We start from the raw sequence: 72089 nt of genomic DNA on the forward strand, positions 1-72089 counted from the left end.
AAATACAAGGTTCAAAATGATGACAACCCTTACGAAAAATATAAATTATATAAATTTCTTTTTATAATTTTTTTTAACTTTTTGAATAAATACATAGTCCAAAGGTTAATTTTTAAAAATAAAGTGTCGAAATGGGTAATCGGTCAATATATAGTGTTCAAATAATCGATATTTCTATTTCTATTTTTAACATTTTGACTAAATACGAGGTCTAAAAGTAAATTTTTAAAAATAAATGATTCAAATGGGTAATCGGCCAAAATGACCCTTATTATTCAAAAAAATTCGAAAACCTATAGGAGATTTGCTATACAATGAACAATATCATTAAAAAACTATAGTCAAGACATCCTCATGTGTCCATGAAAGAACCATGTTATATGAGTAGGATAAAAATGAATCTCTACTATACAATCTCAAAATAACAAATTAATTATTACAAAAAATTGTTCGAAGTGCGGTTATGTTTTCTAATTAGGGATAAAAGAGTAATTTTGCACAATTTTAAAAGAGGAAAAAAGCACTTTACAAACAAAAGTCTGAGAGGACAAATTTGTAAGAATGTATAATGGGATGCAGTTTAGATAGTAAGATGTGAAAGTGTTTAGACAGTAAATGTTGATAGTAATTGTAGAAAGTATAAGCATAGGGTGAAATGTCTAAGTAATATGTGGTTCCATCTCAAAATCAATTGGTAATGAGTGGAGTAGCTCATACTCTTATATATTGTTGAATGTGCTCACACACTTCCCATGTGGGACACACTAACATCTCCCCTCAAGATAGTGGCTATTTATGCCCACCAATCTTGAACTGCTGCTGAAACATTAGTGGCTCTTTTGGCTCACTATTTATTTTGGACTGTATTTGGCCGGTTGTGGCACTTTTATTTTTTTATGCAGTTTAGATAGTAAGATGTGAAAGTGTTTAGACAGCAAATGTGGATAGTAATTGTAGAAAGTATAAGCATAGAGTGAAATGTCTAAGTAACATGGGGTTGCATCTCAAAATCAATTGGTGATAAGTGTAGTAACTCATACTATTATATATTGTTGAATATGCTCACACACTTACCGGGTGGGACACTAACAAAATTCCCTAATTATTCTAATATTTATTCTCACATCGAACCCTGAGTGTCGGTTCATATTCATATGAAATTTGACACACTTTAAATGAGAAATGGTAGGTAGAAGAACATACTTTAACAACAAGAACTAGGACACAGTTCAATTAAATAACTTTACAGTACATTATTCTCCATGGTGGTGGGGTAGTGGAATAGTTCATGCTGAAAAAGCATTCATAATATTTTGTTCTCGTTGGCTCTTTGCTTTTTTCTAATTTTTTTTATATATATAAGTGCTGAAATGGTCAAAAACTCATCATCATTCCCACCCTCTGCTCTGCCGTGTGAGAAATATGCCATAAATGGCCAATGTTGTTTCATCAACTAGTAATAGTTCAGCCATGGCTACTAAACTCAATGTGGATGTAGTGAGTATAATCTGTTAGAAAAATCAGTAGGAAATAGTAATTTTTCTTTGTCCCACAATGTTTATGAATAAAAAATCTCATTAGATAGATACTATAAATAAATCTTAGTGGTCTTAGTTTCTTTTATACCAAGAACATATACATATATATATATATATTTGTCTTCCTTTGAAGATTAAGATATATATATTTTCAATATTGTTTTTCCCTTTTTACTCTTTAGAGTTCTTAGATTTGTTGCATATTTGGTTCAGCGAAGTAATTGAGTTACTTGTCGTTTACCGTTGTATCTTGGGAGATAGACGTCGAAACTTCGTAGAGGCGGCGAATCTATTTTAAGAAAACTGTACACAAGCCTCGACTTTTATTTTTGTTCTTTATAATTATTGTCTAAATTAATTATAATCACTATCTATATTATAATAATTTATATTGTGTTATTTATAATTATAATATTGTCATTTATATTATAGTTATTTATAATTATAATATTGTCATTTATATTGTAGTTATTTATATTGTGTTATTTATAATTATAATATTGTTATTTATATTATAGTTATTTATATTGTGTTATTTATAATTATAATATTTATGTATCTTTAATTTAGTAGATATAAATATTGTATTTATCATATTGCGTTTATTAAAGTATTATGTACGTTATGGTTTTTCCTACAATCTTAAAACATATTATTGTTTAAATATAATATTTGAATGTTAGATATATTTTATATTATTATAATGCTTAATATATCTATTAGTGATATTTCTATATCTATATATTGAAAGATATTGTTATTGCGAAAAATTCGTTTGAACTTAAATCTCACTAGAGAAGTTCTGGGAACTGAATATTTTCAAAGAAACTAGACTGCTGAGGCAGGGGCTAGACCCTTCTAGTGTTCTTTGGAAATTATCTAGTAGAGATATTTGAGGCTGGATAAATACTTAATAGAAATATTCTACGAGAGACTAGATCACGAATGGTTGGGTTTTTTACCCTTCCAAGCTAACCTAAGAATTTTCTTTAAGTTTGATATAATAAATCTATCAGTCATGGTGGCTGAAATAAACCTAGTCAATTCCAACCCAATGGAGTGGTGGATTGATACTGGTGCCACTCAGCATATATGCTCAGACAAGAGTCTGTTCAAAACAGGTAGATAATGGCGAGAAGATTTTGATGGGAAATTCTGCCACATCTAAAATTGCGGGTCAAGGAAGTGTGATCCTAAAAATGACTTCTGGAAAGGAGCTGGCTCTGAACAACGTACTGTACGTACTAGAGATCCGGAAAAACCTAGTGTCTGGTTCACTGTTGAATAAACACGGATTCCGAATTGTATTTGAGTCAGACAAAGTTGTTCTGTCCAAAAGTGGAATGTACGTGGGAAGGGGTTATGTAACTGATGGGTTGTTTAAACTCATTGTAATGGTTGTTAAACCAATTATCAATAAAGTTAATAACTCTTCTACTTACTTGCTTGAGTCTTCCAATGTTTGGCATGGTAGACTAGGACATGTTAATTATGATACTCTACGGAGATTAATTAACTTGAATCACATACCAAAATTCCACATTGATTCAAATCATAAGTGTGAAACCTGTGTTGAGGCAAAACTAACAAGGTCTTCCTTCAAAATGATTGAAAGGAATAATGGACCCCTAAATTTAATCCATAGCGATGTATGTGATTTAAAATTTGTTCAAACAAGGGGAGGCAATAAGTATTTTATTACTTTTGTCGATGATAACATGAAATATTGCTATGTGTATTTGCTAAAAAGCAAAGACGAGGCTATAGAGAAATTTTTTCTCTATAAGACCAAAGTTGAGAATCAACTTAACAAAAAGATTAAGGTGTTGAGAAGTGATCGAGGTGGTGAGTATGAATCACCATTTCATGAATTCTGTGCAAAAAATGGAATCATTCATGAAATCACTGCACCTTATTCACCTCAGCAAAATGGTGTTGCTGAATGGAAAAATTGTACATTGAAAGAGATGATGAATGCGATGTTGATTAGTTCTGGATTGCCTCTGAACATGTGGGGAGAAGCTATCTTATCAGCTAATTATCTTTTAAATAAGATACCCAAAAAGAAAGAAGATAAGACCTCTTACGAGTTATGGAAAGGAACGAAACCTTCCTTCAAATACTTAAGAGTGTGGGGGTGTCTTGCCAAAGTGGCTGTACCTTTACCAAAAATGGTAAAAATAGGTCCAAAAACTATTGATTGCATTTTCATTGGTTATGCACATAATAGTAGTGCGTATCGGTTTTTGGTGTATGAGTCTAAAATATCTGACATACACAAAAACACGATAATGGAATCTAGAAATGCGTCGTTCTTTGAACACGTATTTCCTTTTAGATCAAAAGAGGATTCAAGTTCGTTGAAACGAACACATGAGACTATTGCTGAAAATAGTCAGGATCAAAGTCAAGAATGTGAGGATGAACCTAGACGTAGCAAAAGAATTAGAACAGAAAAATCTTTTGCTCCAGATTTTCTGACCTATTTGCTAGAAGGTGAACCTCAAAACTTTGATAAAGCTGTGAACTCCACTGAAGGCTCTTTATGGAAAGATGCTATTAATAGTGAGATTGAATCCATACTTCAAAATCACACATGAGAGTTAGTAGATCTTCCTCCAGGATGTAAGCCTTTAGGGGCCAAATGGATTTTCAAAAGGAAAATGAAATTTGATGGCTCAATTGATAAGTATAAGGCACGGCTTGTAATTAAAGTTTATAAGCAGCGTGAAGGCCTTGATTACTTTGACACTTATTCTCTTGTGACGAGAATAAATTCCATTAGGATGATACTTGCTATTGCTGCATTACACAATCTTGAAGTACATCAAATGGATGTGAAAACTGCTTTTCTAAATGGGGATTTAAATGAAGAAATTTATATGAAACAACCCAAGGGTTTTTCCTCCCCAGGAAAAGAAAGAAAAGTATGTAAATTGGTGAAATCTTTATATGGTTTAAAGCAAGCACCAAAACAATGGCATGAGAAATTTGACCAAACTATGTTGGAAAATGGCTTCAAAATCAATGAATGCGATAAATGTATTTATGTTAAAGAAACAGATAATGACTATGTCATTTTGTGTCTTTACGTAGATGACATGCTCATTGTTGGAAGCAGTGATAAGATGATCAAATCTATCAAGAGTATGTTGAACTCGAAATTTGACATGAAAGATATGGGTCTAGCAGATGTCATTTTGGGGATTCAAATCTCAAGGACATCTGATAAGATCATTCTAAGTCAGTCACATTATGTGGACAAAATTCTTGAGAAATTCAACAAAGAAGATTCTAGTGTATCTAGAACCCCTATAGATTCGAGTCTACATTTGTTCAAGAACAAAGGGGAGAGTGTCTCTCAGGTAGAGTACTCTAGAATTATTGGAAGTCTAATGTACTTAATGAGTTGTACAAGACCTAATATAGCCTACGTAGTTAGTAAACCAAGTAGATACACGAGTAATCTAGGATCTGACCACTGGAAAGGAATAACAAGAGTACTTAGGTACTTGTGATTTACTCATAGCTATGGGCTGCATTATACTAAATATCTAGCAGTACTTGAAGGGTATTGTGATTCTAAATGGATATCTGATATGAAAGATTCAAAATCTACGAGTGGATATGTGTTCACACTCAGTGGTGCAGCTGTATCATGGAAATCTTCTAAACAAACGGTAATAGCTAGATCCACGATGGAATCTGAGTTTATTTCCTTAGACAAGTGTGGCGAAGAAGCTGAATGGCTTCGTCAATTTTTAGAAGATATTCCAAAATGGCCTAAACCAGTGCCAGCCATTGGCATACATTGCGATAGTCAATCTGCAGTTGGTAAGGCACATAATAATATGTATAATGGTAAGTCTAGGCATATACGTCGTAGACATAATACCATTAGACAACTACTCTCAACTGGAGTTATCTCTATTGACTATGTGAAGTCAAAGGATAATATTGTGGATCCGCTAACCAAAGGGTTAAATAGAGAGTTGGTTGAAAAATCATCGAGAGGAATGGGTCTAAAGCCCATGAATGAATAAAGTCAATACAGTAGACACCCCACCTAGTTGACTGGAGATCCCAAGATCTAGGTTCAAAGGGACAACTAAAACTGTAAAGATTATGTTGGATCACTGTGGGGATTATCCTCATTTTCCATTCCTATGATGAAACAGTGATAACCGTAAGGAAAATGTTAAGCTATGCTTTTAATGATTTCTTATGCGTCGAAATGTCGAGCAGAGTAATACGGGTTACTCTTAATTAAGAAAATCACCTATGTGAGAGAGAAGATGGGCCGCTTCTATTGGGATTGAATAAGGGCTCAATTCCTAGAATATCTTTTGCAGAACCAGGGAAATGTTCAGGGCCAAAACGAACATAATCTTGAAAAACCAATATATGTCAGGAAAGATTCATGTGTGTGGTATATCATCATTTACACGAACGACAAAACAGTTCAAAGACATCGCGTCTACTGATCAGCCAGTAAAGTAAATATACTTACACAAGGGAAGGTTCAAAGGGTAACACCTACCTATCCTATGCGGGAATCTAACGTTGAACTCTATCACCTAGGTCTAAATCATCTGTTGGTTATTCTTGTGTCATTTTTCATTCATGTGGGGGATTGTTAGAAAAATCAGTAGTGAATAGTAATTTTTCTTTGTCCCACAATGTTTATGAATAAAAAACCTCATTAGATAGATACTATAAATAAACCTTAGTGGTCTTAGTTTCTTTTACACCAAAAACATATACATATATATATTTGTCTTCCTTTGAAGATTAAGATATATATATTTTCAATATTGTTTTCCCCTTTTTACTCTTTAGAGTTCTTAGATCTATTGTAGTGTGATAGAGTTCGGGCATATTTGGTTCAGCGAAGTAATTGAGTTACTTGTCGTTCACCGTTGTATCCTGGGAGATAGACGTCGAAACCTCGTAGAGGTGGCGAATCTGTTTTAAGGAAACTGTGTGTTACACAGGCCTCGACTTTTATTTTTGTTCTTTATAATTATTGTCTAAACTAATTATAATTACTATCCATATTATAATTATTTATATTGTGTTATTTATAATTATAATATTGTTGTTTATATTATAGTTATTTATATTGTGTTATTTATAATTATAATATTGTCATTTATATTATAGTTATTTATATTGTGTTATTTATAATTATAATATTGTTATTTATATTATAGTTATTTATATTGTGTTATTTATAATTATAATGTTTATGTATCTTTAATTTAGTAGATATAAATATTGTATTTATCATATTGCGTTTATTCAAGTATTATGTACGTTATGGTTTTTCCTACATAATCTTATTGGCCATAAAGCTTCTTCGTTTACTCAGTTTCAGCAAAGTCTCAAGCCTATATTGTGCACATGGACCGATCAGCTATGCCCAAAGCCTTCTCAACTCACCAAAGCTGGTATATGTCTACTCTTTCTACCATATCAGAGAATTCACATCTCCCTATCAGCTCAAAACTCATTCATGCTTACACAAACTCTATCCATGGATTTAGTCTCACTCCTTATGAGCTTGAAGCCCTCAAAAACACTCCTCGTTACATTCATTCCACCCATGATCGTCTCCTTAAACCTCAAGCCACTCATACTCCTAAATTCCTTGGCTTGAACCCTACTTCTAGTTTATGGCCAGCTTCGTCTTACGGGGAAGGCATCATAATCTGAAATTCCATTTTTAGTAATTACCAAATTAATTAAACCATGTGAGTTAATTAAGCTGCGGAATGGTAATTAAATGTTGAAATAGATTTCAGCTCTGTTGAGACAGAATCTGAACTTGTCACGACAGAAAATAAACACAATAAAAAGACAGTGCAAAAACAATAAAGAGCACAACCGATTTTTACAAGGTTCAGAAACCCTTTCGGATAGCCTACTCCTTGAGGCCACGCCTAGAGAATAAAACCAATTAATAATGAATCATAAGTACAAAATATTAACTTAAACAAAACAAGTCTCCTTTTTGAGATTTGCCGCAACTTTGTTGTACTTCTCTTCACTAATATGATTCTGATTGAAACGCTCAACCACTTGAACTCCCTTCAATGGCCAGCGAGTGCTTGCATTCTCCTGATACAAGGCTTGTAAAAATTCTCTCCCGAAGACTATAAAAATTGTGTTCAAATTACAACACGTATTCACTCATGAAAGTGGTATAAACTTACCACAAAAACTAAACACTCATTTTACTACAAGATCACGTGAATACTATGATCTTGAATACAACTAAGGAAGTCTCACAAATATTACAATTCACTCACAAACTATGCACTAAAGAGTTAACTTTTTCTCAATGCCTTAGAAGTCTATTTATAGAGTCCAATTCGTGTTCTTAAGCAAGAATATTTGAAGATATTCTTGATTGATGAAGAATTTCCATTTTTAGAAGATTCAAATCCGACATATACGAATTTGGTGGGGACATGTAATACCTGGGTCAGATCAAATATCTCAAGATAGAAATAACAATTAATTACTTCAAGATTTAGTTTCCTGAAGTTTATTACCTTGAGCAGTATGAATAATAAAAGACAAATATTCCAGAAATGATTTTGAGTAAGTACAGAATATTTTCTTTATATAACGAAGATACAACTTCCCTTTATAATCATATTGTGATAAAATCAAGCTAAATAAGGAATAATGTGAAAACCTTCCAGCCAATAATATTCTGAAAATCACAATAATGGAAAAGTAATATTCCGAAAATAACAATAATGGGAAAGTAAAATTATCTTTTAAATAAAAAGATATTTCTATTAAATTTACCAATTTTAGGATTTACAATCTCACCCTTTGGAAATTTTATAGACAAGTCATATCTATTTTTTTTAAAAGATCCTGCATAAAACAAGTGAGTGCTTAAATTCACAAGAGTCTCGAAATGACTCCCCCTGCCAAAAATAACCAAAGCACATGACTAAAACAATTAACAGAAACAATGAACAACTGTAGGTCAAAAAACATAATCAAAGCACCAAATATAAAGTTACTCTCTCTCCCCCTCATTGTCTAAGAAAATGCCAAAGAACAAAGGAAACAGAACCAAAGACAAAGACACATTTAGTGTTCTTTTACATTTATGGACAGTAAATAAAAATAGATGGAAAAGAACGGTAACCGTCATGGAGCTGGAGTGGTAGATGCATTGATGATGGCCAAAGAAGCCATGATTTGGTGCTGAGTATCCTCCATGGCAGTGAACCGCTCGGAGAGACTTGCAATTCATGTGTGGACAAAAGTGAGAGCAGTCGAGACAGTAGGGGTGTTAGGCTCGACATCTCCAGACCCAGAACCAGCCAAATTAATGCCTTTGACCTTTTGAGGTAGAAGCATTGTCATCTTTGATCTCTTTGATAATGTAGGTCCAACCAAAGGAGAAATCAAGGTCTCGTGTGACTTCTTCAAAGGACGTTGGGAGTCCAACAGTTTGTAAATGACTTGCGGAAACATCAAGTGTTGACCCTTGTGTTTGGCACCACTCAAGGACATGATCTGATAAAAAATAGCAGCAACAAGATCGACAATGACACCATTCCCAAGTTTAAACAAAAGAAAGACCATATCTTGAGTGATGGTCGAGGAGTGAGTGGTCGGAATCCAATTGAACATTGCAAATTTAAAAAGTGCACCATAGTAGTGAGTAAGGTCCAAAACACGGACAGATGCACTTGGTTCCCACACCATAGCTTGGCCAACTAATTCAGACAAAACTTGATCCTTTGCAAATACAATAGAATCATCAATCTCAACAGGAACTAGATTGAGAACCTTAGCAATTTCGGTAGGACTAAACCTATACCAATGACCCCTAACATAAACCTTATGAAACATAAAAGAAGTCTGATCTAACAACTCATCATTCAAATTTGCATAAAATTCCTTAACTACCCAAGGCACAAACCCATCAAAGACAGAAAAAGAACGTAACCAACCCCTTTCTTCTAAAGTAAGCAAAACCCCAAAAACACAATGAGGAGAAAAACGGAAATTCACTCACTAATAAAGTGACGATGCTCATAAAATTGCATATTTTTCTCATTACCATTAAAATAGAAAGTAAGAGAATGAGCTTTGAAAGAGGAACCTGAAGTACAGATAGGGGCACATTTTTGCTTAGTGCTTTAGGTAGTCAATTTAGGAAATGCCAATGGTGTTGTGCCCTTTGGGTCAGATGCAACAGGAGTGGTTTATAATGGATTTGCTTCAGATTCAGTCTCCTCCTCAGAATCTTCATGAGGTTCTTTAGGAATTGACTCGATCAAGGAGGGGTCCAACTCATGCAATGTGTCTTTCATTTAAGGAGAGACATCATCTGAGGAGGTGGGTTAATTTTTGCCTTCAATTTGAATTTGATAAAGGAGTGGAATTAGAGATGGAGCTAGTACCTTTTGTTGGAGCCACTTTGGTCTTCTTGGTTTTCTTTAATCCAGCAGCTTTGGATTTGCGTTTACCCTTTGCCTTGGGTGTCATCACATCAGGGGATAGTGACGACTCAGAGTCATGTTCAGACGGATCGGACACGACTTCGGTGGAGACAGATTGTGTAGGGATGGAAGTCAAGGCGGGTTTGGTTTTTACTTGACCTTCACGTGAGGTAAGTGGAACTGCTGAGGGTTGGTTTTGCTGTGCTTTAAGGTTGGGAAAGGTTACTCCTTTACTAGTAGCCCCAATCAAAGTAGACCCCTCAGGATTTGGAAGAGCAAGGACCTTTTTCCTTGCTGTGGTTTTGGGTCGACGACCTGTAGGAGTTGAGGCAGCTGGGATTGACGTTTGAACATAAAGAGTGGCAGAGGGAACTGTCTCAGGATCTGTCTCCTTATTAGACTTCAAAGGTTTAGAGGTAGATCCACGACCTCGAGTCTTCATGACTGCTAGGAGAGAAACAAACAGAGACACACAAAGAGAAAAACCCTAAACAATTTGGTTACAAGTGATCGAGAGAGAAAAACAAGAAAACACTTAGAATTAAACAACCAAGTGAATCCAAATATATAGAGAATTCAGTGCACAAATGAGGCAAGTTCGAAAATGGGTAACCGAATTTAATGTGATAAATGCCAAAATATCTCATTTTAAAAAAAATTCTTTCACACCTCAAAATTGGAAACTTTTGCATGATTTTGAATATAATGAGATAAAACAAATAAATTGCATCAATTATTTTTCAAACTTGATTTTTTCTTTAGTACTCGGTCAAAAAAATATAATTTTTATTATTTTAAAAAAAATTGCCGAAAATAAAAAGATAAATTGTCATACCATATGTGTCCATGTAAATGCCAAGTCCTGTTCAAGAGAAACAAGATAACCATTTTTTTTTTTACAAATTAGAATAATGAATTATAATTAAAATACTAAGTGACAATGATAACCATAATTCGAAAAAGAATATACCAATCACAAAAAATATTTTAATCAATTCATTATGTTTATGAGTCTTACAACATTCTTACACAGTCTAGTCAACATGCATATGTGTGTGCATGTGTAATCAATTTGGCGTTTCTTTCTGGCCTTTTAAAGCTAGGGTCATTACCCATGTTTGACAATTGTAGTCTTTTTCAAATTGTAACCATAATGTAGGCTATAACTCTTATACTTATGGTAGCCCTTTACACTGGTAGAGTATCCTCCAATATAATTGCTAATTACCTGGTAGCAACTTACTCAGTGTCGGCTTTCACACATCAGGATAGGTAGCTCTTTTCCAGAATGGAGCCTGAAAAAGAAACTGGATTAAGGAATGCTCATACTAAAACAGACATAATGATTTCATCAAATATATATTTGATGGTCTAAAAAAATTTCAAATATGGTTTTTATTCCTCACAAAGTATTAGAATTATAACGTTCATTTTCTAAAAATTTATAAAAATATGGTCATCAAATTTCTTCCAAATAGGACAAGAGATTTACACAATGACATATGCAAGGTAGGACAATCAATTATTGGCAATTTCAAATAAAACAAACCCCCAAGGATTTCCTGAGGGAATCAAATCTAACTATGTCTAAAGCTTTAGTAAAAATATCTGCAATTTGTTTGTTAGTCTCAACATATTCTAAAATCAGAGTTTTGTTTTCAACATGTTCCCTAATAAAATGATGACGAATGCCAATATGTTTGATGCGAGAGTGCTGAACAAGATTTTTGGAGATATTAATAGCACTTGTATCATCACAAAAAATGGTTAAAGTTTTAATATCAAACCCATAGTCAGCCAACATTTGTTTCATCCACAAAAGTTGAGTACAACAGCTTCCAGCAGCTATGTACTCAACTTCGGCTGTTGACAAGGAGATGAAGTTTTGATTTTTACTATGACAAGGAGATGAAATTTTGATTTTTACTATGCCAGGAGACCAAATTGTTTCCTAAGTAAAAACAATCACCAGTTGTACTTTTGCGGTCATCAGTGTTCCCTACCCAATCTGCATCGCTATAACGCACAAGGTTAAAGTTTTTTTCTTTGGAGTACCAAATGCCTAAATCAAGTGTATTATTGATATAACGAATAATTATTTTTACAACAGTCACATGAGACTCCATGGGGTTCCCTTGGAAGCGAGCACACACTCCAACATTGTAACTGATGTCTGAGCAACTAGCAGTTAAGTATAGGAGACTCCCAATCATACTCTTGTAAAGAGTTGGATCAACTTTCTTCCCATTCTCATCTTTAGATAGTTTGATAGTGGTTCCCATGGGAGTTTTAGCAGGTTTAGATGCATGGAGCCAAAATCTCTTCACCAAATTTCTAACATACTTGCTTTGTGAAATGAAAATTCCCTTGTCTGACTGCTTAACTTTGAGTCCTAAGAAAAAATTGAGCTCTCCCACCATGCTCATCTCAAACTCTTCTTGCATTTGTTTCACAAATTCCTGTGCTAGAGAGTCATTAGTAGAATCAAACACTATATCATCAACATATATTTGAGCTATCATAGTATTAGTATCAACATTTTTGATAAAAAAGTGTTTTGTCTACTCCCCTCTCTTGTACCCCTTTGAGACCAAAAATGAGTTAATCTCTCATACCAAGCCCGTGGGGCTTGTTTTAATCCATACAAAACTTTTTGTAGTTTAAAACACATGATTAGGACAGTGAGGGTCCTCAAACCCTTTGGGTTGCTCCACATAAGCTTCCTTATTCAAGAATCCATTTAAAAATGTGGATTTGACATCCATTTAGAATAATTTAAGACTAAGAACACATGAAATAGCTAGCAATAATCCTATGGATTTAAGTCTTGCAACAGGGGAAAATGTCTCATCAAAATCAATTCCTTCAACTTGAGTGTACCCCTGTGCAACTAGCCTAGCTTTATTTCTTATTATGGTGCCGAATTCATTAGTTTTGTTTTTAAATATCCACTTTGTACCTATAACATTAGTATAGTTCGGTCTAGGGACAAGGATTCATACCTCATTCCTTGTGAATTGATCTAGCTCTTCTTGCATTGCATTTATCCATGATTCATCATTTAAGGCTTCCTTCACATTTTTTGGTTCCAATGTAGAAGTAAAACAAACAAATTGAACCAAGTTTACATACCTCTTTCGAGCGACCATACTCTTTTCAAGATTTCCCAAAATGAGATCAGAAGGGTGATTCATTTTTACTCTGGTTGATGGTTCTTTTTGAACGGAGTCAAAATAAATAACTGGATTTTCCTTCTCTGTTCGTTCATTTGTTGCTGCGATAGAATCAATGTTTGATACATCATCAGTAGCTGTTGTCGCCTCTGAAGATTTTTCTGTTAGATCTGATATCCCTTTATGTTGCTGAACATCAATGAACCTTTCAATTTCCTCCTCATGGGAGTACTCATGTTATAAACACGATGCCCTACTATTGGTGGAATAACCAAGAAAAACTCCCAAATCGCTTTTGGCATCAAATTTGCCCAGATTCTCACGATCTCTAAGAATATAACAAAGACACCCAAATACATGAAAATAATTGACATTGGGTTTTCTACCTTTCCAGATCTCATACAGAGTTTTATTTGTACTTGGACGTTGAAAAACATGATTAATTTTGTAGCAAGTAGTGTTAATTGCTTCAGCCTATAATTTCTTTGTGAGTTTTTTGTTATTCAGCATAACTCTAGTCATTTCCTGCAAGGTACGATTTTTCTGTTCCACTACCCCATTTTGTTATGGAGTTTTGGGTGCAGAAAATTCATGCAAAATTCCAAAAGATTTACAATATTCATCATAAACAGAATTTTCAAACTTCTTACTATGATCACATCGTATTCTTACAATTTTTCCAATGTTACAATTTTTTTCAACTCTTAGTCTTGTATAGAGAGTTTGAAAAGCTTCAAATGTATCTGATTTTTCTCTTAAGAAATCTACCCAAGTAAATCTAGAAAAATCATCCACACATACAAAAATGTATCTCTTACCATTAATACTCTCAACCTGTATAGGACCCATGAGATCCATATGCAATAATTCCAACACATTTGAAGTATTAATATTAGATAGTGCTTTATGGGAAACTTTCAACTGTTTTTCCAATTAACATGATTCATGTTGACGCCGTTTTTCGTCAACAGTGAAACGAGAGCACGAAAACAATAAATAGTTATGGCCAGTAAAACACAATAAAACAAGTAGAGTTTTTTACGTGGTTCAGCAGTTAACTCTGCCTAGTCCACGAGTCTTTGTTATTAAAACTTAGGAAATTTCTAGAAATCCCTCAGGGATGAATTCTCCAGAGTTTCTCTCAAGATCACAAAATTTCGGTCCTTTACAATGGTGCATGACTTCTCTATTTATAGTGAAGATAATTGAATACTATCCCACACGTTTTGGGAAGTTATTCTGTATATGTAAATAAATTTAATGGCATTAAAAACCTGTAATCCTATATACAAGGAAACGTCTCCTGAAGATCAGGGAGCGTATAACTGAATAATAAATATCCCTTGATTATAGGGGATTTACAGCAATGAATGCAGACTGCGTCTCTCTTAGGTGATTCACTAAGATATTCAAAGTATCAACTTATATTGTCAATGCCACGTTCACCCAGGTCTCTTAATGACTTTCGCGTTATAGCATTTTCCCGAGATCATGTGGCTTCGAGCTCATACTTTTATCAGGCTCGGAACCCCTGATCCGAGGTCATCCGAGAATAGACGTACTTCGATGTCTGTCTTTCGAGCTTGTAAAGGTTTCGAGGCTACCATCTTCGAAGTTGCCCCTGCTGCGCAGGATCGGTGCCTAGGTTGCGAACACGTTCCAGACATTATGAGTCCATTCCTTACGAATCCAGCTTTCAAGATCATGATTCTTAAAGCTCGAAATCTGGGTGTAACAATTCACACTTACCAAGTGATTCTTTACCCAGCTTGGGTATACCATGAATGAGACCTACAATAACAATCTTTTTCAGGTTTTTGAAATTTACATGTCCAAGTTTTTCATGCCACAAATTAGTATTATTAAAACTTGATGATGATGCATGACATGTGAATTTTTGTGTGAGTGTGTAACAATTATCCAAAGAACGAGAACCTTTAAGAACAATGTCACCACTTTGATTTACAACATTACACTCATTATGCGAAAAATTAACAAGAAAGCCATGGTCACAGATTTGGCTTATGCTAATTAAGTTAGCTTTTAGCCCATCAAGAAGAAGAACATTTTTTAGTTTTGGTAACCCTTCAATGTTTAGAGTACCTTTACCTAAAATATTTCCTACCACTCCATCCTCGAATGTTACTACTCCACACTTCAAAGTTTTGAAGTTGGTGAGTATGCTGGCATTATCAGTCATATATCTTGAACACCTACTATCAAAGTACCATGAACTAGATGCATGTATTTTATGACATGTAAAGGTAGCCAAGCAAACAGAGTTATTTTTCTTGACCCATATTGTGTTTTTATTTGGAATTTATTTTGGTCAAGAATTGATTCATGCTACCAAAGTGTTTATCATAATTCTTTTTAAACAAATTCAACAAAGAAAAACACTTAAGTCTTATGTGTCCTTTCATACCACAAAAATGATAAAACGGTACAAATTGTCCAATGTTTCTCTTCGAAGAAATTTTCTTTTGTTGTAGATCTGTGGGAACAGATGACAACTGTGTGGTCTCCGAAGAGTCACTTGTTCCTGCAAAACGGTTAGTTGTCACAACAGAAGGATAATTCACAGATTTTACAAAAACCATGTTCTTATAAGATTCAGATCCATTAGATCCTAATCCACTGTAATCACCAGCCTTTTTTCCTGCAGAGAGAATTTCATCCAAAATTCCAGATCTTGGATTAAGCATTTTGACACATATTTGCATAAGATCAATTTCTTTACCCAAAGAATTGATTTCATCATTTTTGGAAGCAATAATCATCTCAAGTTCTTTAATTTTTTCAACTGATTTTTTATTATTGCTAACTATTAATCGATTCTCAGAGCAAACTTTCAGCCATTGATCATACATTATTTTATAAGAATCTTTCAATGACTCCTCATCTAAGTGAGAATCGTCAGAGTCAGTATTAGGTTTTTCATTATTCTGAACAAAATTTTTAAGGCATACCAAATCCTTGGAATCAACTGAAGAAAAAACCATACCTTTGTGAACAGAGGTTAAGGCAACACTATTGTCTTCCTCATCACTCTCTTCAAAGTCTTGATCACTCCAAGTGTCTGCCATGACTTTCTTTTTCTTTAAGGTATTTGCACACTCGGATTGAATGTGTCCAAATCCTTCACATTCCCTGCACTGAATACCATTTTTATTAGTTTCAAGGGGTTTAGTAAAATTACCTTTTGGGTTCTTGGATATGGACTTTTTGTTTCCCAATTTCTTTATGTACTTTTGAAATTTTTTTGTTAACAAAGCCATCTTATCATCCTCTCCATCTGAACTTTCCTTATTTTCTCTGGAAGATTTCAAGGCAATAGATTTCTCCTTGATTTCTTCTACTTGACCTTTTTGTATTATTTGTTGGTTTAGTTCAAAAGTTCGAAGTGAACCCATCAATTCTTCTACTTTTATTTTGTCCAGATCTTTTGCTTCTTCAATTGCAGTGAGCTTAGTTTGAAACCTGTCAAGGAGAACTTTAACAAATTTTCGTACCAAAACATTATCTTCAAGTTTCTTACCAAGAGAAAAATATTCGTTAGCAATATCTGAAAATTTCTCATAAAATTCAGTGAGGGTTTCATTTTCATTCACTTTCAAATTTTCAAATTTTGTGTGAGCATAACAAGCCTAGAATGCTTGACATCAGCAATACCTTCTGTATGCTCTGAATATCCGCACACACTTTGGCGAGCTAGAAAGGGGCCTAAATCGATCTGCCACGTGTCAACCGTCCACCCAGAGCTGTTTTGTTACGGACCCCTAGAACAACCAGCCCGAACTGATGGATCATTTAGCTGCTCCTTGAGTAGAGCCATTGTGTCGACATAACAGAAGCCACGAGCTAGCGCCGCATTTAGCTCGTGGTGCATCAGAGGTCTGACATCCCCGAATCCTTATAAAGTCAACCACGCAATATAAACGTGCATATACCAGACATCACGTGTCTGTTCCTTTCCTGAATTCTCGGATACGCTGTATAAACGTGTGTGTTCAGACATCCCACGCCTGATTTGGGCTATGCGGCCCATTACCCATCTTTACCTATTGATTAGACCACACTTCATTGTAAGGTTTAGGAATTAATCATCGGTGTCACATAAATGACATGATGGATGAAGAGATCACGGGATGACCCCAATACCTACTCATAGATCAATCTCCTATAAATACTGAAACCATGGGTAGTACAAAGGGTTGGCTTCTTCTTGAAAATCAAATACTTTGTAAGAAATAGTAAGGAGATATCAATAATATCGATTGCTGGACTAGGGGGATTTTAACCTCTGAACCACCTAAAAAAAGGAGTGACCATCTTTTCCTTGCAATTAATTTCCACATTCTACGTTACTATCATTTTTATATTACGGTTTATCAATCAGCACTAATCCATCATATTTATTCGTATAATTATCTGTTGGCGAAAAATCGCGTTGACAGTTTGGTGCTTTCATTGAGAGGGTTTAGATTAGTGTTATCGCAAAAAACTTGATCATGGTGGTTACTCGCTCGAGGCATGGTAACGAGGCAGATCAACATGGTGGGTAGGAGGCTCACCATGCCACCATATCCAACGAACCGAGCAAAGAGGTCCAGTAGCGATCGGGAAAGCAGCTGATGGGCCATGACGACATCGGAAGTTCGGTACCCCTACCGCCAAATCCGAACCCGGGTTACCTGACGGCGATAGAAATGGAGAACATGCAGTTGAGGAGCTATCTGTCCAAAACAAATAAGAAAATCGAGGAGGTCTTGGCTCGACTACCCCCTCTTGCAACTGACGTTAACATCGGAAAGAGTCAAAGCGGGACTCACAAGTCCCGCAGGGATAGTCGACCCAGACCTAGTCGGTCGGTCAGAACCTCAACCCCGAGTTCTGTGCCCGTGTCGCATCATCACCAGGAAACTATGTTTGAGGAGTTTCCCAGGGCCAATCAGCAAGTCAGTCGATTAGTCAGAACTTCAACTCCAAGTTCGAACCCACCATCGAACGCACCCAGAAAGGCTCGTGGCAGCTCACGGAGGAGGTCTGGGGAAAGCTCGCACAGACAGCTTGCTCCGGCCAGCCCTCCTGCGCAACGGTCAGACCGCCGGGCGCAGGAAATTGGAGGCGGTAGGGTAGAACGACCACAAGCTAGTTTGATTTGGCCAGACGGAACTAGAATCGCTTCACCAGTTAGGCATCCCCCTTCGCCGATAAGATACCCATCTCCTCCTCGTCCTGCTTGAGATATTCCGGTGCACGGGAGCAGCAGAAGGAATCCTCCTCCTTCCGTTCCTACCCATCGCCCGCGAGTGCGCGGAAATGTCCCGGATCTTCACCCCCGGAAGCAGGCTATAAGCTTTTCCAATGGGAGCTATTAAACCGAGAGCCACCAAAGTGGAAGATCCGGTGGAGACCTGCGCAATCATCTAAGTTCGGTGCAAAGTCCTCGGGCCGCCTCGAGAGCCGACCTTCGAGATCGCCTCAACTCGCAGAGGGGGGATACGACCAGAAATGAAAGTGATACTCGTCGAGAGGATGGTCCTTCCGAAATACATGACAATGGGAATATTCCACCAAACCAAGCTCAAGCTTGGAGGGATAATAACCCACCTAACACGTACAATGGAACGAGAGCTGTTGAACAGCCCCCGAACTACCAGGAGATCAAGGATCAGACCCTCGAAAGGTTAGCTCGGATGGAGGAACTAATGAAGAAACTCTTATCAGAAAAAGGCAAAGATTAATATGACTCGGGAGACGAGCTCGAGCTTTTTGCCCCCAACATAGCAGCCACGGCATATCCGCCTGGTTTCCAGATGCCCCATCTATCCAAATTCGATGGGGACGGGGACCCGTCGGATCACTTGGGGATGTTCAATACCCTGATGATGGCCCATAATATCGGCCCCGAGCTAAGATGACTAATATTCCCTTCGACTTTGATCGGGCCAGCTAGGCAGTGGTTCAAGCAGTGTAAGAAACAGTCGATCAGCTCATGGAAGAATTTCTCTGCCAATTTCAAAAGGGCATTCTGAGCCTCTCAGGAAGCTCGCGTCAAAGCGAACACCCTGGCGAACGTGAAGCAACAGCCCGGGGAACCCTTAAAAGCTTATCTGAGCAGGTTCACAAATGTTGTGGCCCAGGCTAGGGACGCAGACGATAGTTCCAAACTCATGGCTATGAGACTAGAATCCTTGTTGGGAGCGGGCTGTGAAAAGAAATCCAGAGGAGAGGTGTCAGCACTGTGGATGAATTCTTGAACAAGGCCCAGGAATGGATAAACTTGGAAGAAGCGTGAGCGTCGGTCGCGGGAGCCAGCCAAACCCTTGACCAGCCCGTTGGAATAGAAACGGACGTCGTGAAAACGACTCAAATCGTTTTCCAGAATAATGAAGGGGTGGAGGCAAGAGAAAGGGGAATGGAGAGTGCAGCCAGCACGGTCCAAAGAAGAATAAGCCCGTGGAAAAGTTTAAGCCAGTCTACACGGTTTATACTGAGCTCACAAACACTAGGGAGCACATTTTCCTAGCAAATTCTGCCCGCCTTCCCTGGAAAAAGCCAGAGCCCTTGAAGAATCAGAAGGCCAAGAGAGACCCTTCCAAATTCTGTCAATTCCACAATGACATCGACCATAACACAAATGATTGTAGTCATTTGAAGGACGAGGTCGAGCTCATCAGACCTGGGCCTTTGGCTCAGTATGCACAGAATCGAATCCCTACCAGTCAGCAAGCTTCGGAGGCTCCCATAAACCAGCCCGAGGCCCAAGTGAGTCAGGACACCCCTCATCCCATAATAGGAGGAGAGATAACTACCATCTCTGGAGGCCCTCATCTGGTAGGCACGAGCAGAGGTGCCTAGAAGAGGTGCGTCAATGAGCTGAGGTCTCATAACGGAGTTGAGTTTGTCCTGGAGCAGCATCTACCCAAACAGCAGCGATTGGAGAGGCAACCAATCAGTTTTACCAAAGAGGATGCTAGTCATGTCCAGTTCCCGCATAACGATCCTTTAGTCATAACTGCCCAGCTCACCAATCGGAGAGTTAGGAGGATGCTAGTTGATAATGGGAGTTCGGTGAACCTGCTGTTCCGATCCACACTAGAAAAAATGGGGTTGTCTGTAGCCGAGCTGAAGGCCACCTCCATGATGTTGTATGGGTTTTCCGGAGAAGGATTGGCAGCGACAGGGACGATCGAGTTAGCAATAACCTTGGGAGAGGGATCCCGAACTGTCTCCAAACTCTTCAAGTTCATGGTTATCAACTGTCCCACCGCGTACAACATAATTCTGGGCCGGCCTACGTTGATGGCATTTGAAGCCATAACTTCTATCCGCCACCTCGTAGTCAAATTCCCCTCCTCTACGGGGGTATGTATGATCCGAGGTGACCAGCTCGCTGCCAGGGAATGCTACAACATTTCCATGAAGGAAAAATCAAAACCCGGGTAGCAGACGATGACCATTTAGGGCGGAAGCGAGGAATCTCAGGAAGTAAGATCTGATCCTGGGATAGAAAAACCTCAGAAAGTCGATGGCGTAGGTACCACCTTGAGTGATGATATCGACCCAAGAATAGGCGAAGATAGATCCGAGCTCTAGGCCATCGAAGAGCTCGAAGAGGTGAACATCGATCCTAGAGACCCTTCGAAGGTGGTTAGGCTCGAGAAAAACCTTAGTAATGAGAAAAAGGTGGAGCTGCTGAAATTTCTACAAGAGAATCTAGACGTGTTCGCCTGGTCTCATGAAGACATGATAAGAATCAGCCCAAGCGCCATCATGCATACCCTTAACTTGGACAAAAACATGCCTGCAAAGTCCCAGAAACAGAGGCGCCTGGGCACGACCCGAGCTGAGGCCCTAGAAGAGGAAGTAGCTCAACTTTTAAAATGTGGCTTTATTTGCGAGGCAAAATACCCAATCTGGGTCGCCAATCCTGTTCTGGTCCTGAAGCCCAACGGGAAGTGGTGGACCTGCATCGACTTTTCTAATCTGAATAAAGCATGCCCCAAATATTTCTTCCCCTTGCCGAGAATTGACCAATTGGTGGATGCCACTGCGGGGCACGGGCTCATGTCTTTCATGGATGCATACTCAGGTTATAACCAGATCGCTATGAATCCTACGGACCAGGAACATACTAGCTTCATGACCCCAACCAACGTTTATTGTTACAAGGTCATGCCCTTCGGGCTGCTCCGGGGAAATAAAAAATTTGAGTGAACTAATGAGTGCGAGCGTTCCTTCCTCGACCTAAAAGCACATTTAGCCGAGCCACCCGTGTTTTCTAAACCAACAGCAGGAGAGCCTCTTTTTCTTTACCTGGCTATCACGGAAGATGCAGCTAGTGCCGTGCTGGTCTGGGAAGAGGACCGGTCTTAGAAGCCGGTCTATTACATTAGCAAAAGGCTCCCCGAAGCTGAATCTCGGTATCCGTTGATGGAAAAAATGGCGTTCTGCCTTATCACGGCCTCCAGAAAGCTTAGGCCGTATTTCCAGTCCCATTCAATCCACGTCATAACCGATCAACCTTTAAGGCAGGTACTGCAGAAACCTGAGGCATCGGGACGTCTTTTGAAGTGGGCCATCGAGCTCAGCCAATTCGAGATACTATACGTACCACGAACAGCGATCAAAAGCCAAGCTCTGGCTGATTTCGTGGCAGAGTGCACTGGATTCCAAGAGGAATTGGTGGAAGAACCGGTGCAAGCTTTGTGGAAAGTCTTTGTAGATGGTTCATCTAATGAGAATGAGTCTGGAGCTGGAATCATTTTGATATCCCCAGAGGGACATCGTTTCCACTCCGCGTTACGGTTCTGATTCGAAGCGTCCAACAACGAGGCCGAATACGAAGCTTTGTTGGCTGGGCTAAGGGTGGCCCGGGAGCTGAAGGCTAGGGTCATCCAGTGCCATAGCAATTCCCAGCTCGTGGTTAACCAGGTATCAGGAGAATACCAAGCGCGGGGAACCAAGATGGCGGCCTACCTGGCCAAGGTAAAGAAGGAGTTGTCCGCATTTGAGTATAGCTAGGGCTGGAAATTCGTGTAAACGTGTCAGATTCGTGTCGACACGATTATGACACGACATGATTAAGGTAAACATGAACACGATACGATTATTAAACGTGTCAAAAATACGAACACGAACATGACACGAATATTAAACGGGTCAACACGACACGAACACGATAACATGATTAATCATAACTATATGAAAAAAATCATAAAACATATACAAATTATTCGTGTTATCGTGTCTGACATGATTATGACACGACATGATTATTAAATGGGTCAACACGATTATGACATGACATGATTAAGGTAAACACGAACACGACACGATTATTAAACGTGTCAAAAACTCAAACTCAAACACAAACACGACACGATTATTAAATGTGTCGTGTTCATGTTTACCTTAATCGTGTCATGTCGTGTCATGTCATTGTGTCGTGTCCCAAATTTCCACCCCTAAGTACAGCCTAGTCGAACAGATCCCTCGGGAACAGAACGCCAATGCTGATGCCTTAGCAAAGCTCGCCACCTCCAGGGAGGCCGAAACCTTAAGCCTGGTACCGATGGAATTCTTGGAAAGGCCAAGCGTAAAGGAGACCATGAGAGAGGTCGAGATGATCGATGCCAGGCCAACCTGGATGAATCCCATAGTCGAATACCTCACAACAGGAAAGTTACTTGAAGAGCGAAACGACACGAGGAGGATACTTTACCAAGCTCCGAGGAATATGATCATAGACGGGACGTTGTACCAACGTAGTTTTTCTTTACCTCTTCTGTGATGTGTTCTGCTAGATGAGGCCAAGACTATTCTACAGGAGGTGCATGAAGGCTTTTGTGGGGATCACGCTGGGGGGAAAAGCCTGGCCTTGAAGATATTGAGGCAAGGATATTATTGGCTCACTCTATTAAATGACTCAAATTCTTACGACCAAAAGTGTGACAAGTGCCAGCGGTTCACCACGATTGCCCGAGCTCCACCAGTCGAGCTGAAGATGATCTCGTCCCCGTGGTCGTTTGCGGTCTGGGGGATTGAATTAGTCGGTGCCCTACCCACGGGAAAAGGAGGAGTTCGCTATGCGGTAGTAGCTATTGACTACTTCACAAAGTGGGTAGAAGCGGAGCCTCTAGCGACAATAACATCAAAGAAAGTCCTCGATTTTGTGGTTAAGAATATTGTCTGCCGGTTTGGGCTGTCGAAGAAGATCGTGTCAGATAACGGAACCCAGTTCGATAGCGACCTCTTCACCAAATTCTGTGGAAGGCACGACATAATTAAAAAAATTTCCTCCATGGTCTACCCCCAGGCTAATGGGCACGTCGAGACTGTGAACAAGACGCTCAAGGCGAGCCTTAAGAAGAGGATGGACGAAGCTAAGGAAGTTTGGCCTGAGCAGCTCCCTCAGGTGCTATGGTCATACTGAACCTCACACTGAACTTCGAAGGGGAAAACTCCTTTCTCCCTAACTTTCGGAAGTGAAGCCGTCCTTCCTATCAAAACAAAGATAGCCTCGCACAGAGTCTGGGCGTTCAACTAAGAACATAACGATAAATTGCTTAGCGCGTCCCTCGACCTAATTGACGAAAAATGAGAAGCTTCACAGTTGCAGCTCGCGCATTATCAACAAAAAATCACTCGTTATTTCAACTCAAGGGTCAAGAAACACATCTTTAACTTAGGCGACCTGGTGCTCTGAAGACTCTTCTTAGCCGGTAAGGATCCCAAGGATGGAGCTTTGGGACCAAACTGGGAAGAACCCTATCAAATAATAGAGGTTGTGAAGGAAGGGACCTTTAGACTAGCTCGGCTTAATGGAGAAACAGTCCCACAGACATGGAACACGGTACACCTAAAGAAATATTATCAATAGTCATACTTTTGTAAGGCTTAATTATAAAATCCACCCTGTTTTATTAAAAAATGAGAAGTATATTTCTTGTATCGTTGTATGTTTCCGTGTGCATATAGGCTTAAAAGAGCGTGTTCAAAGTAACCGAGAAAGATCTCTTTCTGATTACTTGGGGGGCATATACCCCGAGAAGAAGGTCCTTAAAACTTAGAAGTTGGTTAAATTGATTAACCGGTGTTTTTTTCTAAAAAGCACGAGGTATCGATAAAACTAACGCGAACTAAGTTTTATCCTGGACACAACCAGTTCTTAAAACTTAGAGGTTGGTTAAATTGATTAACCAGTGTTTTTTCTAAAAAGCACGAGGTATCGATAAAACTAACGCAAACTAAGTTTTCAAATTTAAAAGTCCTGGACACAACCAGGTCCTAAAACTTAGAGGTTGGTTAAATTGATTAACCAGTGTTTTTTCTAAAGAGCATGAGGTGTCGATAAAACTAATGCGAACTAAGTTTTTAAATTTAAATATCCTGGACACCAACCAGGTCCTAAACTTAGAAGTTGGTTAAATTGATTAACCAGTGTTTTTTCTAAAAAGCACGAGGTATCAATAAAACTAACGCGAACTAAGTTTTCAAATTTAAAAGTCCTGGACACAACCAGGTCCTAAAACTTAGAAGTTGGTTAAATTGATTAACCAGTGTTTTTTTCTAAAGAGCACGAGGTGTCGATAAAACTAACGCGAACTAAGTTTTTAAATTTAAATATCCTGGACACCAACCGAGTCCTAAACTTAGAAGTTGGTTAAATTGATTAACCAATGTTTTTTCTAAAAAGCACGAGGTATCGATAAAACTAACGCGAACTAAGTTTTTAAATTTAAAAGTCTTGGACACAACCAGGTCCTAAACTCAGAGGTTGGTTAAATTGATTAACCAGTGTTTTTTCTAAAAAGCACGAGGTGTCGATAAAACTAACGCGGACAAAGTTTTTTAAAATTAAAAATCCTGGACATAACCAGACCCTAAAACTTAGAGTTGGTTAAAATTGACTAGCAGTACTTTGCAATCTCAAAGAAAGAAAAAATGGTCAATAAACTAACACGAACTAAGTTTTTACCAAATACATCATAAAAAATAAAATGGATTGAAATAAAACCCGGGGTAACTAAAATCAATTATCTCGAGGAGAAAAAACCTCGTGGTGGATTGTTACAGAGGTAAATAAAAATGAAAATACAAAAAAATTCTAAGCCCCCCCAGGTCACTCCGAAGAGGTCACCCCCTTGGTTTCTTGCTCGCCGGTAGCGGAAGTCTCCCCAGTCTCAGAAGGCGGCTCCTATTGAAGACAGGCCTTGAACTTCTCGAGGAATGGCTCCCACACCTCGGGAGACAGAAAAGAGAAGTCGCCGTCCTGGTTGAAGGCTCAGCAGTGGTAGAGCATGGCCTCCATGGAGGAGTTGGAAGATGCCCTCTCTGCTGTTGGTTTTTATTGATCAAATCAGAGATTATACGCAGCGGAACAACAATCAAATTGTTAGATTAATCCCATAAGATTTCTAGATCTACTTCTTCACATGCATTTATATATATATATTGAATCAAGGACATGAATAGAAAAATTACCTCAGGTCCTTCCTTGCTGCTATCTTTTCGTATGGCTAAATCCTCGAGATCTCACACCAAGATCTTCCAAAATATTCTCAGGCACACAAAGAACGAGTGTGGGCTCGCTATACAAATAATAGACAATAAACTATTTATCAGATGTTCTCAACACATGAGATCTGATAAAGTTTTGGACCTAGGTATTGTGAAGAACAATGACTTTTGTTTATGTCACTGTTCTCTTTCTCTGAGAGAGATTCCTAGATATTTTTCTATCCCTGAAAAGTTACGTTCTATGAAAAAACTGATATCCTATATTTAATATATCATATATATTAAAATATTTATTATTTTAAACAAATTCAAAATAACTGATCAGTTATCAGATTTTTGTTTAAATAATAATATTTTAATCATATTAAAATATCTCATTAATTATTTAATATTTAAATAACTAAAATTGTGGAATCAAGAGACTGAGTACACTCTCTTATGCATGATGTGATTTTTCCCAATTTTTATTATTATTTAAATACCAAAAATCCCAAAAATAAATTAATTCAAAATTAATTATATTTTTGTTAAATCAAATAATTAATTAATTCTTAATTAATTATTTACACATAATTAAGTAATAATTATGTTTGATACATAGAAAAATATTTTACTTATCACATAAGTCCTTTTTGCCCATTTTTGTATTTACCTTTGTCAGTGTTTGTTTGAGCCATTTCGGAGACCATGGACCTATAACATTAAGCTCCAATAAATAAACTAAATAATTAAACTCTTTAATTATAATAGTTAATTTATTAATTCTGATATTACTCCACTATAAATTCAGAATTGCACTCTTTATGTCATAGATATACTTTTACAGAAATCTTATCTTAAGTCGTCCATTGATATAACCATCTTACAATAGTTCAACCCTCTAATTAATTAGTTCATAAATTAGAATGGAAGAATTACCATTTAACCTTTCTAATTTACTTCTTATTCCTTAAGTACCATTAATTCACTAGTGAATAATTAATTTATAATCTAATTATAGATTTGAGCTCAAAATCATTCAGTTCCAGAATTAACCCTTAAGGGAACTAATATACGATTTGTTAGGAAATATTAGATTCCGTATTGTTGATACATGTTCCCAGCCATCCATGATATTAAATCTCCAAAACAAAAGTCATTAGCATCATTCTTTGAAGAGACCTTAACGAATGAATCAAAAGATTTAATAAACATGAACAAGAGTTCATGAACACTCAGGATTTAGGTTGATCAATGATCATTAGTTATGATATGAATTACAAGTCTTTATTATTAAATGGTTTTTGGATAAAGACTTTAATTCATATCGGTCCATGTCATATATAATCATATTATATAAAGCACATTTACCGAGATGTCTTTCCACATCAATAATCCAAATCTAGATTATTTGTATCATTATGATACTCAGTAAACCGTACTTACAACTCCAATTAAAGAATTCCATAACTTTAATTTGTTGTTGTTGACTATTTTTATTCATTCATGTGATCTTAATTCTCTCGTACTAATACAAGATCACATCCTCAATAATGAATATGGAATTTTTATGATATTTACAAAATTATTCAAACAATAATTTAACAATCTAAATATGACAATAATAATAAACCATTGTATTTATTTATTCACAGAAAAAAAAAATGTCCTTACATGCTTTTAGGACACACTCCTAACATCTGCCACGGTGGCGGTCTCGGCCTCTAGCTGCTTAGCCCTGGCCTCCTCAAGCTTGGCCTTCGCAGCAGCCAAGGTAGCCTGCACATCCTTTTCGCCTTCTTTGGCAGTCGTCAAGGCAACCTTGGCACTTTGCTCTTGTTGTTGAGCAGATGCGAGGGCAGCCTGAGCAGTCTGGAGCTCGCCCCTGAGCTCGTCGGTCCTGGCCCTTGTCCGAGCTACGCTGCGGAGTAGAGCCAAAGCCACCTACAAAGAAATGAAGAGAGTAAGGCACGTGCTGGGAAGAAAGCAAAGGAATTTAACTGAGTAAGCTTACTGTGAGGTTTATCCCCAGCGTAGACTCTATGACATTCTGGGGGCTCCTCGCCTCGATCTCCCTCAAGTCCCTTGGGTTGGCCTTATAATAATGCTCCACCGTGTAGCTCGCGGTCTCATAGACCGTTCCTTGGAAGGTGTCTGGGATTTTCTCCAGGTCTTGGGAATTAACCGGGATGCGCACGATGGGAGCGGGGACTGACGGAGTTCCAACTGGTGCCTCCTATTCCCGAGTAGGGGATGGAGGTCGCAGGGGAGGTGGAGGCATATTCTCTGTGGATGCGGGGATCTGACTTTTCCCCTTGGTGAGGGACTTGGAGGTTGTCCCGGAGGCAAGAGTCTTCTTGGTCAGCCAGGGCCTCTTGACCGATGGCCCGGATGGTCCGGAGGAAGGGTTCCCCCCTGGAAGATTGATCGCAGGGCGCTATCTCCAGGTTGTGCCATCTCCTCGCCTGAAACAAAAGGAAAAGGACGTTAGTATACATGTAAGGTTGTTTTATTACAAGAGAAATCTAAAGGTGTATTGAAAAGGCCCTACCCTTCGAGCTAGAGGAGGAATCTATTGCCACGATCTCCGGCCTCAGAACTGCTATAGGGGAGTCTAAGTTTATTACTTCATGAGTCAAAAAGGGTTCTGGGTTCGGATCTACCTCAGGACTGGACTCCTCTACGTATTGTCTAAGTCTTGGAGCGATACACCCTTCAGAAGGGAGGGCCACGACCTAAGGTTGGTCCCATACTCCTCAAAGAAGGCCGACCTAAAGGACGAGGTGTTGTCTACTACTACGGTGCCCCTAGGACGGTCCGTATCATGGCGTAATACTAGTTGGTCTACACACTGGAGTAGGGTTATGTTAAGGTCCGGGTACCCTCGATGACGGTGTACGAGATGGTTTGGGTTAAACCTAACAAGCCCAAGGTCTGCGGTAGCCCTGTCTAGATCCCTAAATGGGTATGGGTTACCTTGGCCGGAGGGGCCGACTGCTACCCCCGATTGAGCCTGATCCACATCGGGGCCCTGATCAGCCTCAGGTGCCCGCCTTCATCGCACGAGCGACACCTCATCTTCTTCGTTCTGCTCGTTGCCTTCGCCATCTACGACATCCCCCTCGGGGATAGGCACCAGGTCGCGAGCTACTGGGTAATTAGCCCGCGTCCTCCTCAAGGCTAGAGTCTGGCCCACAGAAATGAACTTACACGCTAGCATCGTCTCATCAGACATGAGCTGGCGGTAGTCTTTCTCACTAGACGGAAGCCCCGCAAAAGTATCGTATTGACCCCCAAGGGTCACTGATTTGGTCGTCCTCGCAAAAATGGCTGCACGATGATGCTCAAGTCAGTACACGCGAAAGAATGAAAAAGAAAAGTTTTTTTTTAAACGCGGGCTAAGGATGGAAAGCTTACGAGGACAGTTGAAGTAATGGTACTCACAGTTGCGAAACCCAATCGACATGAAGAATTGGTCCTTGAAGTCATTGGGATGGCTAGGCAGCTCGATGACCGCAGGAGAGTTCGGGAAGCGGGTTAGGTAGTGGAGCCCGTCGCCTCGTCCCCGTTGATCCGGGCTGGCTTTGAGGCAGAAAAAATAGAGGAAGTCTGCGGGAGTAGGGACTTCCCACTTGCGTCTCAAGAAGAGGTACCTCAGCCCTGCTAGCAGATGGTAGGAATGAGGAGGCAGTTGAAAAGGGGCCAGCTTCACGTAATTAAGGAAGTCGACGAAGTACTGGTCCAGGGGGAGGAAGGCCTCGACCTTGAGATGTTCGTCGCTCCAGGCCGCTAACTCCTCGTCAAGAGGCGCGCAGCTCCTCTCACCCTCAAGGGGAGGGCGGGCTATAAGGGCGCCTGTCCCAACCTCGATGTTATGGGATAGCAGTATCTTGTTGACCTTCCCTTGGGTCGTGATCTTCGAGTCAATCCTGTCTGCCTCGAAGAAAGCATCAGGTCCCACCTTGACCTCCTTATCCTTCGTGGGACCAAACTGGGGGATGGGGGATTCAACCTCGACCTCTTTTCCCCTGCTGGATTGCTGGGATGATGAGCTGGCTGCGTTTTTCTTGGGCACATTCTATTTGGGCCCCATCTGATCGCCTAGTGAACAAGAATTAAAAAAAGAAAACTTAGTGGGTGACCTAAAAGCTAAGAAAAGATAAGCTACACGTGAAGAAGTGACTTTCATACACAGGCTAAGTTAATCTCAGCCCGCGGTGTGTGAAGCCATGCGCTGCCATAGTCACGCGCCCACGTTTCCAACGGATCCCTGATCTCCATGGATCTTTGTGTCAGGAGGGTCAGACTATTGCTTGCCTTAGAGGAAAAGTTTCGAGAGAAAAACCACCTAGGAAACGTGACCCCTAAGCTACCCGGTTTTACACCCTAAAATCCTCTCACCTTCCATATTCTGAATAGGCATCTCCTAAAGTAACCCAGAAAGTTACCCAGAAATTACCTAGTTATGAGCATCGCAATCCTAGACATGTTTTTAAAATATAATTAATATTCCTAGAATCAAAACCTATGCGCCCAAAACAACCTATTGTTTACGACTGAGAAATAGGTTTGCCTAACAAAGAAACGAGGAAATTAAAACATACAACAGACAGGGAACTTACAGTGTATTTTCCGAATGAAAGTTACAGGCAGCGTAGGAGTAGGAGTCCTGGTGGAATCCTTAAAGCTGGACTTCTGAAAGGCTCTTGTGAAGAGAATGTAAGGATTTATGGGATTATGACCAGAAGAAGAAGAAGAGCTTCTGAAACTCAAAAAAGAGAATATAAGAAAAAAAATTCAAATGAAGGGTGACTAGTACTGAAGATTGCCAACCTTATATATACGTAAGAGGCATAAGGAAACGAGGACCGTCTGATCAAATTAATGCGAGATACGAGGGCCATAACTCAAGAGACGAAACAACGGTAGAAAGGTGGCTAGGCCATTTAATGCAATTCTCAGAATCTGAACAGTCGCCAACCACGATGTCCCACGTGTCCGATACCCATGTAGTGGGCAGGACATGAAGAGTCTAAAGGGAATTTTAAAAGCCCCTGCTGTGAAGATCAAAGATGACGTCATAGGTCACGAGTAGGGGCTTGGGGGGCAAATGTACGATCTAAATATCCGCACACACTTTGGCGAGCTAGAAAATGGCCTAAATCGATCTGCCATGTGTCAACCGTCCACCCGGAGCTGTTTTCTTACGGACCCCTAGGACAACTTGCCCAAGTTGATGGATCATTTAGCTGCTCCTTGCGTAGAGCCATTGTGTCGACATAACAGAAGCCACGAGCTAGCATCACATTAAGCTCGTGGTGCGTCAGAGGTCTGACATCCCCGAATCCTTATAAAGTCAACCACGCAATATAAACGTGCATATACCAGACATCACGTGTCTGTTCCTTTCCTGAATTCTCAGATATGCAATATAAACATGCGTGTTCAGACATCCCACGCTTGATTTGGGCCATGCGGCCCATTATCCATCTTTACCTATTGATTAGACCATACTTCACTGTAAGGTTTAGGAATTAATCATCAGTGCCCTGGGTAGTGCAAATGGTTGGCTTCTTCTTGAAAAGCAAATACTTTGTAAGAAATAGTAAGGAGATATCAATAATATCGACCGGTGGACTAGGGGGATTTTAACCTCCGAACCACCTAAAAAAAGGAGTGACCATATTTTCCTTGCAATTAATTTCCACATTCTAGGCTACTATCATTTTTATATTACGGTTTATCAATCATCACTAATCCATCCTATTTATTCGTATAATTATCTGTTGGCGAAAACCGCGTCGACACCTTCAAATTGGGTTTGAAGGATTCGCCAAACATCTTTGACCGACACACATGAAGAAATCAATTTAATGTAACCTTCCCCAACACCATTGAAAATAGCATGTAGTGCTTTATTATTGTAACTAGACAATTTATCTTCAACATCAGTCCAATCAAGTTTAGATTTTACCTTAGTTACATCATTGCTTTCTGCTGGAGGAGTCCAACCATTCAAAATAGTTCTCCAAGCCTTTTCATCTTGAGATTTGATGAAGGCTCTCATTCTAACTTTCCAATATGGATAGTTAGAATCATTGAGTAAATGGGGGCGAGTTATGGAGCCTCTTTCTGTGAAAAAATACATTGCAAGATCAAGGACAATAACAAACGGAATAAACCAAGATTACACTCAGAAATGAGTGACCCGCTCTGATACCAATTGAAATTTCATTTTTAGTAATTACCAAATTAATTAAACAATGTGAGTTAATTATGCCATGGAATGGTAATTAAATGTTGAAATAGATTTTAGCTTTGTCGAGACATAATCTGAACTTGTCACGACAGAAACTGAACACAATAAAAAGACAGTGCAAAAACAATAAAGAACGCAACAGATTTTTACAAGGTTCAGAAACCCTTTTGGATAACTTACTCCTTAGGGCCACACCCAGAGAATAAAACCAATTAATAAAGAATCACAAGTGCAAAATATTGACTTAAACAAAACAAGACTCCCTCTTGAGATTCGTCACAACTTTGTTGTACTTCTCTTCACTAATCTGATTCTGATTGAAACACTCAACCACTTGAACTCCCTTCAATGGCTAGCGAGTGCTTGCATCCTCCCGACGCAAGGCTTGTAAAAATCCTCTCCCGAAGACTATAAAAATTGTGTTCAAATTACAACATGTATTCACTCAGGATAGTGATATAAACTTACCACAAAAACTAAGCACTCATTTTACTACAAGATCACGTGAATACTATGATCTTGAATACAAATAATGAACTCTCACAGATATTACAATTCACTCACAAACTATGCACCAAAGAGTTCACTTTTTCTCAAGACCTTAGAAGTATATTTATAGAGTCCAATTCGTGCTCAAAAAGGCTGAGAAAGAATCTCCTGATAAAAGCAAGAATATTTGAAGATATTCTTGATTGATAAAGAGTTTCTATTCTTAGAAGATTCAGATCTGACAGATACGAATTTGGTGGGGACAGCTAATACCTGTGGCAGAGCAAATATCTCAAGATAAATATAACAATTAATTACTTCAAGATTTAGTTTCCTGGAGTATATTACCTTGAGCAGCATGAAAAATAAAAGACAAATATTCTAGAAATGATTTTGAGTAAGTATAGAATATTTGCTTTATATAACAAATATACAACTTCCCTTTATAATCATATTGTGGTAAAATCAAGCTAAATAAGGAATAATATGAAAACCTTCTAGCCAATAATATTCTGAAAATCACAATAATGAGAAAGTAATATTCCGAAAATTATAATAATGAGAAAGTAAAATTATTTTTTAAATAAAAAGATATTTCTATAAAATTTGCCAATTTTATGATTTACATAATCAGTGTAGTTGACACCAGAGTTTGCCCAGAGAGCAAGAGCTTTAGTGACAAAGGAATGACCATTGTGCCTTCTAGATGAAAAGGGAAGTGTGAGTGAGGAGAACAATTCAAATCTTCCTTGTGCAATAAAAAACTAATCGGAGCTCGTTTTTACAACAAAGGGTTTCGAGCTAATAAGCTCCATTCCAAAATCACCATGGACTCTCCACGAGATGAAGATAGACATGGCACGCATACTGCTTCGACCGCAGCTGGAGGCTACGTGAAAGGCACGTCTTACTTTGGTTATGCAGCTGGCACCGCCAGTGGCTTGGCTCCCAGAGCTCGAGTGGCTATTTATAAAACTAAATGGAATTACTCAACATACTCTTCTAATTTTCTTGCAGCAATAGACCAGGCAATAAAAGATGGTGTGGATATTTTGTCTCTCTCTTTGGTGTTAGACGATGCTGAATTTGATTTGGGGGATGATAGTGTGGCAGTAGCCATATTTGCTGCCATGGAGAAAGGCATATGTGTTTCAGCTGCAGCTGGAAACCATGGCCCAGGACTAGGAACAGTAATCAATGCAACACAATGGATAACCACGGTAAAAGCTAGTACTGTAGACAAAGTTTTCAAAGGAACAATCATTTTGGGAAATGGTTTTAAGATCAACTTCAATTTATTATATCCCAGAAAGTCTTCTAAACTCCAAGTTCGCTTTGCTTTCTTAGGTGAGTGCTCATATTTGAAACAAATTAAGAAAGTTAGAGACAAGATTGTTGTATGCAAAGTCAACTAGAGTATTATAATAAGTAATCATGTAGAGACCGTCCAGTCTGCTAAAGTGTTTGGAGCTGTCTTTATTGGTAATTACTCGTTTTCTAATTATTATACTAGAGGCTCATTTAGAGCTGCGTTTCTCGGCTTAAAAGATGGCGACGCTGTTATAAATTATATCAGAAATAGCTAAAATCCCATTGGAAGACTTGAGTTTAAGAAAACCTTCCTAAGTTCAAAACCAGCTCCAAAATTGGATGGCTATAGCTCTAGAGGGCCATTTTTGAACTGCCCAAATGTGTTAGAGCCGGATATTTTGGCCCCTGGTTCATCAATCTTGGTTGCCTGGTCTCTAATAAGCTTAGTAGCTAAGGATGAATTAGGGCCTTTGTTCAGTGATTTCCATATCGATTCAGGCACTTCCATGGCTGCGCCTCATGTTGCAGGCATGGTAGCCGTGATCAAATCATTCCACCCTTACTGGAGCCCAGCAGCCATTCTGTCAACTCTTATGACCACAGAAAACCCATTGGACAACACCCAAAAGCCCATTCAAGATGAGGACAACTTCAATATCCGAGGCCTAGATACTGGTGCTGGCCATATTCACCCCAACAAGGCAGTTGATCATGGGCTCATTTATAATGCAACATCAAAGGAATATGTTAAGCTTCTGTGCGGAATGAAATACACAGCAAAACAAATTCAAATCATTACGAAGTCTAATCACACTTGTGTTGGACCACGTTCTGATCAACTGCATCAATGGTGGAAACAGTAGTACCAACATGAGCAAATGGCTACTGATCAGGTACTGGTAGAGATGAAAAAGGTACGTGTATAGGCTAAGGTGCAGCAGCAGAAATAGAGGCATTATTGTCAGGCAAAGAGACACCAGGAGTGAAGTTAGTACCAGTAGCATGTTTTAGATTGGAAGTGGAAAATGTAGCAGTAGGAAAAGAGAGATTAGGATAAGTTTGTACATGTGATTCAGCTGTTGAAAGTGAAGCTGAGAATCTGGTTTCATCAAAGATAACATTTTGTGCAATGAATATTCGACCAGCGACATTCTCACAAATATATCCTTTGTGTTGAGGTGAATACCCCAAAAAGACACAAGGCTCAGACCTAAAATCAAGCTTATGAGTGTTGTAAGGTCTGAGATGAGGAAAACATATGCACCCAAATGTCTTTAAGAACATATAATCAGGTTTTTGACCATATAAACATTGATGGGACTCAAATCATCAAAAACCGGTGTGGGGAGCCTGTTAATGGTGTACACAACACACTGAAATGCATGCCACCAGTAAGTAAAGTCAAGACCAGATTTGGCAAGTAGAGTAAGACCTATCTCAGTGATATGCCTATGCTTTCATTCGGCGCTACCATTCTGCTCATGAGTGTGGGGAAAACATAGTAACTTTAAGAGCTTCTCCCATAACTTTAAGAATGTCGCTGTTTCTCCCGTAACAAAGAAAGAGAAAACATAGTAACTTTAAGAGCTTCTCCCGTACCTGTTTTTGTTCTTTTTCTCTTTGGATTTTTGAGCTTAACTTGAGGATTCAAGCTTGGGAAGTAATTCTTGAGAGCTTGGGAGTGTGTTCCACCATTGAAGAGCATCATAATCTGAGCTTGAGGTAAGTTTCTAGCCATTAAATTTCCTGGTTTGCTCTGTTTTAGCTTTGGTTTTCAGCTGAGATTTCTAGGTTGGATGATTGGTTTTGTTGGGAGTTTTTGGCTAGGGTTCTTGTGGTTGTGATGCTTAGGGCATGTGGGGATGGTTTTTGGGTTCATTTGGCATCAAAAATGAGGTTTGGAAGCATTGGAATCGAGTTGGAATTGAAGGAGTCGAAGGAAGAGGTTTCAGGGGAGGATCTGGCTGGGTGTAGCCCACCAGAGGGCGCTATAGCGCTACCCAGTGCTCTGTTGGGCAGTTTGGGGTTCTGAGTATAGCGCTAGGGTGCTAGTGAGCAGTGCTGTAGCGCTACTCTGTTCCTTCAGAATCCCATTTTGAGTGTTTTTAAGGGTTTTTGGCTCGGGGTTTCAATCCTTAAGGCCCGGGATCGGATCTACTCACCGTGTGGGCACGTTTCGAGGTCCCAAGAGTGGGGTTTTCATTAATTGAGACCCTTTTATTGTTGATTTTCATTAATGGAGGTTATTATTGGTTATGATTAGGTAACCGCTAAGGAATCAAAAGGTCGATTGTTCTCAGGAATCGTTCTTATTATATTTCTCGCTCGAACCAGAGGTAAGAGAACTGCACCCTATATGTGACATGAATGATTATTCATGAGGCTTGTTGAATGTGTAAATGTGGACATGGGTTGAATATTGAATGCTTAGCAAATCTTGCTCATTTATGAATGGCACTGACTCATTAGTCAGAATTGGCAAATGTGTCAGTATCAACTGTGAAGCTGTGACTCATTAGTCAAGTTCGGCAGTGGTACTGGGAATTGGTCACACAGTGCTGACTCATAAGTCAGGGACGACCTTAGTGTGATCAACGCAAGCCAACAAAGATTAGATCTAATCGACATCTGCATTGAATGACTCAAAAGAGCATTAATGCCGAACCGACCTCAAGTTCGATGAATACTATAAGCGCTTGTCTAGCCAAAGGCTAGTCACTTAGAGCCACAATGACTATTTAGTCACATGGCTGTGGGTGTTGAGCCCGTGAGACTTATCCATCAATCTCTCATTTGTTAAGCTAGTGACTTACCCATCAGTCACTCATCTGTTAAGTTAGAGACTTACCCATTAGTCTTTCATTTGTTTAAACTAGTGACTTGCTTGTCAGTCACTCATTATGGTTTACCAGAACCTCAAGTATTAAATCACTCATATGATTAGAGCTATAAGCTCATTCATGGTTACTGTAAACACAAATTGATATTCACTCATCTGTTCAGAGCTATAAGTTCTGTATGATTGTTATGATCATCATTTGATATTATATGTTTGCTATATTGTGTTTTCTTGCTAGGCTTTGGCTCATGGGTGCTATGTGGTGCAGGTAAATGGAAAGAAAAGCTCACCCAGCCTTGAGTGGAGAGCTTAGGTGGTGATGTGTACATATGTGTCCGCTTGACCACCACGGCCAAGGAGTTCTCAGAGGAACTAGGGGGTTTACCCTGTTTTTGCCACTTAGGTCAGCGGGTGGTAAATTTGAAACAATAATGAACATTTTTAGTTGTAAATAACTTGTAAATGTTTTTTATGGGCCATGAACAGTTTTATGCGTTAAATAAAATATATCCTTTCCTTTTGATTGGTTTTCCACCTTAGCCTATTAATAACACTAGAAGCACGTTTTTAACCAAAGGACTCGAGTAGCGAGTTAAATTTTCGGTTCACCGTAACTGTTCTGGGGTAACCAGGTTGTTACAATCATCACCAATTAAATGCACATAATATTTATAACCAACTTTGGATAAAGTGTGAGATGGACCCCAGAGATCGGTATGAATGAGTTCTAGAGGTTGAGAGGCCCTAGAAGAGGATAATGGAAATGGTTGTTTGTGGTTTTTCCCTTGTTGACAAGCATCACAAAATTGAAGATTCTTTAGTGAATAAGAATAGGAAACCTAAGAGAGTATTTTACTAAGTATTCTAGAAGAGGGGTGACCAAGTTTGTAATGCCATATATTAATGTCATCATTTAAGGTAGAAACATAAGCTTTAGGATCAGATTCAGTAAAAGAAGCTAACTCTTTATTTTTATTGATTGAAAAATCATTAAAATAGTAGTCTGCAATAGCAGAGGTACAATCTGTGATACACGAATTAGTAGAAAATGAATTTGAAAAGACAGGACTCGAATTTGGTGAAGACAAGGTGGCAAGATGGCATTGCAGAGGTGTTGGTATAGAGCTGGGGCTATCCTCTCCTAGAAAGTAGAGACCATTTTTAACCTTCCCTTTGAGTAAAACATTCCCTGATTGTTTGTCCTTAACAAAACATAGAGACTTGTGAAATTCAAGATAGACATCATTATCTTTAGTACGTTTAGAAACACTAACTAAGTTCTTAGTAATGTTAGGCACTTTTAACACAAAATTTTGATGCAAGGGATTAGAGGAAGAGGAAGGTAAAGTGGCTGTACCAATATGAGAGATGTGAAATTTCTTACCATTTCCTACAGCAAGAGTTTCACTGCTAGTGTATGGAAGAGTAGAATCCAATGGCTCCATGCCAAAGGCAACATGGTTGGTTGCCCCAATATCAGCATACCACATCTAATCATCAACGAAAACGGAATTGGTTGAGGCAATATAGGCTTGGGGTTCAGCTTTGTTATCCAAAAAATAGGCACGAATGACGTGGCAAGTGATTTCTAACACGTGGCTGACACCTGGCAGAATTCTGTTCGACTATCGACCAGTAAGACATTGCAAGCACGGAGCTGAGTTTTATCACGACCAGCATGGTCGTACATTCCAGATATTTCAAAGATAATCTTATAGAGATCATCGTCATATTCGAGATTATCTCCCATAATTTACTGAATATCCGATTAATTAGGAAAGAATATCTGTAACTAATTCATGTAATCTTCCTTGAGCCTATAAATAATGAGAAGATAGCTCAAGGAAAGGACTTTTGGCTTTCTAATTACTGGAGATTAGAAATTTACGAGTGAGATAGAGCTATCACATTCAATATATTGTTTTGTTCTTCAGAGGTTGGTGAAACTCATTGAACCCTAGTTCTTTGATCACTCCTTCGAAATATTATATCAATAACAGCTCAAGTGGACGTAGGTTATTACCAGATTCTGGGATCGAACCACTATAAATTCTTGTGTGCTTTATTGTTTTTGTCATTATTCTCATTTCAACATATTTGTCTACATCAAGCATTTTTGACTCCGTGTCAGTTGACCAAAATCAAGGTCAACATTCTGGTGCTTTCATTGAGAGCTTGATATAATATTGTTGAAGTATCAATGGCGAAAACAACAAAGAAGACTAGGCAGGTGGCTAGCACTGCACCATCTTAACCGCCTCCTCCTCCAAACGTGACCAAAGATGAGCCACATTTGGAATTTGATGAGGAAGAACTGGATTCTGAGACGCTGAAGAATACCCTGGGGGTATTGCAGGACGAACTGGCCAATCTGAGGGCCAGCCAGGAAAGTGCTGCCAAGATTATGGTACGGAAGCAACAAGAGATTGAGCGACAGCGCCTGAAACTAAGTGAAAGGTAGGCGGAGATGGAACGTTGCTAGAGGGAAGCCATGGCAGCCCTCGAAGCAGCCCTACAGCTGGCTAGGAATCAGGCTGCACCTACATCGCAGCCTGATAAACCTTCAAATGGGCCACCCCAAAGGGGCCCTAATCCTAGCCCGCCGATCCAGCCCTCGAGCCCCCAAAGGCCCGAGTAGCCACCAATGCCTCAGGACGATGTCCCTCTAAGGGATCCTGAAGCGCAGCCTCCATCCCAGGCTGGTCGCGGCAATCCCCCGCAGTCCTAGACGCCATAGGGGCGAAGAGCCGAACCCACCGAGCAGAGGGCAGCGTTCTTCTGGTAACAGAAGGAACTCGGAGATAGGCTCTGTGGTCCGGGGCCCCCCACGGCATGACAATGCACGGGGACCCACCGACCAACGTAGGCCATCCTTTCACGCTCGGGACATTCCAGCCCGAGGAGTCAACCGAGGGAACAGTCAATCCCACCATGGCCAGTCGAGGTTCAGAGATGGCCATGGTTATAATGAGGCCGACTCAGGCAGAGGAAACGCCAGTCGGAGAAATGAAGAAAGAGGTGGGGGCAGAAGCCCACCACCTAGGGATGACCAACCCGAAAGACGTGACGTTGGGGGGCAGCCCAGACAAAATAACGTCTTCAACCGGCTCGGAGTCAGCGAGCAACAAAGAAGAGATGAGGATTTAAGAGATGTACTCAATGATCGCAGGGAACAGCACAATGAGTACATTCCTCCAGCAGCAGAGGCCCCGGCGATTCCTAGCGCCGTGCAAGCCCAGATAGATGCCCTCAACCAGGCAGTGCAACAGCTGGTCGGGGGAAGAACGTCTTATATCGATCACGATAGGAGAAAGGGCACTCCTTTTGTTCAAAGGATAGCTATGGTAGAAACTCCTAGCAAGTTTAAGATGCCTACGCTTCCAAACTTTGACGGGTATGGTGACCTAGTATCTCATGTCAACAAGTTTGAGATACAAATGGACATTCAAAAAGTGTCCGAAGACGCTCGGTGCAGGATCTTTCCTGCAACACTTTCTGATGCTGCACAGGAGTGGTTTTTCAAATTCCCTCCTGCAAGTATTATTTCTTGGGAGATGTTCGTAAATGAATTTTACGGACAATTCTATGCGGGTTGTGTGCACCCAACTGAGGCAAATTAGCTGGTCGAAATACGCCAGCAAGACAGAGAACCAGTGAAGGATTACGTCCAACGTTTTATGCGAGCAGCTCCTGGAGCCAAAACAGTGGGAGACGAAGGCAAGATGATGGCCATAACTGCAGGAGTTAAGCGCCGCACGCCTCTTTGGAACAGCCTCAGAAAGCATGGGGTCAAGACTACCCAGGAATTTTTGGATCGAGCTGATCGATACATCAAGCTCGAAGATGCCATTGCCAGTGAAGGAAAGCCCCCAGGCAAGGATAAGGGGACTGCAGAGCCCGCCAAAGCCGCCAATGGGTCAAAACCCAACGGCAACGGCAAAGGCAAAGGCAACGGGAATGACAATGGAAATGGCAAGAATGGGGGGAAACGGCCACATAATGAGCTTTCCACCTCTGACAATAAACGAGCCAAGGGTAATTGTTATGAACCTTGGTTCACTAACTACACTGCCCTTATTAAGTCTCGAGGAGAGGTGTATCAGGCCATGAGTTCCAGTGTGCCTTATAAAAGACCTGCTCTCATTCAAAAAGATATTTCGAAGAGAGACACTACCAAGTTCTGTCGTTATCATAACGACTACAGACATGATACAAATGAATAAAACTAGCTAAAGGATGAAATCAAGTTCCTTATTAGACAAGGGCACTTGAGAAGATATGTACAGACCTCAGGAAATTCCCAACGAGAGGCTCCAGGTGGCAACGAGCATGCGCCCACACGCCAACGCTCGCCACCTTTGCAGCCTGACCCCATAGCTGGCACTTTACTCACCATCTACGGAGGCCCGCACCTTGCGGGAAGCAGTGGAAAGGTGAGGGAACGATATGCTCGGACCCTACGTCACGACCAGGACATCGAGATGATGACTGTGGAGGACAGGGCATCGAAGAAGGCTCAGTCAGAGGATGGTGAGATAACCTTCTCTGATAGCGATGCCCAGCATGTCCGGTTCCCACATTCCGATCTGCTGATTGTGGACGTTCAAATCACCAACATGATGGTGAAAAGAGTACTAGTGGATACAGGAAGTTCAGTGAACATCCTGTACAAATCTTCACTGGAACGCATGAAGTTGTCTGTGAAGGACTTGGAGCCCTGCAACCAAACAATTTACGGCTTCTCTGGCGAGGGACTCGCCCCAGTAGGGTCAATCAGACTTCCAGTCACAGCAGGTACATCACATGCTACCAGGACATTACTCGCTACTTTTATAGTAATCGATTGTCCTTTGGCGTACAATGCTGTTATTGGAAGGCCCATACTGGTTGATCTTTGGGCCGTCAGCTCAGTATGGCACTTGGCCATGAAATTCCCGACAGACGCAGGGGTAGGACGCGTGTTAGGAAATCAGAGAGAAGCAAGGGAGTGCTACAATGCCTCAGTTACAAAGGCGAAGAAGGGAACGTCGAAAAGCACTCCCCCAGATAGGTTGCAGATGGCAATTGATACACAAGCCCAATCCGGTGATGGAGTCACCAAATAGGGTGTTTCCCAAAGTGAGGATAAGGACTTAGATCCTCGCTTTGGGGATTTTGAGGAAGATGTTGGACCAGTCGAGGACTTGGAAGAAGTCTAACTTGACGAAGAAGACTCTACCAGAGTGGTAAAGGTCGGGAAAAACTTAGAAGCAATAACGAAGTATGCACTGGTGGAATTTTTGAGAAAGAACCAGGAAGTTTTTGCCTGGTCACACAAAGACATGGCTGGGATAGATCCTGCAGTTATCAGCCATGTCCTGAACGTTGACAAGAGTTTTCCACCCGTGCAACAGAAAAGAAGGCTGCTCGATAAGGATTTCACAGACCTCAATAAAGCCTACCCAAAGGATTGCTTCCCTCTCCCAAGGATCGACCAGTTGGTCGATGCAACTGCAGGACATGAGATCCTCTCCTTCATGGATGCATACAAATGATACAATCAGATCAGTATGCATCCCCCTGACGAGGATCACATTAGCTTTCGGACCGATACAGGGTTATACTATTATAAAGTAATGCCCTTCGGACTGAAAAACGCTGGTGCGACTTACCAGCGATTGGTCAACCACATAATTAAGGAGTTAATCGGAGTAAACATGGAGGTGTACGTGGACGACATGCTGGTAAAGTCAAAAAAAGCAGAAGGACATGTGAAGGATTTACAAGAGTGTTTCAACGTTCTGAACAAATATCAGATGAAGTTAAATCCTCTCAAATGTTCCTTCGGAGTAGGATCAGGGAAATTTTTGGGGTTTATTGTTAATTCGAGAGGAATCGAGGCCAACCCCGACAAGATAAAAGCCCTGATCGACATGAAATCGCCAATGAAAATCAAGGATGTTCAAAGTTTAACTGGAAGAATTGTCGCACTAAGTAGATTCATTTCTTCAATCTACTTAGAGGCAACAAGAAATTCGAATGGACAGGAGACTACGAGTAGGCTTTCCAGGCCTTAAAGGCGCACATGGCACAACCTCCTATTTTATCAAAACCCATGGACAGAGAAACTTTGTTCATTTACCTGGCGATCACCGAATTTGCTGCCAGTGCGGTGCTAGTGTGAGAGGAAGAAGGCGTACAAAAGGTAGTTTACTATGTAAGCAAGAGGTTAATCGATCGAAAGGTTAGCCTATTGCTTGATTTTGGCCTCAAGGAAGTTACGTCCTTACTTCCAAGCCCATCCCATCACAGTCTTAACTGACCAACCCCTTCGACAAGTTCTGCAAAAGCCAGAGGCAGTTTGGCGCTTTTTGAAATGGGCAGTTGAACTCGGGCAGTTCGATATCACATATTCACCGCGAGTAGCAGTAAAAGGACAAGTCTTGGCTGACCTTATCGCTGAATTCACTGAGATCCCAGACGACGAGCAGTGCGAAGAGCCTAGTGCGCCCGAGGCACAAGTCAAAGCTCCTTCGTGGAGGTAAGTCATGAATGGATCGTCCAACGAATCTCACGCAGGAGCAGGAATGATATTGATAATGCCAGAAGGGCATCGATTTCACTGCGCTATTAGGTTCGATTTCACCGCATCGAACAATGAGGCCGAATATGAAGCACTCCTCGCAGGACTAAGGTTAGCCAAAGACATGAATATAAAAGTGCTTGATATCTACAGTGATTCACAGCTGGTAGTGAATCAAGTCTTAGGGGAGTATCAAGCACGGGGCCTCAAAATGGTGGCCTACTTAAACAAAACTAGAGATATGTTGGCGCAATTCGAAAAGTATACCCTCCTGCAAATTCCCCGAGATCAGAATTCAAACGCAGATGCCTTAGCCAAACTCGCAAGTGCGAAAGACGCTGACACTTTGAATATAGTGCCAGTAGAGAGATTATGCGAACCGAGCATACGAGCAGACGACATTAATATGGAAATCTGGATGGAGGATACATGGATGGCGCCATACTTGGAGTATCTCACAAATGGTGTACTACCAGCAGATAGAAACAAAGCCAGAACCCTTCAAAGACAGGCTGCTAGGCATATACTGGTCGATGGTGTCCTTTATCGAAGAGGATATTCCATGCCACTGCTCAGATGCATTACACCGGAAAAGGCTAAAGAACTAATGAAGGAAGTACATGAAGGCTTCTGTGGGGACCACGCTGGGGGGCAGAGCTTGTCAAAAAAGATTCTGAGGCAGGGTTATTTCTGGCCGACTATGAATGAAGACTCAATGGAGTTTGTGGAAAAATGCGATAAGTGTCAAAGGTTTTCCAAGATCCCACGCGCAGCTTCCAATGAGTTAAAGCAGATGCAGAGTCCTTGGCTTTTCGCAGTATGGGGTATAGACTTGATTGGATCCCTGCCAACAGGGAAGGGTGAAGTAAAATATGCAATCGTAGCAGTCGACTACTTCCCCAAATGGGCCGAAGCTGAGCCGCTCGCTACCATAACGACCAAGAAAGTTCTTGACTTTGTCATCAAGAACATTGTTTGCCGATATGGTTTGCCTCGAAAAATTGTCTCAGACAACGGCACCCAGTTTGACAGCGACTTATTCACAGACTTCTGCCAAAGGCATGGAATCGTCAAAAGCTTTTCTTCAGTCGCACACCCACAAGCAAATGGGCAAGTCGAAGCAGTGACCAAAACACTTAAAGATACCCTGAAGAAAAGACTTGAAGACGCTAAAGGAGCATGGCCAGAACAACTGCCTGAAGTACTCTAGTAGTATAGAACTTCTCATCGAACAGCGAAAGGTCATACCTCGTTCTCCTTAGCGTACGGGTATGAAGCTATGTTGCCTGTTGAGTTAGATCCGCCCTCACATCGACGAATTACATACGACCAGGACCAGAATAGCCAACTGATGATGGAGTCCCTAGACTCACTTGAAGAGAAACGGGAAAAAGCCCAACTCCGAGTAGCTGCGTACCAGCAAAAAGTCGCTCGGTATTTTAACTCAAAGGTGAAAGAAAGAAAATTCAACGTTGGAGACCTAGTACTTCGACGAGTTTTCTTAAATACCCGCGACCCAACTGCTGGAGTACTCGGACCAAACTGGGAAGGACCTTACCAGATTGAAGAAGTCCTTCATCCAGGCACCTATAAACTTGCACGCTTAAATGGAGATCTCGTTCCTCGCTACTGGAATGGAGAACACCTGCGCAAGTATTATCAATAAACAATCCTTTTTAAAGGACTAGCTTGTATTAATTTTTACTTTTTACAAGTTCTGAAAAAGGGTTAGCCATATTATATGGCTAATCGCTTATAAGTGTAAGATCTTTTTAAAGATCACTCGTAAAGACATGTTTAGTCCATTTTTAATACGAGAATTATAAGGGACTGTGTGCAGCCAGTCATTCTTGCCAACCTTTGTAAATTTTATTTACAAGTATTTGTTCACTATGTGTGTTGTTTTGATGTATTCTATATTTTACAAGTTATTTCGAGCAGCAATGTTCGAACGGGTCGTGGTCAAGGCAAGTGACCAAGGACCTAAAGCTCCTCAGTCACTTGGGGGGCATATAAGGTACATCGATAGCAAAGCATACCAAGAGGTATGTAAACACATGAACAAAATGAGTGAAAGCATGCTACGATACTTAGAGTATTTTTCAAAATTTATATTTTGTTAATAAGGCCAAAGTACTATGCTAAGTTCGGTCATGCGAACAGATGTTGTAATAAAGAGAAAATTATAATATCAAAAAAGCATTCTCTTACACCGCAAGCAGTACTGCTTGGATGTAATTGTTTAAAGTAAAAGGAAAGTTTGTTGCCCATGCAGCAAAATTAAAAATAAAAATTCAGTCTTTACATCACGACCCGAGGTCGTGTAATTAAAGAAAAGAAAAAGAACAAAAAAAACTTTAAGGAACCTGGGGGGCAGGAGGATCTATTGGAGCAGTTTAGTCAGCTGCAGCTTCTCCTCCCTCCAAATCGGCCGCTGGCTGGATACTTGGGGAAGCAGGGACCCTTACTCTTTCTTCTTCAGCAGCTAACCGACCCGCACAACGCGCTAGCTCGGCCTTCCTGGCCTCTGCTGGAAGGTAACTGAAATCGGCACCTTGGTTGTGTTTCCAAAAGTCGTAGAAACACTGAAGTGTCGCGTTCTTGTACCTCTCCAGATCCTTGGCATTGGTAAGCTTAAGCTGTTCCACTTGGCTCTCAAGAACAACTATGGTCTTGTCCTTAGCGAGGTGCTCCTCCTTAAGTCTCTTGACTTCACGATATTGGACTCGAATGGACTCTTGGTAATCGTCCCTCTACTTCTTCAAAGCTGCCTGAGAAGCTTCATTCTTCGCCAGCTTTGCCACCAAAGCATCCTTCTGCTAGGTGACCACCTCCAACTCCCCAGCATGCCTGGCTTCTACAGCCTGAAGCTCCTCGATGGCTTTCGCCTGAAACTCCTCAACGGCCTTTGCCCGAGCCTGCTCGATGCTAGCACTAGCGCGAGTACGAGCAGCAGTTATAGTCAGCATTGCCTGCAATCAAGGAATAAAAGTTAGGCAATATTACAAGAAGGAAAGATAAAGGCCAAAAGAAAGAATACTTACACTGGCCACTTCGTTAAGAGCCCTGTTAAGGATGTGATCGACCCCCATGCTCTCAGCTTCAGCCATTGCCTCCCTGCAACGGTCATGCTTAAGGATATGAGCAAGGCGATCTTTAGCTGATCAGAGGGAGCGGTTCGAGAGTTTGGTCCCAGGAGGTTCTGCTTGCGGGGCCAATTCCCTTCGGGCTGCAGGCGGGGGGTTGGCAGCAGGGGCAGTCTCCTTTTCAGCAGGAGTAGGAGGTTGGGCAGAAGGTTGGCCAGTAGGTCCGTCCTTGGAAGGATCAATTGTTCGACCCTTCTTGGCCGGGGGTGCTTGGCTTGATTCGCCATCATGCCTCCTAGCTGATTTCCATAGAACCAGGGGGACTTCCTCTTCCTCCTGGGTCTGGTACAGATAAAAAACGTTGGGGGAAGCCATCTCTGTAGATAAAGAAAAAAATGCAGGCATTAAGACAAAAGTAGATAAAAAATCATGGAAAATCATAAAAGAGGCCACAAAGTTTAATACCCGAGCTACAACTACTTGTCGCTACACTACTGACTCTATTAGTCATACACTTACTATTTGGCATGAAGAAGTCTGGCCCTAGATTTGGAGTATACGTAAAATTGCTGTCCCCGTCAAATAAGTGACAGGGAATTGGCAAGCTTTTTAAAAGCAGAATAACAATGCCGTTTTTGTCTGAAGACACATCCAAGTCTATGACGGGCTCGTTTGCCTTTTGTTTCCCCTTCCCTTGGGGCGCAGAAGGCCTCTCTGCTAAAGGGTCGCCAGTGGGTTCCCTGATCGTAACCCCCGTTGGCCTCCTTCGGGGAGGAGACGCTGGGGGTTGCTGCTCGGGATCCCCCTCGGCAGTGGCATCTGCCACCACGGGTCCTCTTGTTTCATGGCGAGGAGCCAGGAGGCCAGATAGCCTCAGATTTTCATCAGTGACCAAGGACTTAACGCTTTTTTCAGCGCCTGCCATCCTGGCCAGTGCATTGGACCTCAACACCATGTCTGGTGTTGGGTTTGGGCGTAACCATGGTCCTGAAAGGCACAATATACTTTAGAGAAGTGCAGAAGAGTTTGCTAAGGAAAAGTAGCGACCAATGAAAAGTGACATTTACCTCCTCGAGCGAAGGCCAGGTTGTTCGTAGTCATGTCTGGCGTAAGGAAATACTCTTGATTGTACTTCCCCACGTTGGAAATGTGAGTAGTCTTACTCAGGAACTTTTGGTTTGTTTCGTGGTGACAAAGATGAAAGAAGCCCGTCCCGTATTGTTGAGGGTTGGACTTAAGATCAAAAATGAAGTTGACCTCGTGGGGAGTGGGATCTGGCCATTTTTTGAGTTTACAAAGGATATAGAGTGCGGCCAGCATTCTATATCTGTTTGGGGTAATTTGAAAGGGGGCAACACCGAAGTAGTTGGCCACCCCCTGGTAGAATGGATGTAGAGGGAGGATAGCCCCCGCCTCTATGTGATACCTGGACCAAGCGCTATAGGCGCCCCCAGGCAGGTTAGCTCTTTGGTCAGCAGCAGGGATTTTGAGATTAACCCCGGTAAAGGGATACTTCCTAAGATAATTGGCGAGCATCCGGGGAGTCACCTGGCTGGTAGGCGAAAGATACCACTCAACATCAGGAAGGTTTTGATGCCTAGGGCGAGCCCTAACTTGGATACGGGGGTCCGGGGCGATGTTTTCTCGACCACTGGTCGAGGGAATCCTGGCCTGCGAATCAGGCTGGGCAGATGAATTTCGATTGTTTTCAGAGTTTGGTTTTTTCTTGCCTGGAGATTTAGAACGGGCCATTTGAGGTGGTGATGGTTGAGGTCTAGAAGAAACTCTGGAAAATGGAATCTCGTGAACTCGGTCGGCTGGTTGTTATTCGCCTTCAAGCAGTTGCGCAAGAAGATCGTCGTCGATAGGTCGCTCACCTCCCCACAAATCTGGCATTAAAATCTGTGAACAGAAGAATGGGGAGGTGAGGATGAAGAATTTTGAAATTTTTTTAGAATAACGCTGGTCGAGTATAAAAGTTAAGCTTTTATACAGCAGCATTCTAACAAGAAACTAATTTTTCACACGAACAGTTTGAGAAACAGATCAAAAAGTGAAAGCAAAATGTTTTTTGAAAAAGCTTTTTCAACTCCTTTTAGGGCAGGAAAATTTTGGTTTTTCAACTGGCATAAAAATCGAATTTTTACTTCGGTTTTACGTCCTAAAGTCGTGATCTCAACTATCAAACTAACTCGTAACTCCTTAATGGCATAGAAATATCATCCTATACAGTATCACCCATTAAACCCCATACTGACATGCATCTTAACCAAGAAAAAAATGAACTCAACAGTCAATCCACAGAAGCATGCACGACTAAAATATAGAGCATAAAAGTTTTGGACTTACCAGAAAAAAGACCGTGGAGATTTGAGAGAGTTTTCGAGTGTCGGAGAACTCACGAACTGAATCTTGAAATGCAGGAAGACGGTCTCCAGAAGAAAATGGAAGCTTTGATTTTAGGGTTTCTTGAAAGAGTGATAGCTTGCGTAAAAAGGAAAATAAGGCTTTGGAGAGACTATATATATTTTTGTCCGTAGCATAAAAGGGGAGTAATCATCAGTTTCCTCTTTTTCGAAGCATGGGGAAGGGTGATAGCCGTCGAAAGATTACTTGGGAACCGAAAAGCCGTGATTAGACAAGGGTAGGTTACTTTTCCCAAGATTGCACAAATTACTTTGACAGGTCTGGTGGGGTAGTCGAAGGGTCGTTTCCTTAAAATTTTATTTATTGCTCGTAATAAATAAACTTGGGGGGAAAATGTTATCCAAAAAACAGGCACGGATGATGTGGCAAGTGATTTCTAACACGTGGCTGACACTTGGCAGAATTCTATTCGACTATCGACCAGTAAGACATTGCAAGCACGGAGCTGAGTTTTATCACGACCAGCATGGTCGTACATTCCAGATATTTCAAAGATAATCTTATAGAGATCATCGTCATATCCGAGATTATCTCCCATGATTTACTGAATATCTGATTAATTAGGAAAGAATATCTGTAACTAATTCATGTAATCTTCCTTGAGCCTATAAATAACGAGAAGATAGCTCAAGGAAAGGACTTTTGGCTTTCTAATTACTGGAGATTAGAGATTTACGAGTGAGCTAGAGCTATCACATTCGATATATTGTTTTGTTCTTCAGAGGTTGGTGAAACTCATTGAACCCTAGTTCTTTGATCACTCATTTGAAATATTATATCAATAACAGCTCAAGTGGACGTAGGTTATTACCAGATTCTGGGATCTAACCACTATAAATTCTTGTGTGCTTTACTGTTTTTGTCATTATTCTCATTTCAACATATCTGTCTACATCAAGCATTTTTGACTCCGTGTCAGTTGACCAAAATCAGGGTCAACAAGCTTCAATGTCATGTTCTGTCAGATAAGCTTTTGGATGATTTTGTGGTGCTTTAGGAGTCACACAAGCTTTGTCAAATCTGTAATGACAAATCGCACCAGTATGGCCATACTTCAAACATACTTGATATAAAGGACGAGAAGTAGAAGGTGAACCTCTAGAGTATGTACGACTAAGATTTCTTGAAGAGAGCTCATGAGATTAACCATGGCCAGAGTAAGAAGGAGGCCTGTAGGGAGCAGGAGGACTAGTTCTTGATGAGCCAAATGTGAGATCTGCAGTCATCTTGGAGGAAATATCAGACATTTGATGATGTTGTTCAAGTCTGCACTCATGGGCCATCAATAACGCCTGAATTTCTTCAAGAGATTTCGTCTCAATGGTTGAGGTAATCCTAGACACCACAGAGTCATACTCAGGTCCAAGACCACTGAGGAGTTGAAGCTCAACATCATTATCAGTAACCACATATCCAGATATGGCCAAATTGTCAACATAATCAGAAATGGAAAGGTTACCTTTCTGAATATTGGACAATTGGCCTTTCAATTGAATAAGTCTGGCCTTCAACTACTTGAGAATCTCTGTTCCAATGCATGCCAAAGAGAGTAGGAGGTGACATGAGAAGCTACAGAGGCAAGAATAGACTCTGACATGGAGGAACGAAGCCATGATAGAAGTAATTGATCTTTGCACCTCCATTGAGTGATCTCTGGATTAGGGTCGCCTGAACCGAGATTCTTGGGAGGAGAAACATTGCTGAAAAGGAATTCATCAAGGTCATGACCAATCATGGTGGGAACCACCCGCAATTTCCAAGCAAGGAAATTCACATGGTCGAGTTTGATTGTGAGGGACAACGTTAAGGAATTTGAGAAGGGATTCCACATCGTAGGTAGAGCAACAGCAGCCACCATCGCCGGAGTTGTACCAGTTGTCGGAGTAGGAGGTGTAGTCATATCATCATTTTGAGTAGAGGAATCAGAGGTGAGGGAAGCCATTGGAGATCGTAAAGAAAATCGCAAACACTAGTCAAGGGCTCTTGATACCATGAACAAATTCTATAAAAGCAACATAGTGAATCAAGAAAGTTATGAGGAAAAGCTCTCTAAAATATTGCTTAAATAATCTTGGCAACATTCAAAGTGTGTAAGCTTTATTTATAGAATTCAAGAGTCAAAATTATAGCTAAAGAGTAACAACTTTAACTAATTACAACATTAACTAATCTAACAAGAGATTACACGTAATCAAGATTACAACAGAAAACTAACCAAACAATTTAACAAACTAAGTCTTATGGTTATCACACCCCAACAAGGCAGTTGATCCTGGGCTCATTTATAATGCAACATCAGAGGACTATGTTAAGCTTCTGTGCGGAATGAAATACACAGCAAAACAGATTCAAATCATTACAAAGTCTAATCACACTTGTGTTGGACCACGGTCTTTGGAATTGAATTATCCATCTTTCATTGCTTATTTTAATGGAATTGGTGGTTCACGTTCTGGTAATGGCTCCAAAGTTGTGAAGTTCAGTAGGACATTGACCAATGTGGGAAAAGAAAGCTCAAGTTATAGTGTGAAAGTCACTGCCATGAAAGATTTGAAATTGAAGGTTGAGCCCATGAAGTTAGTCAAGAAGAAGTATGAGAAGTTGAGTTACAAACTGACTTTGGAGGGTCCAAAGGTGTTGAAAGCAGAAGTTTCTCAAGGCTCACTGAGTTGGGTAGAAGAGACTGGTAAATATGTTGTGAGGAGTCCAATAGTGGCCACAAATATTGATCCTGAATCTTTGCGAGAACTATAACTATGTAGTGATTTGGGCCAAGTTTGAAGTACTATAGCAATATTTTTAGTGGTGAAGAGATGAATTAGGAAATAAATGAAGAACAAGTTCTGAAGTATTTATTTTACTTGACTCTACACTCTGTCTCTCTCTTTTAACATCACTTTCTTTAGTCTTTTATATAATGATGCATCTTTGTTTTGTTAATGCTCAAAACAAAGCTATGTTCCATTAAATTATAACGCTACCATATATGTTGTACATTAGCCACTTTCCCAACAAAATTATCAAGTAACGTAATTTTAATTTATTCTAAAATGTATTGGCATGATAAACCATAGACTGCTAATCCCATGAAGGGTCAACAACTCGTGTAGTGGTTATGGAATCCCTTTGTGTAGTAGTGTTTGAAAATTAAAAGAGTACTCATAGATTATTGCCCAACCTTGTAAATAAATGAGGCCATATATGACAAATGGCAATGGCAAGAGGATTCAGATTCTCATAGATTATTGCCCATCTAAGCTCCACTTACGTTTATCCCTATTTTTTTAGGTTTTGTGATAACCATAAGACTTAGTTTAATTGTTTGCTTCGTTTAATTGTTTGCTTAGTTAGTCTTCTGTTGTAAGCTTGATTACGTGTAATCTCCTGTTAGATTAGTTAATGATGTAATTAGTTAAAATTGTTACTCTTTAGCTGTAATTTTTTACTCTTGAGTTCTATAAATAAAGCTTACACACTCTGATTATTGCTAAGGTTCTTTAAGCAATATTTCAGAGAGTTTTTCCTCATAACTTTCTTGATTCACTCTGTTGCTTTCATTGAACTTGTTCACTTTGAAACAAATGAAGAAGAGGTTGTATTTTCTTTCAACAATTTTGGATGCTTTTTCCTAAAATTAATTGTCTTCAATTATATATGTGAAAAAACCAATGTTTGATCCGTCTGTATCGATGTTGAAAAGTCATCAATTTTGTTCTTTATGTTTTTTTTTCTTTCTCAAACTTCAATTTTGTTCATTTGCATGCATGATTCTCAATGCTAAATAGGTTGATTACTCATTCTCTGCAGGGATAAGAGTGAATCATAAGTTCTTCTCATGCAGGAAATACTTTTTTTTTTGTCTTGAAAGGTGTAAATCCTATAATCGGCATTTTTATAGAAATATCTTTTTATTAAAAGATAAATTGGTTGTTTCAGTTTATTGTAATTTTCGGAAATTCACTTTCCCTTTTGTGAATTTCGGATAATAATTAGCTTCCTTATTTAGCTTTATATTGTCCCAATTTGTTTATAAAGGGAAGTTTTATATTGCAAATATTCAGTACTTACCCAAAGTCATTTTTGGATTATTTGTTTATATATTCGTGCAGCTCAAGAATTGAAAAACAGGAAACTAAATCCTTAATGTCATTAATTGTTGTTTCCTTTTTGAGCTTGTTTTAGATTCGACACAGGTCTGAGCTGTCCCCACCAAAATCGTATCTGTCGGATCATCATCTTCTAAAAAAGGCAACTCTTCATCAATCAAGAATATCTTCAATTATTCTTTCCTTTATTAGAAGAATTCTTTCTACGCCTTTATGAGCACGAAAAAAGACTCTATAAATATGACTCTAAAGGCAGTGAGAAGATCAAACTCTTAGATGCATAATTTGTGAGCATAATTGTAATATTTGTGAGAGTTCCTCTTTGTATTCAAGATCATAAGTATTCACGTGATCTTGTAGAAATATGTGTGTTTAGTTTTTAGTGGTGAGTTTATACCATGTTCATGAGTGAATACACATTGTAATTTGAACACAACGTTTGTAGTCTTCGGGAGAAGGTCTTTTACAAAGCCTTGCGTTGGGAGGATGCAAGCACTCGCTGGCCATTGAAGGGAGTTCAAGTGGTTGAGCGTTTCAATCAAGATCAGATTAGTGAAGAGAAGTACAACAAAGTTGCGGCAAATCTCAAGAGGGAGTCTTGTTTTGTTAAAGTCAATATTTTGTACTTGTGATTCTTTATTAATTGGTTTTATTCTCTGGGCCTGGCCCCAAGGAGTAAGTTATCCGAAAGGGTTTCTGAACCTTGTAAAAATTTGTTGTGTTCTTTATTATTTTGCACTGTCTTTTTATTGTGTTCAGTTTCTGTCGTGACAAGTTCGGATTCTGTCCCGATAGAACTGGAATCTGTGTAAACAGTTAATTACCATTCCGCACTTTAATTAATTCAAATGGTTTAATTAATTTGGTAATTACTAAAAATAGAATTTCAATTGGTATCAGAGCGGGTCACTCATTTCTGAGTGTGATCTTGGTTTATTTCGTTTGTTGTTCTTGTTCTTGCAATGTCTTTTTTCACAGAAGGAGGCTCCATAACTCACCCCCCTTTACTCAACGATTCGAACTATCCATATTGGAAAGTTAGAATGAGAGCCTTCACCAAATCTCAAGATGAAAAGGCTTGGAGAGCTGTTTTAAGTGGTTGGACTCCTCCAGCAGAAAGCGATGATGTAACTAAGGTAAAATTTGAACTCGATTGGACTGATGCTGAAGATAAACTGTCCAGTTACAATAATAAAGCATTACATGGTATTTTTAATGGTGTTGGTGAAGGTTACATTAAATTGATTTCTCCATGTGTTTCGGCCAAAGATGCTTGGAAAATCCTTCAAACTCAATTTGAAGGAACTGCTGATGTCAAGCGTTCTAGACTTGTTATGCTCACTACAAAATTTGAAAATGAATGAAAATGAAACTCTCACTGAATTTTATGAGAAATTGTCAGATATTGCTAACGAATATTTTACTCTTGGTGAAAAACTTGAAGAGGATGTTTTGGTTCGAAAAATTGTTAGTGTTCTTCCAGACAGGTTTCAGACGAAGCTAACTGCAATTGAAGAAGCAAAAGATCTGGAAAAAATAAAAGTAGAAGAATTGATGGGCCCACTTCGAACTTTTGAACTAAACCAACAAATTAGACAAAAAGGTAAGACAGAAGAAATCAAGGAGAAATCTATTGCCTTGAAATCTTCTAAAGGAAAGTTCGGATGATGAGGATCATGAGATGGCTCTGCTGACAAAAAATTTCTAAAAATACATAAAGAAATTGGGAAACAAAAAGGCCATATCCAAAAACCCAAAAGGTAATTTTTTCTAAACCCTTTGAGACTAATAAAAATGGTATTCAGTGCAGGGAATGTGAAGGATTTAGACACATTCAATCTGAGTGTGCAAATACCTTAAAGAAAAAGAAAGTCATGACAACCACGTGGAGTGATCAAGACTCTGAACAGAGTGATGAGGAGGAAAATAGTGTTGCCTTAACCTCTGTTCACAAAGGTATGGTTCTCTCTTCAATCGATTACAAGGATGTGTTATGCCTTAATAATTCTGTTCAGAATAATGAGAATTCTGACATTGATTCTAATGATTTTGACTTAGATGAGGAGTCATTAAAAGAGTCTTATAAAATAATGTATGATCAATGGCTGAAAGTGTGTTATGAGAATCGTCTAATGGCTAGCAATAATAAAAAATTTGTTGAAAAAATTGAAGAACTTGAGATGATTATTGCTTCCAAAAATGATGAAATTAATTCTTTGAGTAAAGAAATTGATCTTTTGCAAAAAGGTGTCAAAATGCTTAATCCTAGATCTTGAATATTGGATGATATTCTTTCTGCAGGAAAAAAAGTTGGTGATTATAGTGGGTTAGGATCTAATGGATCTGAATCCTCAAGAAAAATGGTTTTTGTAAAATCTATGAATTATCTGACTGTTGTGCCAACTAACCGTTATGCAGGAACAAGTCATTCTACTGAGACCACAAAGTTGTCATCTGTTCCAACGGATTTACAACTAAAGAAAATTTCTCCAAAAAGAAACATTGGACAATTTGTACCATTTTGTCATTTTTGTGGGATGAAAGGACACATAAGACCTAAATGTTTTTCTCTGTTAAATTTGTTTAAAAAGAATTATGTTAAACACTTTGGTAGTATGAATCAATTCTTCTCCAAAAGAAATTCAAAATAAAAAACAATATGGGTCAAGAAAGTTAACCCTGTCTGCTTGGCTACCTTTACCTGTCATAAAATGCATGCATCTAGTTCATGATACTTTGATAGCAGTTGTTCAAGACATATGACAGGTGATGCCAACATACTTACCAAATTCAAATCCTTGAAGTGTGGACTAGTAACATTTGGGGATGGAATGACATGAAATATTTTAGGTAAAGGTACTCTAAACATTGAAGGGTTACCGAAACTGAAAAATGTGCTTCTTGTTGATGGATTGAAAGCCAACTTAATTAGCATAAGTCAAATTTGTGAGGTTTTCTTGTTAATTTTTCGCATGATGAGTGTAATGTTTTAAATCATAGTGGTGATATTGTTCTCAAAGGTTCTCGTTCTTTGGATAATTGTTACACTCTCACACAAAAATTCACATGTCATGCGTCTTCATCAAGTTTTAATATTACTGACTTGTGGCATGAAAAACTTGGACATGTAAATTTCAAAAACTTGAAAAAGATTGCTAATGCAGGTCTCATCCGTGGTATACCCAAGCTGGGTAAAGAATCGCTTGGTAAGTGTGAATCATGTCAATTGGGAAAACAGTTGAAAATTTCCCATAAATCTTTATCTGATATTAATACTTCAAAAGTGTAAGAATTATTGCATATGGATTTCATGGGTCCTATACAAGTTGAAAGTATTAATGGTAAAAGATACATTTTTGTATGTGTGGATGATTTTTCTAGATTTACTTGGGTAGATTTCTTAAGAGAAAAATCAGATACATTTGAAGCTTTTCAAACACTATGCACAAGACTTAGAGTTGAAAAAAATTGTAACATTGGAAAGATTGTAAGAATAAAAGTGATCATGGTAAGGAGTTTGAAAATTCTGTTTATGATGAATATTGTAAATATTTTGGAATTTTGCATGAATTTTCTGCTCCCAAAACCCTTGAACAAAATGGGGTAGTGGAATGGAAAAACCGTACCTTGCAGGAAATGGCCAGAGTTATGCTTAATAACAAAAAACTCACAAAGAAATTGTGGGCAGAAGCAATTAATACAGCTTGTTACACAATTAATTGTGTTTTTCTGCGTCCAGGTACAAATAAAACTCCTTATGAAATCTGGAAAGGTAGAAAACTCAATGTCAATTATTTTCATGTATTTTGGTGTATGTGTTATATTCTTAGAGATCGTGAGAATCTGGGCAAATTTGATGCCAAAAGCGATATGAGAGTTTTTCTTGGTTATTCCACCAATAGTAGGGCTTTTCATGTCTATAACATGAGAACCCAAACTATTATGGAATCAACTAATGTGGTTGTAGATGATTTAAAAGATTTTTCTGAGTACTCCCATGAGGAGGAAATTGACAGGCTCATTGATGTTCAACATCATAAAGACATGGCAGATCTGACAGCTTAGCCTTCGGAGGTGACAACAGCCACTGCTGATGTATCAAACGCTGATTCTGTCAAAACAACAACTGGGCAAACAGAGAAGGAAAATCTAGTTATTTCTTGTGACTCTGTTCAAAGAGAACCATCAACTAGAGTAAAAAAGAATCACCCTTCTGACCTTATTCTGGGAAATCTTGAAGAGAGTATGGTCACTCGAAAGAGGTATGTCAATTTGGTTCAATTTGTTTGTTTTACTTCTACTTTGGAACTAAAAAATGTTAAGGAAACCTTAAATGATGAATCATGGATCAATTCTATGCAAGAAGAGCTAGATCAATTCACAAGGAATGAGGTATGGATTCTTTCCCTAGACTGAGTCATACGAATGTTATAGGTACAAAGTGGATATTTAAAAATAAAACTGATGAATTTGGGACCATATTAAGAAATAAAGCTAGACTAGTTGCACAGGGGTACACTCAAGTTGAAGGAATTGATTTTGATGAGACATTTGCCCCTGTTGCAAGACTTGAATCCATAAGATTATTACTAGCTATTTCATGTGTTCTTGGTTTTAAATTGTTCCAAATGGATGTAAAATCCACCTTTTTAAATGGATGTTTGAATGAAGAAGCTTATGTGGAACAACCCAAAGGATTTGAGGATCCTTACAATCCTAATCATGTTTATAAATTGCAAAAAGCTTTGTATGGGCTGGAACAAGCCCCACGGGCTTGGTATGAGAGACTAACTCATTTTTTGGTCTCAAAGGGGTACAAGAGAGGGGGAGTAGACAAAACACTTTTATCAAAAAATTTGATGAAAATATTATGATAACACAAATCTATGTTGATGATATAGTGTTTGGTTCTACTAATGATTCTCTAGTGCAGGAATTTGTGAAACAAATGCAAGAAGAGTTTGAGATGAGCATGGTAGGAGAACTCAATTTCTTCTTAGGACTTCAAGTGAAGCAGTTAGATGAGGGAATTTTCATTTCACAAAGCAAGTATGCAAGAAGTCTAGTGAAAAGATTTGGACTCGATGCATCTAAACCTGCTAAAACTCAAATGGGTACTACGGTCAAATTATCTAAAGATGAAAATGGGAAGAAAGTTGATCCAACTCTTTACAAGAGTATGATTGGGAGTCTCCTTTACTTAACTGCAAGTCGCCCTGACATCAGTTACAGTGTTGGAGTGTGCGCTCGTTTCCAAGGGAACCCCATGGAGTCTCATGTGATTGCTGTAAAAAGAATTATTCGTTACATTAATAATACTCTTGATTTAGCCATTTGGTACTCCAAAGAAACAAATTCTAACATTGTGTGTTATAGTGATGCAGATTGGGCAGGAAACACTGATGATCGCAAAAGTACAAGTGGTGGTTGTTTTTACTTAGGAAACAATTTGGTCTCGTGGCATAGTAAAAAACAAAACTCCATCTCCTTGTCAACAACCGAAGTTGAGTACATTGCTGCTGGAAGCTGTTGTACTCAACTTTTGTGGATGAAACAAATGTTGACAGACTATGGATTTGATATTAAAACTTTAACCATTTTTTGTGATAATACAAGTGCTATTAATATCTCCAAAAATCCTGTTCAGCACTCTCACACCAAACATATTGACATTCGTCATCATTTTATTAGGGAACTTGTTGAAAACAAAACATTGATTTTAGAATATGTTGAGACTAACAAACAAATTGCAGATATTTTTACTAAAGCTTTAGACACGGTTAGATTTGATTCCCTCAAGAAATCCTTGGGGGTTTGTTTTATTTGAAATTTCCAATAAATTGATTATTTTGCCTTGCATATGTGTTTGCGTACATCTCTTGTCCTGTTTGGAAGAAATTTGATGAGCATATTTTTTGTATTTTAGAAATGATCGTTATAAGTGCTATACTCTATTGGAATAAAAAACCATATTTGAGAAATTATAGACCATCCAATTTATATTTGATCAAATCATTATGTTTGTTTGAGCATTACTTAATCCAGTTTCTTTTTTAGGCTCCATTTGGAAAAGAGCTACCTATACTGATTTGTGAAAGCCGACACTGAGTAAGTTGGTACCAAGTAATTAGCAATTATATTGGAGGATACTCTACCAATGTAAATGGATACCATCAGTATAAGAGTTATAGCCTCCATTATGGTTACAATTTGAAAAAGGCTATAATCGCCAAATATGGGCAATGACCCTAGCTTTAAAAGGCCAAAAAGAAACGCCAAATTGATTACATATGCACACACACATGCCTGTTGACTAGACTGTGTAAGATGGTTGTAAGACTCATACATATAATGAATTGATTCAAATATGTTTTGTGATTGGTATATTTTTCGAATTATGGTCACTTAGTATTTGAATTATAACTCATTTCTCTAATTTGTGAAAAATATGGTTATCTTGTTTCTTTTGAACAGGACTTGGCATTTACATGGACACATATGGTATGACAATTTACACTCTATTTTCGGCAATTTTGTAATAAAATAAAATTAAAAAAATTGTAAAATAAAATCTGTTTTGAATCGTGTACTTAAAAATAAAAAAAATAAAAAAAAGGGGTTTGAAAAGTTAATTGATGCAATTTATTTTCTTTATATCAATATATTCTAAAATATTCAAAAAGTTTCCAATTTTAAGGTGTGAATGAATTTGTTTTAAAAATGAGATATTTTGGAATTTATCACATAAAATCTGGTTACCCATTTTTGAACTTGCCTCATTTGTGCACCGAATTCTCTATATATTCGGTTTCACTTTGGTTGTTTCATACTTAGTGTTTTATTGTTGAATCTCTCACTTATAACCGAAGTGTTTAGGTTTTTTTTCTATGTGTTTCACTTGCTTCATTCTTAGCAGCCATGAAAACTCGAGGTCGTGGTTCATCTTCTAAATCAGTAAAGTCTCAGCAGGAGACAGTTCCTGAGTCAGTTCCCTCTGCCACTCCTTCAGTCCCAGCATCAATCCCTGTTGTCTCTCCTACACCAGGCCGTCGACCTAAAACCACAGCAAGAAAAAAGGTTCTTGCACTTTCGGGCCCTATGGGATCTACTGTACTTGGAGCTTCAAGTAAAGGAGTTTCGTTCCCCAACTTGGATGCTGAGCCAATCCTAGCCTCGGCGGTTCCACTCGCCTCTTCCGAAGGTCAAATCAAAGCCAAACTGGCCTTGGCCACAAGTCATTCCCAATCAATCTCCACTGAAGTTATGTCTGATCCATCTGATCATGACTCTGAATAATCATTATCTCCTGATGTGTTGACCCCCAAGGCAAAGGGAAAACGCAAGACCAAAGCTACTAGAACAAAGAAAGCCAAGAAGGCCAAAGTGGCTCCAACAAAAGGTACCAGCTCCATCTCTGATTCATCTCCTTTATCCCGATTTAAATTGAAGGCAAAAATCAACCCACCTCCTTGCACCTCATCGGAGGATGTTTCTCCTGAAACGGAAGACTCTGAGCATGAGTTGGACCCTTCCTTGACCGAGCCAAATCCTAATGTTCCTCTTGCTGATTTGGCGGAGGAGGCTGAATCTGAAGAAGACCCATCAGAAGCCTCTCATGTTGCATCTGACCCAAAAGGCACCACACCATTGGTATTTCCCGAATTGTCTTCCAAACTTGCTAAACAAAAAGGTGCTTCTGTCCGTACCTCAGGTTCTTTCAAAGCTCATTCTCTTACTTTCTGTTTTAATGATAATGAAAAGAACATGCAATTCTATGAGCATCGTCACTTTATTAGTGAGCGTAATTTCCTTTTTGCTCCTCATCGTGTTTTTGGGATCTTACTTACCTTAGAGGAAAGGGGCTGGTTGCGATCTTTCTCTGGGTTTGATGGGTTTGTGCCTCGGGTTGTTAAAGAATTTTATGGAAATTTGAATGATGAGTTATTGGACCAGTCTTCTTTTATGTTTCATAAGGTGTATGTTAGGGGACATTGGTATAAGTTTGGTCCGTTTGAAGTTGCTAAAGCCCTCAATCTCGTTCCTGTTGAGATTGATGATTCTATTGAGTTTGCTAAGGATCAAGTGTTGTCCGAGTTGGTTGGTCAAGCCATGGTGTGGGAACCAAGCACCTCTCTACAAGTCACGGATCTCACTCATTATTATGGTGCTCTTTTCAAATTCGCAATGTTTAATTGGATGCCTACCGCTCATTCCTCTACCATTACTCAAGACATGGCTTTCTATTGTTCAAAATTGGGACTGGAGTCGCAATTGATATTGCTGCTGTTATTTTTGATCAAATCATGTCCTTGAGTGGTGCCAAACGCAAGGGTCAACACTTGATGTTTCCACAAGTCATTTACAAACTTTTGGACTCTCAGCGTCCTTTGAAGAAGTCCCATGAGACTTTGACTTCTCCTTTGGTTGGTCCTACCTACACTATCAAAGATGACCATGCTCTATCCACAGCTCGAAAGGTCAAAGGCATTAATCTGGCTGGTTCTGGTTCTAGCAATGTTGTGACTGACACTCCTGCTGTCCCAACTGATCTCGCTTATCCAGACAGGAATTACAAGTCTTTCTGACCGGTTCACTCTCATGAAGGATACTCAGCGCCAAATTCTTGCTTCGTTGGCCCTTATCAGTGCATCCCCCTCTCCTGCTCCTTGATGGTTACAACTCCTTTTGATCCTTTTTTTATTTGCTTTTGATAACTGTAAAAGAACACTAGATGTGTCCCTCTTTTGGTTTAGTTTTCTTTGTTCTTTGGCATTTTCTTAGGCAATGAGGGGGAGAGAGAGTAACTCTATTTTTTGGTACTTTGATTATGTTGACTGACCTGCTGTTTCTTATTGGTTTTTGTTAACAGTTTTATGTTGTGCTTTGGTTATCTTTCGCAGGGGGAGTCATTTTGTGACTCTTGTAATTTTAAGCACTTACTTGTATTTTGCAGGGATCTTTTAAAAATAAATATTCTTTGTCTATAAAATTGCCAAATGGGGAGATTGTAAATCCTATAATCGACATTTTTATAGAAATATCTTTTTCTTAAAAGATAAATTGGTTGTTTCCCTTTCGAAAATTCACTTTCCCTTTTGTGAATTTCGGATAATAATTAGCTTCCTTATTTAGCTTTATATTGTCCCAATTTGTTTATAAATGGAAGTTTTATATTGCAAATATTCAGTACTTACCCAAAGTCATTTATGGATTATTTGTTTATATATTCGTGCAGCTCAAGAATTGAAAAACAGGAAACTGAATCCTTAATGTCATTAATTGTTGTTTCCTTTTTGAGCTTGTTTTGGATCCGACACGGGTCTGAGTTGTCCCCACCAAAATCGTATCTGTCGGATCAGCATCTTCAAAAAAAGGCAACTCTTCATCAATAAAGAATATCTTCAATTATTCTTGCCTTTATTAGAATAATTATTTCTCAGTCTTTATGAGCACGAAAAAAGACTCTATAAATATGACTCTAAAGGCAGTGAGAAGATCAAACTCTTAGATGCATAATTTGTGAGCATAATTGTAATATTTGTGAGAGTTCCTCTTTGTATTCAAGATCATAAGTATTCACGTGATCTTGTAGAAATATGTGTGTTTAGTTTTTAGTGGTGAGTTTATACCATGTTCATGAGTGAATACACATTGTAATTTGAACACAACGTTTGTAGTCTTCGGGAGAAGGTCTTTTACAAAGCCTTGCGTTGGGAGGATGCAAGCACTCGCTAGCCATTGAAGGGAGTTCAAGTGGTTGAGCGTTTCAATCAAGATCAGATTAGTGAAGAGAAGTACAACAAAGTTGCGGCAAATCTCAAGAGGGAGTCTTGTTTTGTTAAAGTCAATATTTTGTACTTGTGATTCTTTATTAATTGGTTTTATTCTCTGGGCGTGGCCACAAGGAGTAGGTTATCCGAAAGAGTTTCTGAATCTTGTAAAAATTCGTTGTGTTCTTTATTGTTTTGCACTGTCTTTTTATTGTGTTCAGTTTCTGTCGTGACAAGTTCGGATCCTGTCCCGACAAAACTGGAATCTGTGTAAACAGTTAATTACCATTCTGCACTTTAATTAATTCAAATGGTTTAATTAATTTGGTAATTACTAAAAACGAAATTTCAAAATGTGTGAAGTCTGAAGGGTCCGTTTGGATAATAGTATTAGATTGGACTATTGGATTGGGGATTGGATAGATATAGACGACATTATATACTGTTATTTTAGTGTTATATTTGTGTTTGGTGCTGTGTAGGGCTAAATTTAGAATGAATAATTTATCACATTTTTTATCTCATAATTACATAAAATAATAAAAAATATTGAATGATAAAAATATTAACAATTTAAAATAAATATTTTTTGATAAATTTTGATTTAATATTTAAAAATAATAACATTAATATTTTAAAACTATTTGTTAAAAATATTATTTATATAAAATAAAAAACACAATACCACTCAATTATAATTATTCAACCCACTCTCTTCGGTGGGATGAATAATCGGACATGAGTGGTCTTATTTTGGGGGTGGGATTAATTTGTCCAGTTCTTTAGCTTGTCCTAATATTAGATTGGACAATTAGTCATGTCGAATTCTTTAACCCATTGGCCAAACAAGGCTTAAATGAACTACTTGAGTTATTTTAATGGTAATACCCATATAAACTTATGCCTTTTGTACATTTATATATATATATGTTTTGTTGTTAAATATTTATAGAAAAAATAGAAAAAAATATTATAAATGGGTTGATTTGGTAAAATTCTTAGAAAAATTAAAAACAACCTTTTGAAAAAGTTTTAGAATGAAGCAGTTTGGTAAATTATCAAAAGAAATCTTATTAAAGATTTTATGCTGAATCTAAAACTGGTACAAACTTCATATTTTAGTTTATAGGAGAATCTATAATTATTTTATATTTACTTATTTATTACATAAATTATTAAAAAAGATATACTTGACTGAATAATTATGATTATAAAAATAATAACTATAGATTAAATTATATAAAAATTTCATATTTTGTTCTAGAAAATATTTTTATATTTATTAAATATTTTAATTTTTTTTATTTTAATAGTTTCATATCAAAAAACCACTCTAAACATTATAACATTTTTTTTATCTCCTTATACTTTAAACTAGAATTTGCCAATCACACAATAATTTTATGTTGAGTAAGCTATGTCTCTACCAAAGTGAACCTAGTCAATTTGATTAATATGTATATATAATTTTTTTTTGAGGGAATATGTGTATGTAATTGTGTTGTCTCTTTCCACTCATTCAAAAGAATAAACCTTAATAAAACATCAAAATCAACATCTAACTTTCCCAAAAAATGGTATTAAAGCACTTTCAAAATTGAATAGTACCTTTTTTTTTTTGTGAAAGATTACATCTTTAATTATTTTCATTAAACTAGTCTTATATATGAGTGCTCATTAAGTGTTCTTATACCAAAGTTGATAGAGAACTTTAAGATGAAATAAGTACAATAAGTTTTTCGAATTCCAATCATAGTTATCATTTGATTTCTTTAATTATTATCATTTAATTTACTACAAGTATCATGAAATATAGCTTACTTGACCTTCGAATTTGCATATTAAATAGTATATCCATCATAGAGTACATGACAAAAATAGAATCCCATATAGTGTCTTTAAACTACACAAATTTCTGTAGCTCTCGTTTAAGCATAGTTTGAGTATGCCTGTATGTAATCAATAATTTGTGGTGTCATAGAAAGCTTCCAAAACATAGATGTCTGGTAACGTGGCTAGGCCACTCCATCAACAAAAAGACAATGAGTTTCACTATCGCTAAAGAAAAAAATACAATGCATGCCATTTGGTCAATGACTCTCTTTAACTTTCATTATTAGTGGTTCATTTATTCTCACATCCAATCCTAAGTCTCAGATCATATTGATATGAAATTTGACAAACATAAAATGTGAAATAATGGACTGAAGAACATACTTGAACAACAACCAAAATCCACTGTACGCTTCCAACTTAATTATGACAAGTTAAAGAATATAATGAACTAGGTGGATAATATTGGAAAAGAATAACTAGGACCAGAAACCTGAAAGATTAACTTTATATGACATTATTTCCACATGGTGGGGAAGTGGAATAATTCATGCTGAAAAAGTATTCATAATTTTGGGTTCCCATTGGCCCTTTGCTTTTTTGTATAAGTGCTACAACTGATCCAAAACTCACTCATTCATCCATTCCCACCCTCTACTCTACCGTGTGAGATATTGGCCATAAATGGTCAGTGTTGATTCATCAACTAGTCATAGTTCAGCCATGGCTACTAAACTCAATATAGATGTAGTGAGTAGAATCTTATTGGCCATAAGCTTCTTCGTTTACTCAGTTTCAGCAAAGTCTCAAACCTATATTGTACACATGGACCGATCAGCTATGCCCAAAGCCTTCTCAACTCACCAAAGCTGGTATATGTCTACTCTTTCTACCATATCAGAGAATTCACAACTCCCTATCAGCTCAAAACTCATTCATACTTACACAAATTCTATCCATGGCTTCAGTGTAACTCTCACTCCTTCTGAGCTTGAAGCCCTCAAAAACTATCCTGGTTACATTCATTCCACACCTGATCATCTCCTTAAACCCCTCACCACTCATACTCCAAAGCTCCTTGGCTTGAGCCCCACTTCTGGTTTATGGCCAGCTTCGTCTTATGGCGAAGGCATCATAATTGGTGTAGTTGACACCGGAATTTGGCCAGAGAGCAAGAGCTTCAGTGACAAGGGAATGACGATAGTACCCTCTAGATGGAAAGGGAAGTGCGATTCAGGAGAACAATTCAACTCTTCCTTGTGCAACAAGAAACTAATCGGAGCTCGTTTTTACAACAAGGGTCTTCTAGCAAATTATCCTGACTTCAATATGACCATGAACTCTCCACGAGATGAAGATGGACATGGCACTCATACTGCTTCGACCGCAGCAGGAGGTTATGTGGAAAGCGCATCTTACTTTGGTTATGCAGTCGGCACTGCCAGCGGCTTGGCCCCGAGAGCTCGAGTGGCTATTTATAAAACTATATGGAAAAACTCAGTATACTCTTCTGATTTTCTTGCATCAATAGACCAGGCAATAGAAGATGGTGTGGATATTTTGTCTCTCTCTTTGGCGTTAGGCCACGGTGAATTTGATTTCGATGATGATAGTGTGGCAGTAGCCACATTTGCAGCCATGGAGAAAGGTATATTTGTTTCAGCTGCAGCTGGAAACAATGGCCCACGACCTGGAACAGTAATCAACGCTGCACCGTGGATAACTACTGTAGGAGCTGGTACTGTCGACAGAGATTTTCAAGGAACATTCGTTTTGGGAAACGGTTTTCAGATCAACTTCGATTCATTATATCCCGGAAACTCTTCTCAAATCCAAGTTCGCCTTGTTTTCTTAGATGCGTGCTTAGATTTGAAACAAATGAAGAAAGTTAGAGACAAGATAGTCGTATGCAAAGACAACCTGAGTATAAGTGATCAAGTAGAGAACGCTAAGTCTGCTAAAGTGTTTGGTGCTGTCTTTATTAGTAATCACTCATCGTTATCTGATTTTTATACCAGAAGCTCATTTAGAGCTGCATTTATTGGCTTAAAGGATGGTGAAGCTGTTATAAACTATATCAAGAAAAGCAAAAATCCCACTGGAAGACTTGAGTTTCAAAAAACTGTCCTAGGTTCAAAACCAGCTCCAAAAGTGGATAGCTATAGCTCGAGAGGGCCATCTCTGACCTGCCCAAATGTGTTAAAGCCAGATATTTTGGCCCCTGGTTCATCAATCTTGGCAGCCTGGTCTCCAATAAGCTCAGTAGCTGAGGATCAATCAAGGTCTTTGTTCAGCGACTTCAATATCGATTCAGGTACTTCCATGGCTGCGCCTCATGTTGCAGGCGCGGCAGCCCTGATCAAATCAGTCCACTCTGACTGGAGCCCAGCAGCCATTCGGTCAGCTCTTATAACCACAGCAAACCCATTGGACAACACCCAAAAGCCCATTCAAGATGTGGACAACTTCGAAATCCCTGGCCTGGATACTGGAGCTGGCCATATTCAGCCCAACAAGGCCGTTGATCCTGGGCTCATTTATGATGCAACATCAGAGGACTATGTTAAGCTTTTGTGTGGAATGAAATACACAGCAAAACAGATTCAAACCATTACAAAGTCTAATCACACTTGTGTCGGGCCACGGTCTTTGGATCTCAATTACCCATCGTTTATTGCTTATTTTAATGGAATTGGTGGTTCCAAAGTTGTGGAATTCCGAAGGACATTGACCAATGTGGGAAAAGAAAACTCAAGTTATAGTGTAAAAGTCACTGCCATGAATGAGTTGCAAGCTAAGGTTGAGCCCACGAAGTTAGTTTTCAAGAAGAAGTATGAGAAGTTAAGTTACAAGCTGACGTTGGAGGGTCCAAAGGTGTTGAAAGCAGACGTGGCTCTAGGCTCACTGAGTTGGGTAGAGGATACTGGTAAATATGTTGTGAGGAGTCCAATAGTGGCCACAAATATTGATCCTGAATCTTTGCGTGAACTGTAACTGTACTGATTAGGGCCAAGTTACAATGGCAATATTATTGATGGTGAAGAAGTGAATTAGTAGAATAAATGAAGAACTAGTTCTGAAGTGTTTACTTAAGTCTACTCTCTTCAGTGTTATGTATAATGATGTATTTTGGTTTTGTTAATGGTCAAAACAAGACCATGTTCCAATAAATTATAACGCTATCGTTTATTTTATCCATTAGCCACTTCCCCAAGAAAATTCTCATGTAACATAATTTCAATTTATTTTAAAATGTTCTTGCATGATAAACCACCGCACAGACAGCTAATACCAATAGTCAAATCCTCATGTAGGATCACATTGTGTAGTGTATGAAACCAAAGGAAAAAAAATCATATGTCCGCAAATTTACTGTCTCCTCCATGTCCCACCAATTATTTAAAGACACATCATTTATTTATTTAATATATATTTAAATTATTTACAATTTTCTCTTTTCCCAACTATACATAAATATGGTAGTGGGACAGAGAATTGGGGACAGCAGATTTTTTTTCAAACCAAAGTACTCTTATTTATCATTATTCATATATGGCAATGGCAAGAGGATTAAGTGGTGGGACCCATCTAAGCTTTACTAAAGTTTAACCTTATGTTTTTTAGGCTTTGAAACAAATGAAAAAGAGGGTATCTTTTCTTTCAACAATTTTGGCTGTCTTTTGGCCTTTTCCAAAAATATATTGTCTTCAATTATATATATATGTGGAAAAACCAATGTTTGAGCCTAGAGGTTTGTATATTGATGTTGAAAAGTCATCAACTTTGTTCTTTTGCATTTATAATTCTTAAGAATGGTCTGAGGTCTTAGAGGAACAATTTGAGTTTGTATTTTTTTTAATGGTAATACTCATATAAACTTATGTGTTTTGTCCATTTTTTTAATATACGTTTTGATCTAAATTTTGATTAGCTTTTTCGCTAACAACTAATTAAACAAAACTCAAAGAAAATCAGTAAAGGACACGGAGATTTACGTGGTTTAGGTTATTAATTAACTCTAGTCTACGAGTCACTTGTATTATGATTTGAGAAGCTTGGAGGTTCAAGCTTCTGTGGGGTTCAGACAATGTTTTAGCTGTGCTCTGGATACAAAAATATGGGGATCCTTTAAAGTGTTTTCCCTAACTCTATTTATAGATGGCCAAGGGCAATTAATTCATTAATGGAGATTTATTACAAACATTCTTCATTAATGAGGTATCAAATGAACAATAAATGATACATTGCCTTAGTTAAGGTGCTGGTGGGCCCAGGCGTATCACAGTGGACCAATTTACGAGGTTACAACCCTCTACTTTTTGGGGTAACACGTCCCTGATAGTGTCACGAGAGTAGCTGCACGTTTTCTCATGTCAGGCGGCATCGTGAGACATTCTATTTGTCGCTTGTACGGACTCGACACCACGCTAAAAAATTTCAAACGGTTGCTGGTGGTCCAGGATCGCTACGCTTGACACCTGCACTCTACTCCAGGCCCAGAGGACGAACCTCGCAGGCTTGGAGGACTTAAATGAGGAGGATCTAGAGGTCACCAAGCGTAGTCCTCGAGATGTAATCTCGCAGTCGATAATAGGCGAGACTTTCCTTCTGATGAGGAGCTCCAGGAGAGCTCACAAGGGCTTAATCATCTTCTGCGAAACTTAATCACTCACTAAAGATTGCTACGTGCTACTTACAGAAAACACAGACCACAGTAAAAAAAAATTATTAACAGGTTGGGGACCGTACTTATTTCCAAATAGTCAATTTGAATCAACATCTCTTCTATATAAAAAGTGTGTAGATAACGGAAATTCTTGGTTTTAACAATTTTTTATTTTTTTCCGTTAACTTTAACGGAATATTTTTATATTTAATATAATATTCTTATATTTAATGGTAGATTGTAAACATGGCTTTGTTACACCCAAATTTCGATTATAGAAATTATGGTCTCGAAAGACAGGCTCGTAAAATGTAAGCTTGAAATAAGCAAGTGTGCTACGTCATCAACATTTATGCGAATTGGGTTTGGCAGTTTTGCTCGTCTTTAGGACGACGATGATGGAATTGGTGAACTCAGAACTACGTGCGGTCTCGAAGATGTTTCAAGGTTATAAGTCAAGCTCGAAGCTACAAATACAAGGGTTCAACACTTGTATAAATTTCTCGGTTTATTCTTATGGGCAATCGAGCACCAGTCAGGAAGGTTTGAGCCTAAGCATTGCGAGCTCGAAGATGATGATCTCGATAAAGTTACTTGCTAAGGACGAGGTTAACCAAAATGATGAGCTCGTGATGTTGGTCGATCTCGAAAGTATATAAGTTATATGTTCGAGGTCGATAATCTAGTTTGAATACGGTTACTATTTGAAAATTCCTATTTCTTGGGGATTTGTTGTAATTTGATGATGAACCCCGCTTATCATGGGATATTATGTAATTAATGCATTTATTTGTATTTATTTAAAATTTTAATTATAACTTCCAAAAATAAGACGGAAGATATTTTGTAAACCAGTCTATAAATAGACTAGAGAAATTCATTTATGGAGAGGCTGAATTTTGGACTGGGAAGACTACGGAAATTGCTTTCTAAAAGCTTTGAGAGAATTCCCTTATTCAATAATATTGACTTGTGGACTAGACATATTTTAACTGCTGAACCACGTAAAATATCGTGTATTTTTTATTGATTTTCCCAATTCTGTGTTTAGTGCTCTTCTATTCTAAGTTGACAAAAAATGGCGTCAACAGACTTAAACTTAAATAAATAAATAATTAAACAAATTAAAATATGATATTTTTGAGATATTTTACAATGACAAGTATTTAAAAATTAAAAAAAAACCATACATTTTATAACTTAAATAAAATTTAATTAAACTTAAACTTAATATTATATTAAACATATAATATATAATTTTTTATTGTTACTGCCAAATTAAAAAACTAGAACAAACATAAACTTAAACAAAAATAAATTAATTATTTGATTAAAATAGGATATTTTTAAGATATTTTATGATAATTTAGATAATTAAATCATATTTATTTAAAAATAATAAAAACATACATATCATTTTTTATCTTAAAAATTTGTGTGATAGTTTGTTTTTTATCAAGTGATTGAAGATTTTTTTTTTCATCAAATTCATATCAAATAACATTGCGAGATACATTAGAAACAAAAATTAGTTGATGCATGTATACTACTGTCCACACTATTTTTCTATTCTTATTTCACTTCTATTATTATTATTTTTTAAATATTATTATATTTTATATATATGTCATGTACTCATGTAAATACATATATGTAAACATTGTATTTAGATATCATATATGTAGATATTATTGATATAAATATTTATATTTATATATATATATTATAGAACTATAATTTATTCTATTAAATATATATTTAAAAAAACAACAGTGAACCAATTTTTATTAAAATTATAGACAATGGTTACAACTTTAAAACTAAGCAAAGAAAACGTGCATTGCACGTTGCTTCTACCTAATATCTAAATAAATGTGTTGTTTCTTTCCACTCATTTAAATATTAAACCTTAAAAAGATAAAAAAAATCAGCATATTGGTTTCCCAGAACATGGTACTAAAGCTCTTTGAAAACTGAATACTACCTTTTTTTTTTGTGAAAGATTTAATCTTTAATTATTTTATTTAAACTAGTTTAATGTATATGAGTGGCCATCAAGTGTTCTTGTACCATAGTAATAGTTGCACTCCAGCGTGATTTCTATAACCTTTCCCTCGTTTCCAACAGTTTTGGCCCGAGTAGCTGCTCACATAAACTGTTGTATATACTCGTTAAGAGTTTCTCATTCCTTCAATTGAATGTCGACCAGCCACTGCTGGATGTACTCGACCAACAGTTTGTCATGTTCCTACTCCAACTCCTGCGAGAATGGCCCTCCCTACTACAGACTACGCTCGGAAAGTCGGTGATAAGCAAGAAGAGGATCCCTTTTGATGACTTGCAGTCGGTAGTCATAAAACTTGTTAGGAACGAGTTTCCTAATACGCAGAGGAATGGTGGTGGGGTTGGCCTAGTGTACCACAAAAATTTTGTAACATATTTAAACTACCTTTAAATATGCGGATCCATTAATATACATACATTAATCATAAGCAAGTGAAGAATAGAAATCATACCTCTTGAAGCTTATCAAGTGTCCTTGCTATCTTTTCGTATTTAGAACGATCTTCCTATCCAAGCCGTTCCCAGGTACTCACACCATGATCTTCTAAAGCGTTCTCTACCCCTCAAGAAGTGTGTGGGCACTTAGATAATGAAGAATAGTTTCTTTGTGATTCTACTTGATGTACTCAACACATGAAATCAAGATAATAGGCCTGAGAATTGGTTCTTTATTTTTCAGGGAGAGAAAACTATCGTTCTATTTTTCACAGAGCGAATCTTCTCAGTTTTCTGAGATTGGTTAGTTATCTGAATTATCTTCTGATAAGTCATACTTAAAAGAAAATATTCAAATTTAAAAAATAAATTTGTAACCAACTTACAATTTATTTTTTAATTAATTATTTATTTTATTAATGAAAATATCCAAAAACTAATTTTTGAATTATCCATTAATTAATTAATTAAATAAATAAAAATGAAAATCATATCATTGAAAATAGAAGTACACACCGGACTGTGTGTGCACGTGTAGCATCCCTAT

At 38.6% G+C, this 72089-nt stretch overlaps 1 protein-coding gene and 1 pseudogene across 1 annotated transcript; both read left to right on the forward strand.

Moving 5' to 3' along the window:
• Window positions 1-2737: 2737 nt before the first annotated feature.
• LOC133779063 (subtilisin-like protease SBT1.9) lies at window positions 2738-51422 on the forward strand (annotated as a pseudogene).
• A 13586-nt stretch (window positions 51423-65008) lies between these two features.
• Window positions 65009-67571, forward strand: LOC133809873 (subtilisin-like protease SBT1.9). Its single transcript, XM_062245982.1, has one exon. The coding sequence runs from the start codon at window positions 65062-65064 to the stop codon at window positions 67369-67371; it is 2310 nt and encodes a 769-aa protein (XP_062101966.1). The 5' UTR covers window positions 65009-65061; the 3' UTR covers window positions 67372-67571.
• The last annotated feature ends 4518 nt before the right edge of the window (window positions 67572-72089 follow it).

Source organism: Humulus lupulus, chromosome 1 (assembly GCF_963169125.1).
Source record: "Humulus lupulus chromosome 1, drHumLupu1.1, whole genome shotgun sequence".
Taxonomy (NCBI): domain Eukaryota; kingdom Viridiplantae; phylum Streptophyta; class Magnoliopsida; order Rosales; family Cannabaceae; genus Humulus; species Humulus lupulus.

Excerpts from the sequence above, each read along its gene's own strand:
- LOC133809873 (XM_062245982.1), top strand. The coding sequence starts at position 65,062 with ATGGTCAGTGTTGATTCATCAACTAGTCATAGTTCAGCCATGGCTACT.